This window comes from Gossypium raimondii, chromosome 13, assembly GCF_025698545.1.
Source record: "Gossypium raimondii isolate GPD5lz chromosome 13, ASM2569854v1, whole genome shotgun sequence".
Taxonomy (NCBI): Eukaryota; Viridiplantae; Streptophyta; class Magnoliopsida; order Malvales; family Malvaceae; genus Gossypium; species Gossypium raimondii.
The window spans coordinates 50,969,407-51,024,369 of record NC_068577.1 but is presented as its reverse complement, the minus strand read 5'-3'; the positions used below and the strand labels follow the sequence as shown (position 1 = coordinate 51,024,369).

The 54,963-nt window shown below is 31.9% G+C and overlaps 3 protein-coding genes across 8 annotated transcripts in view; 1 reads left to right on the top strand and 2 right to left on the bottom strand.

Moving 5' to 3' along the window:
* Positions 1-15,242: 15,242 nt before the first annotated feature.
* Positions 15,243-22,351, bottom strand: LOC105782810 (probable inactive leucine-rich repeat receptor-like protein kinase At3g03770). Of its 4 annotated transcripts, XR_008192722.1 has the most exons (11): positions 21,471-22,349; positions 19,741-21,210; positions 19,527-19,660; positions 19,070-19,310; positions 18,368-18,573; positions 18,207-18,256; positions 17,630-17,741; positions 16,858-17,146; positions 16,480-16,606; positions 16,061-16,232; positions 15,243-15,552 (listed from the first exon to the last, which is right to left on the bottom strand). XR_008192722.1 is itself a non-coding variant. In XM_052626327.1 (9 exons), exons 2-8 carry the CDS (start codon positions 21,107-21,109, stop codon positions 16,871-16,873), a joined length of 2,388 nt encoding a protein of 795 aa, XP_052482287.1. In that variant the 5' UTR covers positions 21,110-21,210; positions 21,471-22,351; the 3' UTR covers positions 15,598-16,232; positions 16,858-16,870. The 4 variants fall into 4 exon arrangements, 2 of the variants coding, with proteins under 2 accessions (XP_052482287.1, XP_012463265.1); XR_008192721.1 differs by lacking the exon at positions 15,243-15,552 and having other exon boundaries at positions 15,598-16,232; XM_052626327.1 differs by lacking the exons at positions 15,243-15,552; positions 16,480-16,606 and having other exon boundaries at positions 15,598-16,232; positions 21,471-22,351.
* A 1,893-nt stretch (positions 22,352-24,244) lies between these two features.
* Positions 24,245-27,229, top strand: LOC128035942 (extensin-like). Of its 2 annotated transcripts, XM_052626165.1 has the most exons (3): positions 24,245-24,360; positions 25,419-25,503; positions 26,298-27,229. In XM_052626165.1, the coding sequence occupies exon 3, from the start codon at positions 26,544-26,546 to the stop codon at positions 27,138-27,140; it is 597 nt and encodes a 198-aa protein (XP_052482125.1). In that variant the 5' UTR covers positions 24,245-24,360; positions 25,419-25,503; positions 26,298-26,543; the 3' UTR covers positions 27,141-27,229. The 2 variants fall into 2 exon arrangements, with proteins under 2 accessions (XP_052482125.1, XP_052482126.1); XM_052626166.1 differs by lacking the exon at positions 25,419-25,503 and having other exon boundaries at positions 24,269-24,360.
* A 24,731-nt stretch (positions 27,230-51,960) lies between these two features.
* The window catches only part of LOC105783321 (protein RRP6-like 2), a 7,866-nt gene continuing 4,863 nt past the window's right edge, over positions 51,961-54,963 (bottom strand). The window contains exons 9-14 of one of the 2 annotated variants that reach the window (XM_012608704.2): positions 54,637-54,682; positions 54,372-54,459; positions 53,996-54,165; positions 53,061-53,399; positions 52,878-52,979; positions 51,961-52,662 (exon numbers count right to left, since the gene is read on the bottom strand). In XM_012608704.2, the coding sequence (XP_012464158.1) occupies positions 52,090-52,662; positions 52,878-52,979; positions 53,061-53,399; positions 53,996-54,165; positions 54,372-54,459; positions 54,637-54,682 (1,318 nt within the window). In that variant the 3' untranslated portion in view covers positions 51,961-52,089. Of the gene's footprint in view, positions 52,666-52,877; positions 52,980-53,060; positions 53,400-53,995; positions 54,166-54,371; positions 54,460-54,636; positions 54,683-54,963 lie in introns of both variants that reach the window. The other variant, XM_012608703.2, reaches the window with a different exon arrangement.

Genomic DNA, 54,963 nt, shown 5'->3' with positions numbered 1-54,963 from the left:
TTTTAAAATTTATTTTCAATTTGTTGGGAAATATTTATTTTGATGTTTTTATTATTTTTGATGTATTATATATATTTAAAAATTATATAAAATAATATAAAAATTAATATGGGCAGGCCGAGTTGGGCCCGGGTTTTATCATTTTTATCCGAGTCAGGCTTGGGTAAAATTTTAGGCCCATTTTTTGGGCTCGTGTCTAGTAAATGGGCCTAAATTTTTAGTTGAGCTCGACTTGACCCAACCCATGAGCACCTCTAAAGACAGCTAAAAACACCAAAACAAAATGAACTCACAAAAAGAAGGGCCACTTCGTATTTTCACACCCTAAATCACAAACAATACTAAACAATACTAAACAATACTAAACAAACAACTTTTAAAGTCAGAAGTGGTTCTGAATCCAAAAGTAAAAATAGTTTTTTTTAGCTCTTGTTTTTTGCAAAAGCGCACAAAAGATAATTTAAACTTTTATAAAGTATTTTATATAATATTTATATTGGATATGTAATTATTTTTTATTGAAATTTATTTTAAATATATAATATTATATATTTAAATTTTTATTTGTTATACTTTAATATTTAAATATAGTTTATATTTTTGAATTAAATTTTATAAATAATTAATATTAATTGCTTAAAATATTTAAAATTATATTTCATATATTAAAATATTAACAACAAATTATAATAAATTATTTTTTATATTCTTAATAAAATATCATAATATTAACCAATTTAAACATTATTTAAATACATATTTGTTATTTTATAACACCATGCCTAAAATGAATATTTATTTCTCAAAAGTACTTTTTTACAATAATACTAAACACTTAAATCTTAAACCAAACTTTTCAAAATCACTTCTCAAAATCACTTTTACACAACAATTTTTAGAAACACTCTCAAAAGTTATACTAAACTAGCTCTCAGTTTGTCTCAAAAAGCACTTTAGTTCTAAAACCTTGTTGCTTGGGATTGCTTCTTAGGTGTACAAGTGCTTCCAAAACCTTACAGGCGTTCTTGAATAAGCTCTTTGTCAAATAATTTTAGACGATCTTTTTAATATGCAATGATGTAGTTTATACCGTCAATATTCTCTATAATAGTTCATTTGTCTATTCAAATTTTGCCTGTTATAAAGAGGTTACTATTATATACCTATAAAAACATGTTGTTATAGAGATAATTGTTGTAAGCTTACAATAGAATTTATATGCCAATTTTCATTAAATAAAGAAAGTGAGAATCAAATCAACAAAATTAATAGGTGCATGCATTATTGCTTTTATTCATACTTTATTTTACATTATTTCACATGATTAATTATAAAGTTCATAAATCTAACAAGTTCAGTTAATCTATATGAATTATCAAATTAAATTAATTAATTTATCATGAGTTACTAAATTCAAGTAATCAATTTATAAGTTTACGATATTCCAAATTCATCGTAGAATATTTAATTAGGGAGCTTGATAATTTCTTGAATTAATGTCTTTAATTCCACTCTTTAAATATTATTTTATTTAATAAATTATGTTTAATAAAATTCATCTGCGAAATTTAATCATTTTATTGTAATAATATTTTAATTCAGATAATTTTCATTTAATAAACTATAATTAATAGGTTTACTTATTTGAAATAATTATAATTTTATTTGTTGTTATAGAGAATTAATTTAATAAAGAACATACTTCATAACTAGAGTTGTCCATGAGCAGGGCTGGGCCTGTCCAAAAAATAGGAGGGTTTGGGCAAAAATATAGGTCAAAAAATGGGTTTGGGCAAAAAACAGAGCCCATTTAGAAAACGGGTCAGGCCTCGAGTAAGGTTTTTTGGCCTAGCCTCAACCCGACCCGAATTTTCGATAAAAAAAACCTTGCTACTATTTTCCCACTTTTTGCCACCGTTTTGCTACCATTTCACTATTATGTTGCTACTATTTTGTTGTTAATGTTTGGATATTGTATAACATTTTTTTTATTATTAATTTTGCTACTATTTTAAAGGCATTTGCTTGTTAAGTTGCACTTATCTTAGTGTTATTTAAGTATAAAAACTTTTTTTTAATTTATTTTTAATTTATCGAGAAATATTTATTTTAATATTTTTAGTGTATTTGGTGTATTATATATTTTAAAATTTTATATAAAAATTAAAATTAAAAAATAATGCGAGTCGGGCCCAGGTTTTAGCATTTTTATTTGGGCCAGGATTTGGTAAAATTTTTAGTCCATTTTTCTAGTCGAGCTAGGCCCAAGCCTAGTAATCGGGCCTAAAATTTTGTTAGGGCCCGACCCGGCCCATGGACAACTCTAATCAAGATTCTTTGAGTTGAGCTAGTCAAGTTGTTTTTTAAGGGTAACTTCTATATTCCTAGTTGTCTTCTTAGTTTTAGGAAACCAACGTTCTAAGCCCTTAATCATGGTAGACAATTTCTCCAATACCGAACCAACAGAAGATTCCCATAGGTTTTTCACTTCCGACTCACACATCTCTTCCATAACTCAACAAGCCTCGAATCTCATTCTTCTTTAGCTAGAGCTTTCAGATTTCACGTAGGTATTAAGAAGTAATGGACAATGATCAAATAAAGAGTGCGATAAATGGTGGACATTATTGAGGAAATTTATCACACCAAACATGATTTGCAACACATTTATCCAATCCTTCCCGAATATTATTATCTGTCAGTCTACCTCTCTCCCATATAAACCACTAACCTAGATATCCCAAGTTATTTAGTTAACAATCTTCTAAAATCGACCGAAATTCCTCCATCTATCTCTCACTTCTTAGCCGACCACTTTATTTTTCAAACGCATAAGTAATTTTGTTGGAATCTCCTACCACTAACCATGGAATTTTTGAATTAACCTTAAGTTGTTAAAGTAAGTTCCAATAATCAATATTAAATTGTTCCTCGGGAGCTCCATAAAATCTAGTAAAATGCCATTACTGCCCATCTGAATCATCTTCAATAAAAATGTCAACATGTTCTACTGAATTTTTTTTTTAAATTACATTGCAATTTTATTTCCATCCTATAGATAAGCCACTACTACTACCTATGGAACAAACATCAATGCCTGATTGAAAACCACAGTTCCTTCGACTCACTCCATCCTTGTAGACTATAGCTTCGTTTCGATGAAAAAAACTACAATGGGGTTGATATCCTTCAACATGTGCTGAAGGCGATGAATCGTATGAGGATTCCCCAGTCCCCATACATTCTAGGAAAAGAGTTTCATTACTCCCACTTAACATGCCTTGTAGGTTCAATAGATATTATTAAAGGTCTAACTGTAGAAAGTTCATTCTTTACACCATTCGAATCTTGATTCCCCAAAACAAAATGTGTAATTATTGAAATTCACTACCTTTTCTTTCCATCATCAATTATGTCCATTAAGTTGTCTTCATTATTTACCTCTAACATCTTGCTTTGCTTTAATGGGTCGTCCTCTACATTAGAGGTCTGGCCCACTTTTGAAATATGCCTACTTGCTAAGTTAACTCCCAAATTAGGGTTTATCTCCGCATCTTTAAAAGGAGATCAACTTTCCATCTTTTCCCCCCAATAAAAGGATCGAAATCCCCAAAAAATGGGATTCTAGCATCACCTTCCTCTCTTAACCAACTATTGGTAGGAGTCAACGTTCTACGATTAACAGCTTTTAAAGAAATACCCCATTTCATTTTTATTTGACTTACTAAAAATGGCACGGCTAGGGCAGAAACTTTCGCTATGACCAAGTCTACCACAAATGAAGCAAAATAGAGTTAAGCACTCATATTGGAATTTCGCGTAAACCTCAATTTTTTGAGCAGTAATGATATTCTCCCTCCTTTTAAGCGAAAACCTGATATCAACACTGTAACACCCCTTACCCGAGACTGTTGCCGGAGTCGAGCTCGAGGCATTACTTTACTTAACTTAAAAATTCGGGGCATAAAATTAAACTTTTGAAATTAATTTTACTATTCACAACAAAGCTGTCCACCTGCGCAGCAGTTACTAATTTAGTTATAACTCGAGCTACGAAATTAAAAATTTAAATCAGTAAATTTTCCCTGAAATTAGACTCATATGTCTCTTTACCATAAATTTTTCAGAATTTTTGGTTCAACCAATTAGTACAGTTTATTAGTTAAAGTCTCCCCTGTTTCACCACTCGACTATCCTGACCTCTTGTCACTAAAAATAAGCTTTCTCATTGTAGGATTTTCATATGGTATTCTCACTTGTTTCTACAGAAAATAGACTCAATAAGGAATATACATATAAACTGCAACTCATAACCATTTTTGTACAATTTTTAATGATTTTCTAAACTCAGAATAGAGGACTCCAAAAATAGTTCTAACCCTGTCTCACTAAAATTCACATATCTTAAAATATAAAATTCATTTTGCTACATCATTATTTTTCTATGAAAGTAGACTCAATAAGCTTTAATTCTATATATCATTCACCTTCTAATTTATTTTATGCTATCCTAGGTGATTTTTCAAAGTCACGTCACTACTGCTGTCTCAAAACTGATTTACTACCAATTTTTACTTTTTCATGATTTCTATGCATAATTTAGCACCTAGACATTTATAACAATAAACACCTTCATACTTAGCCATTTTAATAACTATTCATCGTCAAATATTTACATATAATCTTTTGGTCATATTTTAAGAATATACAATCGAAATGACCAAATCCCTATACATGCCATAGCTCAAAACATTTATCGTCTTAAAATACCGAGTTGTGGTGGTTGATAGTGTGAATGCTCTCCGACGTCTTCAAGATCCCGACTATGCTTGATAATACTATATGAAAGAAAAAGAAATAAAAGAAGTAAGCATAAAACTTAGTAAGTTTACAAATAAATAAATGTCATCATTTAACATAAATAATGATATACAAGTATCATGTTCTTAAGTTTTCTCTTTACTTGCTCTCATTTACTTGTTTACTTACTTATCTACTTAGATAGCTTAAGATTAAAACTTACTCTTCTCTTGCTGAAATATTGGTTCTCACTGATAACATAATATGTTCTTAACTGTTATAACTCACCTGAAGTTGCTAATTATACTTTTACTTGAACTTTCATAGAACATAATCTGTTTTCTAGCCCGCTGAGTCACATTGGAATAATAAGGATACTTGAGTCTCTTTTCTGATAATAACATGCCAAAGCCATGTCTCAGACATGGTCTTACATTGGATGTTTCCTGTACTGCCAATGCCATATCCCAGATATGGTCTTACGTGGGAGTTCTCATATCGGTGCCCATGCCATGTCATAGACATGATCTTACAGGGGACCTCTCATCTCGGTGCCAATGCCATGTCCCAAACATGGTCTTACATGGGACCTCTCATCTTGGTGCCAACGCTATGTCCCAGACATGATCTTACATGGGACCTCTCATAATCTCAATGATGCCAATGCCATGTCCCAGACATGGTCTTACATGGGATCTCTTTACCCAAATGTCATGAAATTTATATCCAATACATTCCTCATGTTTCAACGGGGCCTCAGTACAAAAATGTGATCAAATATAACACTTTAGTCCTCAATCTTTTTCTTTCCCCGATCTAGCTCCGGATTTCGTTTTTCATGATAATCGAGCTTGGAAGCTTGAAAAACCCTAGCCATGGTTTCCCCTTGTGAAATTCGGCCATGGGGTTGAAGATGGACAAAAATTGGATTTTAATTTTGTTTTTAATTCATTTTAATAACTAAATGACCAAAATGCCCTTAATGAAAAACTTTGGAAACATGTCTAACCATGTCCATTTTTGTCTACCAAATTAATCAATGGTCTAATTACCATATAAAGACCTCCAATTTAAAATTTCATAACAATTAGACACCACTAACATGTAGAACTCAACTTTTACACTTTTTACAATTTAGTTCTTTTGACTAAATTGAGTGCCCAAACGTCGAAATTTTCGAACGAAATTTTCACGAAATAATTTTGTGAAATCGTAGACCATAAAAATAAAATAAAATAATTTTTTTCCTCATCGAATTTGTGGTCCCGAAACCACTATTCCAACTAGACCCAAAATTAGGATGTTACAAACACGTGAACGAACTCACATGAATCTCCAAACTCCTATTAAAATCTTCGCATCATAATCCAAATATATTCCTATGAAATTCCCGAACTATATTTAATATAATATTAGAAGGCGTTTGCTAAATATAACATTGCAAGCTTAAATTTTACATTTTAAAATGAGATTACAATTTTTGGATTTCAACATTTTGATCACCTCGTAATCTCATATTGTTGTCATCCCGTAATATAAAATGTAATTTCACTATTGTCTCTTTCTTAGGTAATTTAAGATTACGAGCGAAATTTTAATTTTAAGATTAAATTACCCCTACTTTTATTATATTTATTAATATAATCCTTTTAATTATATTTTCATCTCGAGTTAGGTAAGTTTAATAATTTCAATTTTTAATTGTGTCTTCATATTGCTTTGTGATATATTGCATCGAGAGATTTTATAAAAAAATCATTTTTTAAGTATATATCGTAGGTTTTGTGTTTGTTGTAGATTTTTTCAATTTATATTGTAGGCTTCAATTTTGTCGAGTTCTTGTGTTGTTGATTGTTATGGGAGATTTTTTTAAAAAATTTCCATATTTGTTGTAGGCTTCGTGTTTATTGATTGTTGTAGATTCTTTTTCAATTTATGTTGTAGGCTTCATGTTTGTTGAGTTCTTGTATTGTTGATTATTATAGGTTCTCTCGTTTGTTTTTTTAGACAGGTTATCTCAACTGCTATGAATCATTGTTTAATTAATTAATGAAAGTATATAAAGATATAGGTAGAAAAAGAAAACCTTGTACAATGGCCACCATCGCCCTCTCTTCCTCTGTGTTGTATTGTTTATAAGTTTCAATTAACTTTCAATTTTCAAATGTCAAAATTATTTTTGTTATGAGTTTAATTTATTTTATCAATAACAATTTCCAACACTTATTAGATTAATTAGTATTATAGATTGAAGTTGGAAGCCTATTTATTTTGTTGTTTGTGATTTAAATTATCGTTTCAATAGAAACTTTAATTGAAGTCATAACTTTCAATCAAATTCTTTTTCTTTTACGAGATTTTAGGTATTTTTTCAACTATTAGAATTGTAAAATGATTTGACAATTCGGTAAATTTATGTACTTTTAACATCCTCTCGGTTGCTAATTTAATTATTTGGTTAATAGGTTCATATTTTATAATAAAGATAATATAGTAAAATTTACTTTTAAGTAATTTTGCATTCAATCAATCAAATACTTAAATCTTATATTCCACTAAAATGAATCAAATAAAATATTCTCACATTTCAACCATAATCATATCATGGAATGTTAGAATTAAGTGACCAATTCTTATTTAAATAAAATCGTGGTAAAATAAAATAAAAGTAAAATCCCTATAGAATTATACTTCTTTTATTTTATTTTAGAATAAAATTTTTTAAACTTTATTAAACTCCATCTATTTGATATTGATTGGAATAAGGTGTTTACTCCTATTAGAATATGGTTTTACAAGCCTATAAATAGGCATAGTCTACTCCTCTTGTAATTAAAAAAATTTGAATTCGACATAGTAAATTTTCTCCTCCTCTGCCCGTGATTTTTTCCCGAAAGGGTTTTCACGTAAAATCTGTGTGTTCTTTATTTTTATTTTTATTTCTATTTTCTTTGCGATATATTATCATTACCGATATTCTATTTTTACAAATTGGTATCAGAGTTTCCGGGTTGTTCATCTCAATTACGGTAATGGCGTCTTTAAAGTATGAAATTCCGCTGTTGGATCGCAACACCAGATTCGCATTGTGGCAGATAAAGATGCAGACAGTTCTTGCATAGATGAACTTAGAGGAAGCCCTACTGGGGGTAGATAAGATGCCTTCAACGTTGATGGAGGAAGAGAAGAAGCGCAAGGATCGAAAGACGTTAACACAGTCACATCTGCATTTGTCTAACGAAATTTTGTAGGATGTGATGAAGGAGAAGACCGCCGTTGGATTATGAAAGAGGTTGGAACAAATATGTATGTCGAAAACTCTAACTAGTAAGCTGCATATGAAGCAGCATCTTTATGCTCATCGTTTGGAGGAAGGTGCATCTGTGCACGAACATTTGACAGTGTTTAAAGAAATTCTCTCAAATTTGGAGGTCATGGAGGTTCAGTATGATAAGGAAGATTTAGGGTTGATTCTACTTTGTTCGTTGCCCCCGTCTTATTCAACCTTTAGAGATACAATTTTACATAGCCGCGAGTCTCTCACAGTTGATGAGTTTTATAATTCTTTAACCTCGTATGATAAGATGAAGCATCTTGTGGTTAAAACAGACTCTCAAGGAGAGGGTCTCATTGTTCGTGAGAGACAAGATCGAAATGCTGATGATGATCGTGGAAGGACACAGGGATGGAATCCTCGCGATAAATCTATAGGTAGATCGAAGTCTTCAAACAGAGGTAAAACTTGTAACTTCTGCAAGAAGAAAGGGCACATTAAATCTGAATGCTATAAGCTACAGAACAAGATCAAAAGGGAATTTGTGAATCAAAATGAAAAACAACCAAAAAATTCTGGTAAGGCTGATGTTGTAGAAGACTACAATGATGGTGAACTTCTAGTCGCTTCTGTCAACAATTTTAAAGTGAGCGAGGAGTGAATCATTGATTTGGACTGCACCTTCCACATGAGTCCCAATCGGGATTGGTTTACAACTTACGAAATAGTGTCTGAAGGTGTTGTTTTGATTGGAAATAATACTTCATGTAAAATTGCAGGTGTTGGGACAATTAAATTTAAGATGTTTGATGGAGTTGTTAGAACACTTAGTAATATACGACATGTTCCAAAATTGAAGAGAAATTTAATTTCGTTGAGTACTCTTTATTCAAAAGGGTACAAATACACAGCTGAAAGTAGGGTTTTGAAGATTTCCAAAGGTTCCCTCGTTGTGATGAAAGGGCAGAGAAAGACTACCAAGTTATATGTTTTGCAGGGTTCTACTGTTACTGGTGATGTAGTTGTCGCATCCTCTTCCTTGTCAGATGATGATATTACTAAACTTTGGCATATGCGCCTAGGGCATATGAGTGAGAATTGCATGACAGAATTGAGCAAAAGAGGACTTCTTGATGGGCAAGGAATTTGCAAACTAAAGTTCTGTGAGCACTGCATTTTTGGGAAGCAAAAGAGAGTTCGATTCACCAGAGGAATCCATGACATTAAAGGAACGTTGGAGTATATTCATTCTGATCTGTGGGGGCCATTCAGAGTGCCTTCGAGAGGTGGGGCTAATTATATGCTAACTTTTATTGATGATTTTTCCAGAAAAGTGTGAGCGTTCTTCCTGAAGCAAAAAAAAAGAGATGTGTTTTTCGCATTTAAGTCTTAGAAAACCATTATTGAAAAATAGACGGGAAAAAAAATAAAATATCTCCGTACAAACAATGGCTTAGATTTCTGTTCTGATGAGTTTAATAAACTGTGCAAGTCAAAAGGGATTGTGACACTTGACAGTTCGTCATACTCCACAGCAAAACGGCGTTGCAGAACGAATGAACAGAATGATCATGGAGAAGGTTCGATGTATGTTGTCAAATGGCAACTTACCAAAGTCATTTTGGGTCGAAGCAACCTCTACTGCATGTTTTTTGATCAACCAATCTCCATCCGTTGCCATTGAGAAAAAGACTCCGCAAGAGGTATAGTTTGGTAATCCTGCTGACTATTCTGATTTAAAGATCTTTAGTTGTCCTGCGTATGCTCATGTTGATAATGGAAAATTGAAACCAGGATCCATTAAATGTGTTTTTCTTGGTTATAAAGCTGGTGTAAAAGGGTATAAGTTATGGTGTCCTGAAAATAGAAAAGTTGTGATTAGCAGAGATGTTGTTTTTGATGAAAATGCTATGCTACCTAACTTATCTCTTAAAGACTCTTCCAATAAAGAAAATCAAAAGCAGGTGAAGTATCAAATTAATACAGAATCTACAATAGAGTCGACTACTGAAGCCAGTACAAAAATTCAAAATAGAGTTGTTTCTTAACCACAATACTCTATCGCCAAAAATAGAACTAGAAGAGAAATTAAACCTCTAAAGAAGTATGCTGAGGCTGATCTAGTTGCTTATGCTTTAAATGTGGCTGAAGATATAGATGCAAACCAAGAGTCATCTAATTATTCTGAGGCGGCTAGTTGTGAAGACTCAGAAAAGTGGATGTTTGCTATGCAAGAGGAGATGAAATCATTACACAAAAATAAAATATAGGATCTTGTGAAACTTTCTAAAGGTAAAAAGGTTGTTCGTTGTAAATGGGTGTTTAAGAAGAAAGAGGGGACTCCAAGAGTTGAAGAACCCAGATATAAAGCAAGGCTTGTTACAAAGTCTTACAGTCAAATTCCAGGAGTGAACTTCACAGATGTATTCTCTCCAGTTGTGAAGCATAGTTCGATTCGAGCTTTGCTTGGTATTGTGGCCATGCATGATTTGGAGCTTGAGTAGTTAGATGTAAAAACTGTATTTTTGCATGGAGAACTTGAGAAGGCTATTTACATGCAACCACCAGAGGGTTTTACAGTCTCAGAAAAAGAGGATTATGTTTGCTTGCTGAAAAAGTCCCTTTACGGTTTGAAACAGTCACCAAGACAGTGGTATAAGAGGTTTGATTCCTTTATGACTTCTCATGATTTTAAAAGAAGTAGCTTTGACAGTTGTTTTTACTTTAAGAAAAATAGTGATGGTTATTTTGTGTATCTACTCCTTTATGTTGATGACATGTTGATAGCAGCGAAAGATAAAGGAGAGATAAAAAAAATGTCAAAGCCCAACTAAGTGTGGGTTTGGATGGGCGATTGGGTGCGGTGCGGTGCGGTGCATTTAGCTTACTTTTTGTCTCACGCTACAGTATCGCTACAGTATCTAATCTCACCGCCACCGCTGTTTTTACATCAACCGCAGGTAAACGCACCGCCCATCCAAACCCACCCTAAGTGAAGAATTTGAGATGAAAGATTTGGGACCAGCAAAGAAGATACTTGGTATGAAGATTCTCAGAAATAAAAAAACAAGTAACTTGTACCTAAGTCAAAAAGGGTGTCAAAACCGCTTTTTTGAAAAACAAAAATTTAGTTGTCGACTTAAAAACAAAAACTGGAGTCGCCACCGATCTTTAATTGAGGTGTGATCGGCTCACCTTAAAAACAATTTTGGTCTACGAAATTTAAGAAAATAGGTTCGGGAGTCAGTTACGCACGAGGAAGGATTAGCACCCTCGTAATGCCCAAAATTGGTACGAAATTGATTTTTTTAATGCCTTGGTGTCGAAAATTTGAAAAGATTTTAAAAGGAAACTTTTTATTTCATGAACGAATTAAAATAATAAGACATTCTTATTTCAAAGAAATAAAACACCACACCCAGTGAGTTAGGGCACAATGTTTTTAAATCTTCAAAATACCCGAATATTGCCTTTTGCTTTTGAAAATTTTTATTTCGAGAAGAAAATGTCATGACCAGTAAGTTAGGACCCAACATTTTGAATCCCCGAGAATAAGCTTTTATTTAAAATTTGCGAATTTATTGCAAAACAAATACTTGGCTTTCTAAATTCATCAAAAAATAATCGCAATCCAGTAAGTTAGGACACAATCTTTCCTGAGAATCATGAATGCCAAATATTTTGGAAATTTGTAAAATATGATGATTTTAATGTTTTGACAAAACCAAAATATATTTCCGAAAGGTATGTTAAAAGTTAATGTATAATATGAAACAAACTTTAATTTGAGACCAATATGAATAAATATTTACAAATTTATATATAAGTACAATATACAAGTAAATTTACAAACAAAAAGAAGGAATGAAATACATCAAACCAAAAACTAATAAAATGCATGTATATATGTATATGAAAATCATGAAAATAAAATAAAGATAAAAAAATGTATATGGGTATATTTACAAAATAAAATGTATAAGTATATATATAGAATATAAAGTATATAAAAGTTTTTAAAAAATATAAAAAATATATAAAAAAGCGTATGAATAAAAGATATGCATGTATTCATAAAAGCTTAAAATATATATATTAAAAAATGCATATATATTATATATAAAAATATGCGTATGTACTATATGAAAAAAAAATGCATACATATATATTATGTAAAAACCATGCGTGTATGAATATAGAAATAATGATAATAACCATAATAATAAATAATATAATAATAAAAAATAAAAAAATAGCTAAAATGGACTCAATTGAACTTAAAAACAAAAAAATGGGGTAGATTCGAAAATAAATAAAAGAGGACAAACTTGAACATGCGAACAACTATGGGGGACTAAAAGGGAAATTAATCCCACCCTCCAAAACGCTGTGCAGCGAAGGACCGAATTGAAACAGAAATGAAAGATGCGGCTAAATTTAAAAAAATGAGTTTAATTGAAGTGCATCGCAAAAAGGATGGACTAAATGCGCAAATTTTCCATTCAAGGCCAGAACGCACGCGGATCCTCCCCTTCGGGTCGGGTCACCGCGCGGGTCTGGCCATCAAAACGGCGCCGTTTTGCTTATGTACTTTAAAACAAATTTTTTTGAAAAAAAAAACAAATGTTTGCAGCAGTAAGAAGGAAGAAAAAAATAAAAATAAAAAACCCTCTGCTAGGTTTTTTCAACCCCAGCTCTCACCGCCGCCGTTCTCCGGCGAGTCAATCCCTGGGGCTCCGTCAAGCTCCGATTTGAGCGAGACGAATGCAGTTTTGACGGTGAATCCTCGAAGGTATTATCCCTCTCCTCTTTTATATTATTGTTAAAAGTAAAAGAATAAAAATGAAAACTAAATGTATAAATAAATAAATCAAACATCCACAAAACAAACTAAAAAAATAACAAAAACCTCTGTTATTCAAAAATTTTGAATCCATTTTTCCTTTCCTTTTTATTTCCAATCTTTTCCCAATACCCCCCTCTTTTACAGATTAAAAGTGGCTTTTTATAGCCTGAAAAAGAAAAAGAAAATAAAAAAATGCTATTGCTTGCTGTTTTTTCTCCTTTGGACTCCTTAAGTCCGTTTTTATAGGCATTCGTGGAGAGTTTGGCACGCGAGGGGTGGTCGTCTCCGAGTCTTGCGGTGCCTGGGATCTGCTGGAGGCGTTTGGGGGCGGCGGCTGAGTCTAGGGAGGCTCTTAGGGTTTCAGCAAATTGATTTTGCTGGGCTAGGGTTTGAAAATTGGCTGTTGGGCTTGTTATTGGGATATTTGGGCCTTAGACGAGTTTAGGCCTGCTATTAAAAGAAACTGAAATTGCCTGCTTTGTTTTTGTTTGGGCCCGGGCAATTTGGGCTTGTACAAGGGGTACATTGAGAAAGTTCTTTGCAGATTCAATATGCAGAATGCTAAGCCTGTTAGTACTCCTTTAGCAGCCCATTTCAGACTTTCATCAGCTTTGTCTCCACAATCAGATGATGAGATTGCGTACATGTCACATGTTCCATACTCTAGTGCAGTGGGATCTCTCATGTATGCCATAGTTTGTTCACGTCCAGGTTTATCATATGCAATTAGTGCAGTTAGCAGATACATGGCGAATCCCGGTAAAGAACATTGAAAAGCAGTTCAGTGGGTTTTAAGATACTTACGAGGTACTACCGATGTTTGCTTACAGTTTGGAAGAACTCGAGATGGAGTTATTGGGTATGTTGATGCTGATTTTGCTGGAGACCTCGATAGAAGAAGATCTCTCACAGGTTATGTCTTTACAATCGGAGGTTGTGCAATCAGTTGGAAAGCCACTTTGCAAACTACAGTAGCTTTGTCTACCACTGAAGCTGAGTACATGGTGATTACTGAGGCTTGTAAAGAAGCTATTTGGTTGAAAGGACTCTTTAGTGAACTCAATGAAGACCTTCAAATCAATACAGTCTTTTGTGACAGTCAGAGTGCCATCTTCCTTACAAAAGATCAAATATTTCATGAGAGAACAAAATTTATTGATGTTCGGTATCATTTTGTTAGTGATATTATTGCTTGTGGTGATATTGTTGTGAGCAAAATTAGTACTCATGAAAATCCTGCAGATATGATGACTAAGTCACTTCCTATAACCAAGTTTGAGTATTGCTTAGACTTGGTTGGTGTTCATTATTGAAGATAAACCCTTAAGGGGTTTTATGGAAGAGGTGGAGAACTTGTTCGTTGAGAGTTCACGATGAAAAACTTGTTCATTAAGAATTTGTGTCAATGTGGAGATTGTTAGAATTAAGTGACCCAAATCCTTATTTAAATAAAATACTGTGGTAAAATAAAATAAAAATAAAATCCCTATAGAATTATACTTCTTTTATTTTATTTTAGAATAAGGTTTTTAAACATTATTAAACTCCATCTATTTGATATTGATTAGAATAAGGTGTTTCACTCCTATTAGAATATGATTTTACAAGCCTATAAATAGACATAGTCTACTCCTCTTGTAATTAAAAAATTTGAATTCGACATAATGAATATTCTCCTCCTCTGCCCGTGGTTTTTTCCTGAAAGGGTTTCCACGTAAAATCTGTGTGTTCTTTATTTTTATTTCTATTTCTATTTTCTTTGCAACATATTGTCATTACCGATATTCTATTTTTACATGGAATGTAATGTAAAATTTTGAATTTATACACCACTACTTAATCTCAATCAAGACTGCAAACCTTCTTCTATATGAATTAGAAGAATGCTTGTGCCATATAATGGGATGATTTTTTATTATTAAAAGTATAAATCAGTAAGTTGCATATCATTAATCTATCTCCAACAACCCAAAGAATTAATTGATGAAAATTTTATGTTGGCAAAGTTTCTTTTAATTTGTAGTAATACTTGTACTTAAAATAATAAAATATTTTAAAACAAACTTTAAATGGGTAAAATTTATGATAATATTTGAAAATTGTGGAATTAGATGTATTAATTAGATAAAATAAAATTTTAATAAATCTTAATAAAATCTAAAATAATCATGTTTTTGTTTTCTTTCCATCTAATGACAATCAGTTAATGACAATTTGAGAATTTATGGATGTTGTAGCTAATTAATGTTTATTTTTTGAATGATAAAAATTGAATTTTTTTATTAAAATTTCGAGTTTATTATTTTATATATATAAAAAGTCTAAGAAAGTTTATCTCCATTTATGAGTTCGACTTGTTGAAATGAAACAATTGCTTAGAAACAAGTTCGATGTTTGAAAGGAGTGACAAGGGAGTGGGCACTCCTTCAAACACCACGTGAAATAGAAAATAAATAAGGAACACGAAGTTATTTACGCAATTCGATTTTCCTATGTCTGCAGAGCCCAACTCAGTGAGAAGTATTCACCATCATCAACCTCACTCTTACACAGTGATCTTAAATCTATCACACTCTTGTGACGATTTCCTCACTTGGTATATTTGAAGACGAGAACCCTCACTAAGCACACCCTGTGAACTCAGAAAGTAAAAACACAAAAAATTTTACAATCAAAATGCACTCACAAAAAATAGTTACTCACTTTAACAGAGTTAGTGTAGGTACATAACCTATACAAGTCTAACGAAATCTATCATAATCCCTATTAAACAACATGTTAACTAGCTAAATACAATAATGATTCAATTCAATCCAACCTTCTTATCTAATGATTAGATATGGAGATCCGATTCGATCCTTCAAATATATTTTCCTAAGTGATATGATCTACATTCATGGCCTAAATATCATCCGCATAATCAGCATAAAGCATAACCCATAAATCATATGGAAACTATCTTAAACGGCAACATCATATGGAACTGTCTTAAACGGCAAGGGAATAGGCACTCCCGCATTCAATTACGAGTTCCATATTTTTCAACACACCAACTATAACACCAACAGGTTTCGTTCACAAAAAAACATGTTGCAGCTATACGCACGTGGATCCAGGTGCTGCATTCTATGCAACTTTACCTTTTTATAATCTATTTTGGTCAAAGTTGTTGACGTCTTTGAATGTTTCGATTTCCAAGTTTGGGTTTTTGCTGGTTTCTTGATGTTGAACTCAATTCTTTCCTGTATTTTTACCCGTCAAATGCATCTTTATGAATAATTTGCTAGCACATAACCTCGATACGTGCTTATCCTGTGTTACAGAGAATTGAAATCAATGTCTTCATTATATATATATATATTTATATGAAAGATCATACTCTTGTACTTATATCCGAGCTGGACACGAGGAAAACAAGCATAGACATTTTGGTTCAAAATTTTACAGCTTTGTAAGAAACTATACATTATTTTGATTCTCACATGAAGAGAATAGAGAGCTTAAACTTTCCGAGACTTTGCTTGGTAAAGAAGATAGAAATAAAACAAAGTAAAATTACTTTTAGTCCAATGGTTAAGTTCTGAAACTTCGTATTTTATACGAAACCATCAGATTAAACGCTTTTCCAACCTTTGTCTTCTCTATCCTCCCAAACAAACAAAGGGTTCCACTTGTGTTGCCATATCCTGCACACAAGATTTTATGTTTTCAGTTGTTGCCTGGAAAGTAGTGATCAATCTTGTTTAAGTTTAAAACATTGTTCTCTGTGTTTTTACTCGAAAAATAAGAGGGAAAACAAAAGTTGTATCACCAAAAAATTTGTGGTTTCAATTGTTAAAAACAAGTCACAGATTTCAAATTCACATTGACAGACTCTAAATCACTGCAACAAACGAGTTTAACAGCTTGATAACAAAAATTCCACAGGTCGAAATACCTGAAAGTTATCACTAATGGAAGGCAACAGGGAGGATAGCAGGTTGGGAAGGAGAGCAGCCAGGAGAACTGCTCTGGGAATCTCCACGCCATGCATCCTGAACTTGAGCAGCAAATTGCAAGTTCCACATCACGTCCTCAACAGAGGGTCTCTCTGCAGGGTCCTTTAGCAGACATCGGGCACAAATTTCCATCATTGTTTTTAATGACTGATCCGAGCAAGATGTCTGAACTGCTGGATCAGCTATGCTTCTTCTAGTTGCATCATCAGTTGCTACAACTGCTTGTAACTGCACAGGATTAAAGAATAATGAACTAAGGATGCATACATGAGTCTGTACAGTCTGGGAAGACAACTCAGCATTCTTTCTAACTGATGCTAGGAAGAAGCTATCACAATTATTTTCCGGCCACTTTGTAGTTTTTGAATAGATCGTCTACTAAGCACGTGTTATTCATGATTTTGCATCAATCAATGTGAACTCTACTTCATCTAGAAAAAGGAAAATAATGCAGAGAAAGTTAGAAGCTATCATATCATGGTAGTATAAATTTCCTTTGTAGCTTTCTGCGATAAAGCAGAGAAAGGGAAATAAAAGGTTTCTTCTTCCTTTTTTTGATCCCTTCCATGATTTACAAACCATTCGCTGACCTCCTTTTATATAAATATATATATTCATGAGTACCGGAATTTTATGAGTGTCTATCACAAGTATATTGTATTTTATTTTATTGTTGTGATGATAAATGGAAGAATTAAGACTATGATTTACCTGATTTTTAAGGATTTCGACTTCACTCTTGGCTTTTGATGGCCTCCCTAGAATCATTTCTAGTAAAATCACTCCGAAATCATAGACATCAGCCTTATCTTCATAACTTGCCCTGTCAAGTAACAAAAACCAAAGGCAACAGTTTAACCAAACATCATACTTTAGATCCTCCCAACACAAACTTAAACTTGGTAGTTAAGTTTTTTTTTTAACTCGGGGGTAAGTGTTAGATATGGATATATGTCCGACATGAGTATACTTGTCAATAGATTTTCTTCTCATACAATTTAGATATAGATTTTCTTGGCATGAATTTTACATTTAAACAAATCATATCCAGATAAAGACTATTAGGATACTTGTTTATGAGAATCTGACAGGTTGTTTATGTACTAAAACATTACGACTTGGACTTGAATGTAGACATGAGTATGGATCAGACAAAATATGTATATAGGGCCTTTGGAGGATCACATCCTCGGGAAAGCGGAGCAACATAAGCATCACAGACATTTTAGTCAAACATTTGTGTTGATAACTGCATAATTTCAGTATCATACAGGATGTCATTACGAACCTTGTTCTGCTACTCGAGTCTTTTGGTAGAGCAGAAGTCCTGTGATCTACCTGCAAGAACAAGTAGCGCCAAGTATTATCTCAAACCATCAATTTCATGGAAGAAAAAAGCCTGTACAGTGTGAAAATATCTGTTTTGAAAAAAAAGTTCTTTGTTCATACCTTTCCTGCACTCTCTGCTAATAAGGGCAGGTTGTAACTACTAATCTTAGCTACAAGATTCTGGTCCATCAAAACATCGGTTATTTTCAGATTATTTGAGTACACGCCGGGAATGATCCCCGTATGCAAAAATTGGATGCCCTTTGTGATCCCTATCGCAGCAGATATGCGTTGCGGCCATGTCAGTGATCGTCCGGCATGTCCTTCTGCCAACCAGAATGTCAGTTATGACAATCCGTCCAAAGTAAAGAATGAAGTTTATAAAGTAAATATTTGGGTCTTTCAGGATGGATGGCAAGAAAACGAATTGTTGCATTTATGTCTCTATTTGAAACGTATCGGATACTGTTGCCAATCACTCATTTCATAACCAAGCTGAACATTTTGTTCTTTCATATCATGCTTATAACAGTGCTGTTTCCGTGTTTGACATGGGTTACAGGGATATGACCTTCCAAATACATGAGAGAACTTAGAGAAAATTAAGCATGCACGTATCTGACAGTGGCACGCACCCAAGTCTGAGTAGCATAGGTTATAAATGATCCACATAAACAATCAAAAGGTTAAAATGAATTTATCAGGCCAAAGAACAAACAGATATAAATTTTCCCTTAACAAGATGATTCATGTGTGTGGTCACCTTAAGATGCAGAGAACAATGGTCTCTCTGGAAAACTTTACAAAGAGTTTTGGAATTACCAGATATCCAGCTCCTTAGAGTGCCATTTGGCACGTATTCGAAGATGAGAAATATCCGGCTGACACTCGAGTCATCCAAGTAGCACTCAAAGCAGTGACCAAGAGCACTGACTAAATGGCGATATCTTAATTTTGAAATCAGCTCTACATGGTGCATAAAGCTTTGAGTGCTATGGCTTTTCTTCATTTTCAGGCATCTAATGGCCACAAAGGTGCCATCTTTCAGACGACCCCTATACATCTGAATTCGTAAAAGCAACGAGTTAAAACATTTTAGAAAGGAGTTACCGGAGAAAATAAAAATATATATATTTTACAATTATTTTGGATTTAGATAATAGGAAAAAATACAACCAGAAAATAGAACATCATGAAGCTCTTAGTTGGGAAAAATCATTGGAGTAAATCTACTGCTGCAAGACAAATGTTTCAGGTGAAAGTTAAGCATATGACGTACCTGCCCTTGAGAACCTTCACCCATGAAAGCAGTTGTGTCGAAGTTATTCGTAGCATCCTCGAGTTCTTCTAGTGCAAAGGTTCGATAAGGTGGAAGTCCGAGTGCTCCCAACTTCATTGTTTGAGATATGTACCCTTCAAGTAGCCACAAATTATATTATTAGATTGGAATCGTTGTAGGTAATTAGTGAAAAAGAGACCGAGAGAAGTCTTACTTGCATCGGATAATAACTTTGATGTGTATGCAATTGATGCTTTCTCGGAAATCAATCTTGTAGTAGGTTTATTGATTGTCTTATATTCATTCAATCTCCTAACAAATATGAAAATGAGACCCAGAAGCACTATTCCACCAATGATTCCTCCAGTTATACCGAATGCAAGAGCAAAGTTTGAAGGTTTGGACTTCTTACTATGAGGAAAGATTCCCACAGCTAAGGCTTCATTTCGACAGAAGGGAAGTGGATGTTGGTTTTCTTTTCCGGTTGCGAGGCAATTCTGTGCATACAGGAAAACTCTGTCTTTAGAATCTGAAAGACAACTAGGCAAGAGTCCGGTCAAAAGGTTCGAGGAGAAATCCGCAAACTTGAGTTCCACATTGCAACTAGTATTCTCGAATAGCATCCCGGTGAGTTTGTTGTCTGCTATATTCAAGTAGGTAATGGAAGGTAGGGATAACAATGAGGAAGGAAATGGCCCAACAAATCGATTGAATGACAGGTCCAGCCAATGAAGTTGGTAAAATGAGTTCAGTTCAGTAGGAATGGCAGATCTGAACCTGTTCTTTCCCAGTACAAGGCGAACCAACTTGTTGCCAAGCCGAGGAAACTGAGGTCCAAAAGCATTATCTTCGAGATCAAGCTCTTGAAGATTTGTCAAACTGCTAAGATCAGGCAGTTCCCCTTGGAAGTGATTATGTGAAAGAGCAAGAACTCTGAGATTCTCCAAAATGCTAAAAGAATCAGGCAAAGAGCCATTGAATGAATTATTCCTCAAGCTCAAAACAGCCAAAACCGGAAATGAACCTAGCCATTCAGGTAGCCAACCTGAGAACATGTTATCATCAAGTATGAGTGTCTGGAGGGTAGTTACACCGGAAAGCTCATGAGGGATGGTTCCATATAGTAAATTTGAAGTCATATTAAGTATTTCTAATGATGACAAACGCGCAATTTTACCAGGCAACGGCCCCCATAGACCAAGAGAGACCAATGTAAGGACTCTCAAATCAGGAAGCTTAACAAGTGTTGTGACAAAGGAATCCATGGAAAAGTTACTAGGTAACGAAGGAGTTCCATCGTTTCCAATTACATGCAACTGAGTTATGCTTTCTTCGTAGCATACAACGGTTACTTGGGAGGTAGGTTCGGCATTGCAGAAGTCGACCGAACTATTCCAGCTACTTAAAACATCAGGATAATTCAAAAGCAGCTGAAGTCTTAAAAGGGTTTGAGTCTGGGAGGATTGTAGTTGCTCCGATTGATTGATTAAGAGCAAAATTATGCCGAGAACAACGAATGCGTTAAATCCTTTAGCCATGGGAAGTATATATAGAACCAACACTAAGGGAAAAGCACTGAGCATTCAAGGACACTAGAAAATCAGCATAAGTTGCAGAGGTACCATCAATTCAAAATAGTTGTAGCTTGTAACCATCAGTCACTGAAGCTCACATGGAGGAAGCTCTGCAAACAGTATCACAATCGTAACATTGGGAAATGAAATGACCTCAAAAAAAAAAAAAAAAACTGGGATTTGAAGTCTAGCAGGAAATTATCCTTCTAGTAGAGATATTCAGCAGTAAAACACTTCCAACATAATCTAGTCCATAAAAAGTTTATTATTTCTAGAGGACTAACTTGTTCAAATTTATTTGTATAAACATGTTTAATGTAGTGGTATTTTAAGTACTATAACTTAGTTTCAGAGATTATAAAAGGAGTACCCCTTGAGAGAGAAGACTGAACAGAATCCTGCTCAACTGGTGGTGCCTTGCAAAAACAGCATCTCTTTCTTCTAAAACTCCTCAATAGGTAGGTGAAGATATATTTAGAGCAGAAATTGCCTGCTGGAGGAGAGCACTTGAGAGTTTTAAACTATTCACAAAGACCAACTTAAGAATTAATAATTATGACTTCAAAATGAAGAAATTCCAATCCAAAATCCCTAAAAGCAAATGCTCCCCAGAATATAACTTAACTTCTCAAAGTAAACTTAAATCAAATTCAGAATATGGACTTTCACTTGCATTTCACACTTCACCTGTTCAACCACACTCAACCCAACCAAAAACCGACTTCACTTTGCTTATTATTTTTTTATATTTCAAAACTGTACACCCTCAAAACTCTTCCTTGACCACACAATAAAACAAAGAAAGAAAACCCCCAAAAAAAACTTATCAAATATCAGCCAAACAGTCACTCAGGGGCTTGTGGATCCTATTTGACACATTTTGGAGAATTTCTTGTTTTCCAAAACCTGTGTCAGTTTCAAGCAAAGACAAGAGAGTAACACGGGTTCAAAAGAAACTTCGCAAACAGCCAAAAATTTTCACGCCAAGCCTAACCTGTAAATCCCAGAAACCGACATTTCAAATTTTCTTTTTTCAAGGAAAAAACCTAAAAGACACCAACTTGGGAAATTTTCACAAACAAGCTTCATTCTCTTTCAAAAACCTTGTTTTTTTTCCTTCCCCTCAAAGGGTCTAAAGAGAAGCCATAGCTGGACTCAAAACAAAAAAAAGGAAAAGAAGAGTAAATCCTACAAAAAGATAGAGAAAAAAAGAAAAGAAAAACAAACCCTTTATTCCCCACAACTCAGAATTGCAATGCAAACAAGTTTCGAGTTAATCAAAGTTGTTGGATAATTAATTAAAGGAATTATGTCTTAAACAAAAACATGTTAACCAGCAGATTAGCACTAACATGTAATGTAATGTAATGTAATGTAAGGTTTCGCTGTCAGGGTGGGGGGTGAAGTTTGGGTTTCAATGGTGTCCTGTCATGTATTTTGAGCCATTGGTCCCACCTTTTTTCCATGTTTCAGTCTGTTAACTTTGGCGCCTTTCTTTTCATTTTTGTTTTTTTCTTTCTCTCAGCTGCTTCGTCACTGCAGCTTGGACTTTGTCGGTAGCATAGTGTATACCCATTTGCTCTTGTTAATGGCTTATGTCGGATCGTATTGTATTATAAAATGTTTTAAATGTCTTCTACTTTTTAATTACGATATTCCTTTTTTTATTTTTTAAAATATAGTTGTTGTTGTAAAATTAATTTTCATTTTTTTTATATTAAAACTTCAACAGAAGCAGATTAGACTCTTTCTTGTGAAAAGTAAAATGTCTAATTTTGTTATCACATTTTTTAATTCTTAGAATTAAGGCCGACCTATAAATATACTCTTTTTACATAATACTTAGAATTAAGCATAAACCTCTTAACCCATAAATAAGAGAATAATTCATTTCATGCATTCTAACCCAATTACTCCTACATTGGTAATAATACACATATTAATGTATTTCAAAGACGGGTTTTTACAAAATAATATAAAAAATAAAATTACCAAAATGTTATACATTTTTTATTTACAAAATATATATAATTTTTTATTTACCAAAATATATAAAAAAGAAAAAAACTGGATGATTTGACAGTTCCTCGGGTGAAGGAACATCATTGGCGACACCAAACAAGGGAACCTTGTTGGCGGCACCAAACAAGGATTCCACATTGGCGGCACCACTGTGTTATAAACACGAACTCATCGGTGAAACAAGAAAAATCGAGAAAAAAAGAAAAAAAAAGAAGAGGTCTCATGGAAAAAAGAGAAAAGAGAGAAAGAGAAGAGAAAAATCAGGTATTTTTTTAAAAATATTTGATTATGTTATTGTTATTGTTTTGTATAATTTGTATTTTTTTTGTTTTAGTTTAGTTATTAATATTAAAATCAATAAAACTCAAATTAATAGTTTTAGTTAGGGTTTTATTATCAAAATATTACAAAATGATATAAAGTAATAAAATAAAAAATGTCACGGGGATCGGGTGCTACGGCAATTTGGCTTCATCCGACCTATCCCGGATCCGCCGTGTGAGGTGGGAGAAGTTCACGGCAAGGATAAGAGAGGAAAATCGATGATGGATTGGGGAATTAAGCACCAGAAATTTGTGGCGCTGTGGAACGATCGATTTCGTCGAAGACCTCAGATGGTTATTGTAATGGCCCAAATTCAAAATTATCGGAATAGTGGTTTCGTAACCACAAATCCAATTTAAAGAGAAATTTATTTTAATATTTTTGCATGAATATTGATATGATAGGAAAAATCGTATGAAAATATCGATAGAAAAATTTTACTGATTAAGCGGTTAGTTAGAAAAAGAAATTATTGAAGAAATTAGGTAAAATAAGATATCGAGACTTCGATCTCGTAAAACTGAGTCAAAAATATTTTTATAAATATTTATGAAGTGTTAGTAATATGGTATTAAAATTTCGTTAGAAAATTTTAATGTTTGGGTAGTCAATTAAGTAAAAAGGACTAAATTTAAAAAGGTGTAAAAGTTACTAGAGGGATTAAATAGCTCAATTGTGAAATGAGGAGGGACATAAATTGAAAATAACCCCAAAAGGAGATATTTTGGGCGGCATACGGAGAAAAATCAGGAGAATTGAAGAAATAAGGGTAAAATTGGAATATTACAAAATTTGCTTTAAAAGTTAGGACTAAAGTGGAATTATCTAGATTCCTCTTTATTTTTCTGCATTCCTATCAGCCAAAAACGTCCTAAGGGTTTCTTCAAGCTGGTTCTTCATAAGTTTTGCACCAAGTGAGTTAATTCTTGCCTTTTTCTTGTAATTTTTGTGTTTCTAAGACTTTTACAACTAGGTCCTATTACTAAATTCATTAGTTTTTGATTTTATGAATGATATTGAAAGTTGATATGAATATGTGCTGGAAGTTTATGAGGAAATAGGATGAAATTGATGCTTTAATTTGTTTATGAGATGATTTTATTAGGTAATTCCAATAGAAATTGATTTGTAGGACCTAATTGTGAAAAAGTTTGGAATTAAAGTTTAGTGCTGAAATTCTGATTTCCAAAGGTTATAAGGTAGTTTAAAGTGATATAATAAAGTGTTGACTGAGAAAAATCAGCTCAATTGAGAGGTTAATTGAGCAGGGACGAAATTATCATTGTTGAAAGTTTAAGGGAAAAATGGTAATTAACACCATGCACTAAAACAGTTTTGGACAGCAGCAGTACTCTGACTTTGAAAAATCACCAAAAATTGTAGAGATCGAATTAGAGGATGAATAAAATATGAAATTAAATCTTATTGAGTCTAGTTTCTTATAAAAGAAATGGTGTAAGCAATGGAATTGTAAATCATGAGATATAATAGATTTTGTGAGACAAGGTCAGAATGAATTTGGGTTCCCCTGTTCTGACTTTGGAAAATCATTAAAAATTGTACAAAAATGATTATGAGTTATAATTTATATGCTTAGAATCCTTAATGAGTCTATTTTCTGAATAAATAAAGGTAAGCATCATCCTAATTCTGTAAAGTGAGATAATTAATTTTTAGTGAAGAGGGGTCAGAACTGTCATACAGTGAAACAGGGGAAACTTTAAAGAATAAACTGTACTTATTTGCTAAACCAAAAATTCTGAAATTTTTATGGTAAGAATATATGTGAGTCTAGTTTCAGGGAAAATTAACGGATCTTAATTTGGAGTTCCGTATCTCAAGATATAAATAATTTAGTGACTGTGACTGAGTGAGGCAGCTTTGAATGCACTATAAATAATAATGGAATTGTAGAGAAAGTTACATATGAACATGAAATGTATTAGATTAATGATTAAATTTATTTATTTAGATCCGGAAAATTCAAATACGAAGCAAGATAGAGGAAAAGAAAAAGTTCGGGATTAGTAGATTTTTGGTTACGAACAAGTGTCGAGGTAAGTTCGTGTAACTTGAATTATATTCATAAATGCTTGAAATGTTTGTTATTGATGTGAAAATGAGTTGGATGTTTATTGTATGATAATTGATGAAGTATTGATATTCTTGATGAAAAGAGGAAATAAATCCCGGTTGAATGAAAGGAAAATTCGATGGATCTCTGAAAAGGAATTGACGGTAAAAAAGGATCTAGCCCGGACGGGTGATCCTATCCTGATATAGCCCTCCCGAAGAATATGTGGAAAATGGATTTAGCCCGGACGGATAATCCGAATTAGGGTTTGAATTTAGCCTGGACTGGTAATTCAGATCCAAGCTCATTAGAGTAATTGTCGTTGCAGAGGATTTTGCCTGACCGGTAATCCCGACAATACTCGTGAGTTTATATTACTGATTTAGCTTTGGTGGTAATCCATTGTAAGGATGAGGTTCATGGAGTGTGCTCTCTGAAATGGAAATGTGCGCACATGAATATGAATTGACGGACCCGGATTTGTACACTTAGGTGTACCCCTGAATATCCATCGAAATTCCAAGTAGTTCAACGGGATAAATATGAAAAAATAACAAGGAAATGGAAATCATGGAATTGATGAGCTCATCAATCATTTATCTTTGTAATGAATTTGTATGAGGTTGAGTTTGTATGTGATAGGTATATGTTTATGTGAATTGGATGTGTGCTTGTGTTATTAAATGATGAATGAATAAGTATGGTAAGTATAATTCCTGTTGCATGAACTTACTAAGCACAAAGTGCTTACCATGTTTCTTTTTCCCCTGTTTGTAGAGTTAAGAGCTCGGAGGTCGGATTTGGTCGGAGACACATCACACTATCAATCTCGAGATCTCGGTACATAAAGGAACTTTATTTTGGAAATCAATGGCATGTATAAGCTAGTAAATTAGATGTTAATGTGAAATGAATGTTTGGTTAGCCATTGGTATTGCTAACAAATTTTGGTTTTGGTATGTGATGAAATTATCTTATGAATATGATAAATCTATCTTAAAAAAAATTTGGTAAAATCTGGTAATGCCTCATACTCTATTTCGGCGACGAATACGGGTAGGGGGTATTACAGTTATGGCTACCGACTCGCAACCATCATTAGAGTATATGCAATGGTACTATAGTTGCGGGAAGCCATATTTATTCGGAGGCCAGTCGATTGTAATCCCCTCGCACATGCAGCGACATGGGGGATCGGCAACAGCGGCCCAGCATGATCCGAATCCCATGGCATATTATTCTCCGGAACCCCCAGAGCCCCAGCAGGAGCCCCAGCCAGATCCGGAACAATCTGGATTTGTCGGTTCAGATAGCTATCATCCGGATTTGTCAGGCACTGACAATTTGCCGAGCTTCTCAGGGCCAGAATATGCATACGACTTTGAACTATTCGGATCCTACTCGCCCGGCCCATATCCGCAGCATTATGGGACTCCCTCAGGTGCATCAAGTTTGTCGCTGCCGAATGAGGGACCTGCTCAAAATGATTTCCTCCCTATTTTTACTACACCACCACCTGCGCCAAATGATAATGTCGGTCGTCGCGGGCACCCAGAACGTGACCATCGACCTCCGAATAGGTATACCCCTAGGACTACACCATCGAACCATCAATTTTAAGGGTGTATGGCACATGTTTGTATATTAACACGTTTGTACTTTTTTGTATCAATTTAATTATTCTAATTTAATTATTATAGTTTCAGTTATTGTGGTTCTTGTTCAATTTCTTTTACCAATTTAATTATTTTAAAGTTGCATTATACTAAAGCATAATTTAAGGTTATATGCATCCATTTTCGATATAATATTAATAATTCCAAACGCCATATACTATTTTATAACTTAATTTGGATACAATGTAATCATAATCATTTGTATAGTTTTTTATCATTACACTTAAAAAATTTTACAATATTAGGTCAATTACGACCCGATCCGGACGACCGTCGAAATAAACGCATGCAAAAAACTTAGCATCCATCTTCAATATTTAATCTGTCAAAAAATAAACAAAATCTCGTAAAACATCTCGCACGGATAATAAATAACTTAAATAAAAATTTAATGTTTCAATATTCAATTTTGTACATGAAAGCCATTTAACCACTAATCCTAATAACTAACACAATAATAATATTAATAATTTTATATACAAAATAATACTAACTAAAATTATTAATAACTAACTATAAAAATAATACTAATTTTTACTAACAATAATACTAAGTAACATCTTAATAATAATAATAATAATAATAATAATAATAATAATAATAATAATAATAATACTATAAAATTTTTATTTTTTTGTAATATTTTGATAATAAAACCCTAACTAAAACTATTAATTTGAGTTTTATTGATTTTAATCTTAATAACTAAACTAAAACAAAAAAAATACAAATTATACAAAACAATAACAATAACATAATCAAATATTTTTAAAAAAATACCTGATTTTTCTCTTCTCTTTCTCTCTTTTTCTCTTTTTTCCATGACACCTCTTCTTTTTTTTCTTTTCTTTTTCTGATTTTTCTTGTTTCAGCTGGATAGAGTTCGTGTTTATAACACGAGTGGTGCCGCCAACAGGGAATCCTTGTTTGGTGCCGCCAACAAGGTTCCCTTGTTTGGTGCCGCCAACGTTGTTCCTTCACCTGAGGAATCCAAATCATCCAGTTTTTTTTCTGTTTTTTCTGTTTTTTTATATATTTTGGTAAATAAAAAAATTATATATATTTTGGTAAATAAAAAAAATGTATAACATTTTGGTAATTTTTTTTTTTTATATTATTTTTGTAAAAACCCTTTGCTACTCAAACTCACGTACTCATGTATTGGCAACAATACTCATACTAATCAAACTAAGATTCAATCAACATTTAGTTTTTATATTTTAATTTAGCTCATTTTAGTTCTTTAATATTTTTAAAATTTGAAATTTTAAGTGCTACTATTAGTCTCATAAAATGCACTAGTTGTGTACTTAATGTCTATTCCCCAATTTGATTCATTTCTTTTTGAAAGAGAATTTGATCATTTTTAATTTTTATATTTTTTTCAAATTTGAAGTTTCAAGTCTAACTCGAACAATAATCGTTAAATTTATTAATTAAAATGACATGGCTTTTTTTTTTTGACGATTTATGAAAGGTTTAAGCACATGTACTCTTCATAGATTTAGAATTTAGTCCCCTACTTTTATTTCAAGGTATATATTTAGTTTATTTATTTTCTATATTTCAAAATTTAAGTCTAATTGTGAACACTGTTAAATTTCTTTTGTTAAATTCAAGATTATTACAAATGTCAATTTTTTATTACATGATTACCAATCAACTTTTTTCAATTTCAAAATATCACACCAATGAATTTAACAAAATAATTTTAATGATGTTGACAATTGAACCTCTATTATGAAATTTAAAAAGTAGAGAATAAATTCCTAGAAACATATGAAAGTATAAAAACTTGGGATATTTTTTTTTTGTCGAAAACCGAAGTAGATTCATAAAACATTAAAAGAGTCAAGCTCAATACATAAAACAACCATGCTTACCCGCTAGTAGTAAAGTCTCTAAGCATTTAGGAGGATTATTACAATAGTAAAGAACATAGAAGACAAGACACCATCTGAGGGAGAATTACATTATAAGTTACTCTCTAAACGAGCAAGTGCATCAGCGTATTTGTTCCCTTCCCAAAAAATATACAACAAAGGTCTAGCAATTAAAGGTTACCAGAGCATTCTGCACTCATTAATCAAAGGGATAGAATCAAATTAGTAGAGTTATTATTAGTCATTAAAAGAATAGCGGTGATGGTACCAACTTTAATCTATAGGTCATTGATATTAAGTGATCTTGCTAGTTGGAGCCCATTTTTGAGTGCCCACAATTCAGCTTGGATGTTACTAGCACAAGGGATATATCTATAAGAGTCAATCGCCTAATTCTCTTAGAGATCTCAAATGAGTGCTCCTGCTCTCACCTTCCTCAGGTTACCAAGAGTCGAACTATCGATGTTGAGTTTAAACAGTTCCCTACTAGGAGGTTGTAATGATTAATATACAAGAATTAAATCCATCATTTTAAACCAATAATAAATCATTAGATTCGTGGTTAAGGGTTGTCGTTTAAGCATGGTTCCAAATTGAACCAAGTGTACAGTACCCGTCCAACCTTGCTTGCATTTAACTTCAATAATAAAGTTGTCTTTTGTTAGGAATAAACTTTGTAGTTTTAAGATTCAGTTTGTTCCATTATTATATAAACTGGTGACACTGTCACAAATAGACCAACCCAACCTATTTTATAATTCAAATTTTACTTCATTTGTCATCACAAGCAGGGTAATGTCATTTGAATTTTAAATTTTTATAGTATAATATTAAGCTAAAATGAATATATTGTATTTAATTTTCCTAATTCAATCATCTGATTTAATACATAATCAATTTTTTATTATTAATTTTGACAGCTATTTTAACCCATTATTCATTCTTGATTTGGCAAATTATAGTTGGTATCTTGTATATGTATCATAATTGAATTTAAATAAATTTATATTATATAAAATTTAACACTTTTTTGGGGGTCGTATCAAAATTTGCATTATCAAAAGTTTAATTGAATTATTTTAAATATGCCAAAATAGTCTTTGTACCTTAAACTTGAAGGCCCCCCTTTTAATAGCCGAAAGCCACCTACTTCAAAGCCCACCACTCTCTCACTTCAATCTTAAAATCATAAGATTATCAAATAAATAATCATTAATCATCATACAAACCTAAGGAATTTGTAGAATCAACATTTAAAAAAGGAAACCATAGTTCTTTCACGTCTGTCGATAATGAAGAATATTAAATCGGATTTATAATTAGAGTTTGATATTTGTGAATATCTAATTTTGTTTGAATATTTTAAATATTTTAATTAATGCAAATATTAAATCTTAGATATTCATGATTCAAATTTACTTTATTTTGCGGATAACAGACTCTAATTTAAACCTGATTCAAATTTTATAGAATACAAACCTATGAATTAGATACAATGCATATTTGTATAGAAGTAATGTTTGAGCATCTTTGTTTGTTTAGGGTTAAAGTTATAAAGAAGAAACAAGGTGGTGTTTTAATTCAAGTTGTTGGTTAATTAACTAATTAAATTAATAGTCAACCTCAATATGTTTGTTTAGTTGACTAAAGGCTAGCCTTTCAATTTACTTCAAATTAATTATATTTTCAAGACACAGACACATCTATCATTGCTTGTGTGATGTGTTAGCATCATATTAAATTATATTAGGATGGCTTTTGGCATCCATTAAATAAATCTATTTTTAACACAATCTTAATTAATATTTTATTTTGATTTTAAATAAATATCACTTCATATTATTTGTATTTCAATAATATGTGTTCTTATTTGGAAGGAAAATGGAACATGGTTCAATCACTACACCAAAATAGGCTTCTAAAAGCGCCGCAAAAACTGCCGCTAGTGACAGCGTCGCTAACTTTAGCGGCGTTTTCAGAAATAAACGCCGCTAAAGACCATGGCCTTTAGCGGCGCTTTTCCCACAAACGCCGCTAAAGACCATGGCCTTTAATGGCGCTCTTCCCACAAATACCGGCTAAAGACCATGACCTTTAGCGGCACTTTTCCCACAAACGCCGCTAAAGACCATGACCTTTAGCGGCGCTTCTACCACAAACGCCACTATAGGCCATAACTTTTTAGCGGCGCTTATATTACAAACGCCGCTATAAAAATGACTTTTAGCGACGCTTTTTCGCAAACGCCGCTAAAAACATAACTTTAAAAAAAATTAAATTAAATAATATTTATTTCTATGATAAATATTATATTATGTTTTATTTTTTATATTTAAACTTTAAACTCTATACTTTTAAGGATAAAAATTTAATTTAATTAAATTTTCTATTATAATTTTAACTTTAAAGGTAAATATAAAAATTAATGAATTTAAATTTAGAATTAAAATATTATGTTCAAACTCATATGATCTATATTAACTCAGCCAAATATAAAAGAAGCTACAAAACACGTAATAATTAACAATCATGGTTAAAGAAGCTAGTATACAAGGTAGCTACAAAACCCTGTTTCAATAACACCTAATTCAAGTTCCGACTAAGATAAACGACCATGGATGCAACATTAAATAACACTCTACTTGAAGAAGTGCTAAGCCTTGTCTTTTCCAGCTTGAAGAGATTGAATCCTCCACTACACCTTCAATATCTAAAAGATGCAAAACCAAATGATCACATAAACCAACAAACTTGGTAAACAATAGAGATGTTAAAAATAATATATATATATATATATATATATATATATATATATATATAGCCATTAAGGCTCAAAAAATAAATATAACAAACAATTATGTGCAGCTTTAGTAGCAGGTTGAACCATACTAACAAACAATCTCAATCATAGCTCTTCCATGTGTCACAAATAGGCATTCTTTCCAATGATTGTCTAAACTATTCAATTTTTTAACAAGGAACAATAGTATTAATTTGCAAAAGCGTAATGTAAACATGCTTGCACTCTGTTGTTTAACGTTATATAGAAATGTCTTATATAGCATAAAAGAGAACTAAGGCACGTAAAAAGAACACCATAATAATTAAATTGATCATTGATATATTCAATTTTTCCAATACAGTATATTCAATTTTTCCAAGTTTTTCCATGAATCAAGGGTCATAACTCTATACACATCATGTCCAAACATGATTCCAACATTGGTGCCGACTCGGTATTTCAAGAAAATAAAAATCGTAGCAACATTGGCCAATGAAGGGATAACGTATACCTTGGTCAAGCGATTATATCGCCGCTCGTCTTGTCACCAACATAGTAAGTGGAGCCTGTGTGTTGCCTTCCTCATCAAAGACAACCCTTGTCCCCACAGCCTATGAACATTGATCTTCACTTTTTTTTCTTCAAGATTCGTGTTCTTGACCTAAAAATAAGAAAACCAACTCAAAAACTAATTTCAAGTAATGGACTACAAATAAAACAAATCATTAAGGTAAAACTACCCGAGGGCATACATAATTGACTAATGTAAAACGATCTACCTATTCCCGAAAAAGAAAAACTAGAATCATGCAAGTTACCACATAACCGGGTAAGCTTACGAGCCAAAGCACTATATAAAAGAATTTACCATTTAACCTACTAGTACATAAATGAAATTATTTTTCATTATTGCAACTAATATAATCATAAATAATTTAAGAAAACAACTAAAAACAACTCTTATCTACCTAAAGCATAAGAATTCAAAATCTTTTAGATTATTTGATAAATAAAATATTTTATCTTTCTTGCCAATAAAATAAAATAAAAACCAGAATCAAATTAGTTCAACCCCAAGTCTTTAGTCAAATTTAATTAAACCTCAAGTTCAATGTCAAAAGAAAAGAATATATATAAAAAATCAAGAAAACACATACCTAGTTTGATTGGCAAAACTTCATTTTCTTTGGTAGGCGGCCATTGGGAAGATTAACAATTAATTAAGAAGATGAAAAGAGATAGACCTTGAAGAGTTTTTGCAAGCAAATTGATTAAACTTCTTCTATGTTCGAATTTTTTGATATTCGATTCTTGTTTTTTATTTTATTTTATTTTCATATGGCATATTATTATTTGAAGTACAAAATGTTTTCAGGCAGTACAGAGAAACCCTTATCTACCTAAAGCATAAGAATTCAAACAAAGGAACTGTGCTTCACTGATTATGTATAATTTTTTCATAAATCAAAATATAAGTTTATTATGTATTAATTTATAATTTCATTATTTTATTCTGTAGGTGAAAGAAACAGAATAAGCATGTCAAATCTTGGAACCTTGGTTAAATTTTCTAGATACTTATGCCATGTTTGGTTGGGTGTATTGGCATAGCCATTACACCCCTAATCGTAGGCCCCACTTAATACATTGTTTGGTTGGATGTATTAGCCTAATACGGGTCTATTACATTACTGATGTAATCCCCAAAATTCACCGATTCCTAATCCCTTTCTTGAGCACAGTTTAGGTCCGGATTCAGTTTTGGTCCCTGTTTTACCCTCCGATTCACGCTTCTGTCTTACCCAAAATCCACTATCTTCTGATTCTTCCTTCTACCTTTCTTCTCCACTCTCCTCGCTGTCTTCTCCTTCTCTTTTTTACCTCTCTTTGGCGTCACAACTGGACTTCGAACACCGATCAGAAAGCAGCCTCCATCTCACGTTTTTTGTTCCTCTCCATCGGTGAAACTGTGTTCTGTCCATTGGATCCGGTAAGGAAGATACAACATTTATTATTATTATTTTTGTAGATTTGCTCTCTCTATCTATATTTTTTTGTTGAGATTGGGTTAGTTTTTTAGATTGTTTTCTTCTTCTTCACCGTTTCTTATTCTCTCAAAATTCTCTTTTTTCTGCCCCAATTTCTGGCAAGCATAGTAACATAATTGGTGAGGGACTGAGGGCAAAACAAAGCAACGCACCTCAATCCTATAATACAACAATGCAGTGTGGGGAAAGAGGAAATGATTTCTGAGAGCTGGCTGCCATTTTGCATATCTAATTAGTGGGTAAGCTTTCTTTGGTTTTTTTTCAACAATATCGAAAGGTTTTGTCCACGCAGAAAACCTGCGTATATTGTGGATTGGGTTCTGCATGTTATTAACTTTGACTTATAATTGCTCTTTGTTTGAAGTTGTGGAATTTTAATGGAGTAATAACTTTGGATTGTTTTCTAACCTTGCTGCTGTTGGCCAAACCTGCTTAAGTCCATTTATATTGTGTAAATTGCTCTCTGTTTGTTCTATGAAATTGTCTTGCTATTTGCAGAGATTGATTATCTATTTAATTTTACATTCTTTTATTATTTTTTCTACTTCATTTTGAATAATTTTATTTTCTATTTTTCGTGTTTGTTTTATTAGCATCTAACTCAGCCATCTGACCAGCTCTAAGGAAAACTTTGGTCTTACCTATCTGCCATGCAAGTTGTGTTAAACAAAGAGTAGTAAACAAATTACAAACCCACTGATAAATGAACATTGATTGTTGTGTATGAATGATCACACAAAATCTTTAATCATGGAGCATAAAAAATATGTTCTAATAACATACTGGCAAAGGTATTGTCCAATGCAGGACTTTCATTTGATTTTACGATTAAGCTGAGAGTAGATGATGTTCTAATATCTGATCTATGATTTGAACGTTGTTTTCATTCCTTCATGCTATTCGAGCAAGTATTGTTCTCAATTTGACGGCTTACTATCTTTAAATGCTTCGACAATATCATCAATCGATTAATCAAATTTCGCAAGATAACAAGCGTATTTAGTTTGATTTTCTTACCGAAAGCTTCAGAGACCTTTCTCTCTAGGTTTGGCTATTTTTGTTTTGTTTGGGTTAATGGTGTAAACCATGATGGATGATATGACCTGTATATTTTCCTGTGTTATGGTGGAGATTATGTTTCTCAGACTAATGCCAAATATGCATTCTTGTTAAACTATCTCTTGGGAAGAAAATGATTTGTGTGATCCAATGCAGATAGAAGGGAATAATGCGAATGCCAATGATGCAATCATGCTCGACAAGGATGGTTATGTATCTGAAACACATGCCACAAACATTGTAAGACTAGGATTTCCCCCCAATAGCTTAGATCTATATATGAATTGGGGGTTTGGGGAACATTAAGACTGAGTATGGTATCGATATGCATCAATAATCTTCATCTTTGTTCTTAGTTATTTTCCGTCGTTTTTACCAAAAATGGAAAACTGCAAAAATACCGTAGTTTGCCATTCATCTCGATAACTGATAACATTGACGGTGTGGAATGTTCAAATGCATTTAGTTGGTTATAGAAGGAAAAGCTTTTTTTCTAATGCATATGCTTTGAAAGTTGAAAATCTCTAACTGAAACATTCTTATGTTTTACGTTGTAGTTCTTGGTCAAGAAAGGCCGTGTTTTAACCCCTCATGCTGATTATTGTCTTCCTGGGATTACTCGAGCAACTGTAAGTTTCTTAAACATTCATTTCAAATTGTAATTTATATTTAGGCTCGTAAATATCGAACTTCACGGTCTCAAGCGCACAATTTTGTCATGAGAATTTCAACTATTTCATTTGTACTTTTATATTGTATCATTGGCATCGATATGCCTTTCATGCCGTTTGGATTGCGATTATGGAGCTTGTTGTAAAGGAAAAATTTGAGCTAGTGGAACGAAGAATTAGCTTATCTGAGTTCCATGCAGCAGATGAGGTATCCTGTTGTTTTTCTATCGAAAGCATTTATATGAAATACTTCTGAAATTCTAAAGTAACTGCATATAATTGATGAAGTTCCTTTGAACCATACGAAAAGGCCTTATTTGCTTCTATCCTATGTTATATTTTAAAGTTCATTGTCACGAGACAAGTGTTAATTATGGTAGCTAGCCCAGTAACCTTCATATATATATATTTCTGAGTTAGTAACCTTCATATCAAATAGAAGATGTTTGGGTTGTTTCTATTAATCATATTGTTCAACTCAGGAACATGGCCACAATAAAAACAGGAACATGGCCTTAATAAAAACAGGAACATGGCCTTCATTTGTCCAACCAGCCTGAAGCTAAAAGAAAAAGGGTGTTTGATTTGTTGGTTTTTAGTGGCATGACAGAACATGGCCTTAATAGTGTTGAAAATGTGGAAATTTGAGTCAACATATTGCTGTGCCGCCCCCACTTAAGCAATAAGATTTTATTGTTGCTGTAGTAGTTTGTATTGATGATCTTTTTCTAGTTTCATGTTGTCCCTGAATTGTTCTCAAGTCATAGTAGCGTTGTCAATATATGCATTATTCTGAACACATCATTGAAATGTAAAACCATTACTTGTGTAATAGTTACATAAGTCATATATTATTATTCTGAACAGTCACTATTGTTCCAGTAAATTGATGTTCTATGTGGAATTTTGTAGGTATTGGACTGTTAGCTACCGATTTGCTCCAGACATAAATCGTTGGCTAGCTGAAGTTGTAGTTGCAATTCAAGAGGTTTGGTAACTTATCCAACCTTCTAAACTAAAGAAAAATTGTAAGACTTCAAAATCAAATACAAAGAAACACAGTAAAACACATACATGCTGATTTTTTGCATATGGTTGTGGATGTGTTGTGTCTGTTGTAAATCATGCTTCCTAACCTTCATATTATCATGAATGCATACGTTAGATTGCTAATGTTCACATGCAAGTTATTTTACCCTTATTATCATGTATGAATCGGTTGTCCAAAAAATGAACTTGCGTCTGAGTGGTGATGTACGAGAATATATGTTCTGTTTTTTTTTTGGTTTACTCCATAGTAATGTTTAGAGAGTTATATTTTGCAAGTAGTGATGTAGTAAGTTGATTTTTATTGGTATTGAAAATTTTGAATTTAGGATCGAATTTCTTAAGTTGATGTAGTTCGAAAATTTTAATCAATTTTTTAAATTGAACATTAGATATAATCAAGTAAAGAACTTGATTAAAAACAAATATTCAATATATTAAAATTGGATCAAGAGATATAATACAATGAATAAATTGTAAGGTGGTTAAAATTGAATGAATAAATTAGAAAAATTTTATTAAAATAAAACTAATTAAATGTGTATATTCATATACACCGCATTAATTAAAAATATTTTTAAATAATTAAAAAATATTATTTTAATAATATTACATATATATCGACTTTTGAACCGGTGGCAACTACTTAAGTGACTATTCTCTTAATTAAAAATATTTTTAAATAATTAAAAATATATTATTTAAGCATAGCCATGTTCAGTATTTACTACAACCATGTATATTTTAAGTGACTATTCTCTTAAACCGCAGTTGTAGCTAACACATTCCCATTTTCATCGTTCATGTTGGCTTTTATTGATTAAAAATACCAACACCATTGATCGTTCATTATTAAATTATATTTAATATTAATTATTTTAAATTATATAAATTCATATAAGAAAATTTATTATCAAGAATTTTATGATATTATATATCATTATTAAATTATATTTAATATTGATTATTTTAAATTATATAAATTCATATAAGAAAATTTGTTATCAAGAATTTTATGAAATAATATATTATTAAATTATAATTAATAATAATTATTTTAAATTATACAAATTCATATAAGAAAATTTATTAGTTATAATTATTTTAAATTTTATTAAATCATATATTTTAACTAAAATATATTTAATAATTATTTCAAATTATATTTTATAGTATCATATATTATGATTTCAAGAATTCATATAAGAATATTGATTATTAAGAATTTTATTAAATTATATATTTTAATTATAATATATTTAATAATAATTATGTTAAAATATGATTAAATTATTTATTATTGATATTAATAATCTTATTAAAATTTAAATAACAATAACAATAATCATTTACCCAAACAAATTTATGCTAAGGGTATTCTAGTCATTTTAGTTTTTTTCCATTATGCTATTACACCTCTATTCCATTCAACCAAACACAATATTACTATTACGCCTCTATTCCATTACATTCAACCAAACAGTTGATTTGCTATTACACCTCTATTCCATTACACCTCTATTCCATTACGCCTCTATTCCATTACGCCTCTAATCCAATACAGCGAACCAAACGCACGGCCTGGATTTTTTCCCCCAACAAAGTGGCAGCCTCATCAAATGAAGAATACACATTATCACGAGCATCAAATTTCTTCTTTCTCTTGTTTGAAGATGAGGAACCCCCTTGGTCTCTATCTCCTTGCGGATCTGTACCAGAAACATCCATGTCGTCTAAAGAGACGTCAGCTTCGCAGTCATAGAATGTGTTTCTCTCTTCATTCATATCAGTAATACGTACATCCTCAGCATGTATTTCTTCAAGAACATCAGCAGCTGTTTGAGCGTCTTTCCGAGTCGATCGATCTTTTGCGATATGGCGATGAAGTGGTTGTAGTAAGGAAAGAACGATGTCTCGAATCGAGAGGCTTCTTTGTGACTCTAAAAAATGAGGACATCATATTAGTTATAAGTTTTGTAAAAAACAAATAAATACTTGAAATACATTTTACCTTTACATAGGATTCCCAAATCGCATCTTCAAGAACAACGAGTACGCTTATGCTCGTCCCAACCAAAGCCGCTATTGTTTTGGCCATTAAGCATGTCATAGACGACTGACCATTCCCTTTTTAGGCACCTAATCCGAGATTCAATATTTGGTTTCGCCTTCAACATTGCTCTTGGTAAAGCCTTTTCTAACATTTTCTCTAGCTCGTTCAAATAACCGGCTTTGAACCCGGTATCAGCATTAAATGTTCCTACATTGTGCAAATCCACCATGCAAGAAACCAAGGCTGCATCTTCTTCTGGAACCCATTTTCTTTTGCTTCCTCGAGAAGCTTGAGAAGAAGCTTGTGATTGTGGAACACCTGACATATTTATCTTAAGAAAAAAAAACAAATTAACATTATTTACTATTTTTAATATCATGAATCAAAAGGTGAACAGTTTATAATATTATATCGTTAGTTTGATATAAATTTAAATTTATAACACATCCTGAATGAAAAGATAATTAAATTATAATTCAACAAAGTTTAGTACAATACAGAATTTTAATCAAACACCACCAAAGTTTCATAAACTAGATACCTAAAGTAACATCAACAAACACCACCAAAGTTTCATAAACTAGATACCTAAAGTAACATCAACAAATCAATTCAAACTCAATTTGTCCCTAAACCTAACTAATTTCTAGATGCTTGCCATTCATCGAACATTTGGTTGGCTAGTTCCATCCTCCAAGTAACCCAAGCATCCGATGGATGAATATTTGTGATATTCGGTTCATCGTCATCCACCACATTAGTAGGTAATCCTTCTCCCACCTCCGCTTCAATAGGATCAATACTCATATGGGTTCGAATAAAATTATGGAGCAAACAACATGCAATAATAATTCTATTGTGCACCCTTACAGGATAAAACGATGGACTCCTAAGTATTCCCCATCTAAGTTTTAATAAGCCAAAGCATCTTTCAATAATATTACGTGCTGAGGCTTGTTTCATATTAAAAAACTCTTGCGGAGAACTTGGCTGATAACCCTGACGCCACTCGTTCAGATGATATCGCTGTCCTCTAAATGGTGCAAGAAATCCCTCACAATTTGTGTATCCAACATCAACTAGATAATAACAACCTATAAAATAAATTATTTTTTTAAATGATTAATTCAGCACACAAAGTTTGATCTTAATGAATAATTCAAATTCCTCTAACTATACACTTTACCATGAGGAACTTTTAGTCCATGTCTTCTACTAATGGCATCTCGAAGTACCCGTCCATCGGCAACTGAACCTTCCCAACCAGGAAGAACATAAACAAATTGCATCTCAGGTGTACAAACACCTAGCATATTTGTTGCTATGTCACCTTTTCGCGTTCGATATCTAGGTTTATCAATTGTTGGCACCCTAATCTTGATGTGGGTTCCATCAAGAACACCTAAGCAATTCTATATCACATGATATAAAACCTTGAGTTAGAATACTAATTTAAATCTAAGTCAACTAAATGTTGTACAAGCTATATATAAAACTCAGTCTAATACCTTAAACCATTTCCACCTTGTGTCAGAAGAATCGGCTGTAATTGGCTCCAGCTTTTTAAATAAGACATCTTGTAAGCGTATGACAGCATCTAAAACACCATGAAATGCTCTGCTAACAGTTTCCCCGGACCTTCTAAAGTGATGCTTGATAACTCGATTTTTCAGGTGATGGGAGATGATATGTAAAAACATTGCTACTTGCTCATCAACAAGCATGTTTCTTGACGACTTCAATCCCCCTATCGATTCTAACATTTCACATAGTTTAAAAAAGGCAGTTCTATTCATCCTAACTTGTTCAATACAAGTCTCGTCACTAGCATATACAAGCCTTTTCACATATTCCCATTTTGCATAAAAATCTAAGGTATAGGACCTAATCCTTGGTCTATAAGTATGTAGGCTAAGGCTGGCACCCATTCTAAATAAGAACCAAATCGCAATTCTACAGATTTCCAACCATACTGTAATTGCAATACCAATTCTTTTACGCCTCACATTTTGTGCAATTAAATGCAGATGAGCCATTACTGCAACACATTAAAATTAGAACACACTATCAAAGAATTGAAGTTGCAATTACACAATATAAAAAAAATAAACACCACAAATTTAGAACACACGAAGCAAAAAAGTATCTATTAAATGATATCGTTTAGGGTTTAATTTCATTTCTTTATCAATCACCCAAACAATAATGAAACAAAATATATTTAAATACATTTTAAATATATTAAAATTTAAAGGTATATGTATAATTGACCTAAAATTAATTGTTGGTATTTGTTAGTTTATTTATTGATGATTAGTTTAATTAAGGTAACCTAAGTTTAAAACAAAAAAATAAAGAATGAGGATTTGGTTTACTAATGAAATTGAAGTTTTAAAACTTTTATAACATTTTAAATTTACATTTCTTTTCGTATTAATATATTGTTTAGTTAATTAAAGCATGTTCAAAGTTTGAACATGGATTAGTTTGAACATTTTAAATTTAAATTTAAATTTAAATATAATTTCGTATAATGAAATGCGAAGATTTAATAAAGCATGTTCAAAGTTTGATCATTGATTAGTTTTTGTATTGATGATTAGTTTAATTAACTCTTTCTAATTTTAAAACAAATAAAATGAAGAATGAGGATTTGGTTTAATAATGAATTTGAAGTTTTAAAACTTTTATAGAATTTTAAATTTAATGATCATTTTGTAAAATATATATAACTTTTATCTCATTTACATGTACAAATAATAAGATAAAAAGTAGTATTGTATTTGCAATTATGATTGGAAAAGATTGAAATGTAGTATTGTATTTACATGTACAAATAATTGTGATTTAAGCCCATTATTTGTAGGCTTAAATAACAATGCATATAAGGAAATAAAATTAAAACATTCATTTAAAATAATAATGAATTAGTATGAAATTGAAAAATTGAAGTTAATGACATAACAAGAAATAAAATAATTATTAAAATCAAGATAAAAATTAAAAAAGAAAAGAAAAGATCTCTAAAATAAAAAATTTATATTTAGGAGGATTAATTTGTAGGCATAATGCTCTTTAAGATTGAACATAATTAAAGGTTGAACATATTTATTATTATTTGAACAATATCAAAGGTTGAACATAATTATCAAATTTGTATGTACTCTTTATATGTACTCTTTCACTAATAAGTTATATATTATAAATTTGTATAAAATTTAAAGGTATATGTACGCTTTCACTAATAAATTATATATTAGTAAGAAGTTGGTGCATTGGTACACCAACAATAATTTGAATACATACTACTTTCTTTAAAAAACATATAACCTATTAGTAAAAACATATAACCTATTTTAAATTCCAAAAGTTTTCAACTTTAGATTTGAATACATACTACTTTCTTTAAAAAATACACTTTTAATATGGTATTTTAATAACCCGAAAAAGAAAAATATCAATTAGACCATAAACTTATAAAATTTTATATTAGTATCAATATTGATACCTAATTATTCAGTCTTCTAAATTGACTTAAACTTGAACATTATATAAGCATCGAAATTGGCTTTTGATTGTTTTTACAGAATTTAAAAACAAAGAGCTTATTAACTGGAAACAATCCTTGTAAAATAATTCCAAAATTATTTCATTCTTTACCCCTAAACAAATGCAACAATTTCCAGTTTGGATGAAAACAGCAGACAATTTCCAATTTCATTGAAAACTGCAGACGATTTCCATTGCAACAATATCAAAAAACTGTCTGAATTGAAAACAGCAGACAATTTCCATTGCTCACTATCAATACGAATATTTTAGCAGAGAAATTTAAAATCAATAGACAATATCATCTCAAAACATAAGGAAAATCAGAGTGAAACCACATGTAAATGAAGAAACAATCAAGAGATAGAAAAATTTAAGTCAATTATGTGATTTTCTTTCTACTTTCTTTGCACTTACCTAATTGTTGGTATATCTGTGCCAACTCTGCAGCTAAAAACAGCAGGCTCTAATGTAGTTTTTATCATTACTATCAAATATCGACTCTATTTTGAAGGGGGTAGAAGCAAGTGGTTTCAATGGGATGGTTTCAATGTCTCATTTTGCATATATTTGCATAAGTATTACTAAGGATAACTAGTAACGAGTGTCATACTCAAATTTTGTACCCTTAATTCTATATCATACTGTTCTGTTCAAGTCTCCTATTACAGTAATGAAAGCAGTATTGACTAATAATGGTGAGGATATGGATACCTAGTAATGAGTGTCAGATACGGAACCATGACCAGAGAACCTGATAAACACACATGTGCTATTAAGTAGCATCTTTATGTGATTACGTCTGTAGGAATTCAGATTGTTATTGCTTTGTCTCACTGCTCAATGGATGCTGATTTTTTCTGAAGTTATTAATCTATTTGTTTTACTTTTGCTTTAATGGTCACTGATAAGGTTTCAACTTCTGCAGTTGTACATTGAAGGATACCTACAAGCGATGTATGACTCAATGTACAGGCAAGAATATATTCGACTGAGAGTAATTGATGACCAGGTAACTGATTAAGTGAGAAAATAGAAATATCAGTACTGCAACAACATTTATTTATTTGAGATTTAGATGGCAGCGAAAGGGGACATCTAATTGCTGAGGCATGTTTCATAATTATATTATCACTTCTAACAAAGTGTTCATCCAAAATAGAACCATACAAAACAAAAACAACAAAATCTGCTACATCAATCCAAACTTGCAATCGGGGAAAACATATCCCAAAACCATGAATACAAATGTAAAACTAACCTGTAATGAGCAAATCGGGACGACTGCGATGAAGAAACCAAGGAACAAAGAACCTGTAATGAGAAAAGGGAAATCAGTTAGTTGAAACGAAACCATAACCAGCAAATAATGTAGGCAAACAAATAATGAAAAAAAAATTCATAACCAGCAAGAAACCCTATTCCGATTTACCAAGAAACTGAGGAAACAATCGCAATCGGATTTATAAAAAAAATGCAACAACACCCACTAATGCATGCAGAGAGGAAAGATGCGAAGAAATATGCGAAATATGCGAAATATGCGAAGATGGAAGTCTGAGACCGTTTAGCATAGAAATATGCGAAGAGGAAAGATGAGAAATGATGACCGGCTGAGACCGTTTAGCAAAGAAATATGCGAAGATGGAAGTCGGGATGGGCTGGAGCTTTCGCTGGCAGCTTCTGTCGATGTCGATGCTGGGAGGGAGAGGGTGGGTGGAGATCGGGAGAGGCTTGGGAAGGTAAAAGAGGACCGATTAGGTAATCCTTTTTTTTGGAAGGGAGTCCCAAATCGGCGCTGCTAAGGGAAAATGGGGAATCTGTGCGGAACGGGATACGCCCGTATTAGGGCAATACTGCCAACCAAACACGGTAATAGGTGGGGCCACGGATTAGGGGTGTATTGGCTAATCCAATACACCCAACCAAACACGCTCTTAGTGTTTTGTGGATACCAATTTTTAGCCCTAATGTCTAACTCTTAACCCCTAATGTCTAACCCCTAATGTCTAACCCCTAACCCCTAAACCTTAAATTCCAGCCCTTAAACCATAATCCCTAAATTCATACTCCCTAAACCTTAAAATATGAACTCCCTAACCGGCCTTAAATCTTAAATTAATCATATACCCTAAACTAAAAACCCTAAACAAATTTATTATTATCTCTTTTACAATCATATAAGATTAACATATTTAAAATATAAATTAAAAAAATAATTAATCTAAACTCAAAACCCTAACTCGACCCCTAAATCCCTAACTTTTAACCCCTAGTGCGTCTAACCCCTAACCCTCTAACCCCTAAACCTTAAATCTCAACCTTTAAACCATAATCCCTAATCCCTAACCCATACTCCATATACCTTAAAATAGTAACTCCTAAACTGGCCTTAAATCTTAAATAAATCATATACCCTAAACCAAAAATCCTAAACTATAATGATAATTAATTCAATATTTTAAAATTAATACTATCTCTTTTACGATTATATAAGAAAATTTTTAATATATTAATTAAAAAACAATCAGTAATCATGTATCCAAAAAACTTTAAAATTATTTTAAATTAATACTATCTCTTTCTTAAAAACGCCGCTAAATACCCGAAAGCTCAAAAAACGGCGTCGTTGGGCTTAGGATTTTTTGCGGCGCTTTCTCAAAAACGCCGCTAAAGCCTTGAGCATTAGCGGCGCTTTCTTAAAAACGCCGCTAAATCCCCCAATGCTCAGAAAACGGCATCGTTGGGCTTAGGTTTTTTTGCGGCGCTTTCTCAAAAACGCCGCTAAAGCCTTGAGCATTAGCGGCGCTTTCTTAAAAACGCCGCTAAATCCCCCAATGCTCAGAAAACGGTGTCGTTGGGCTTAGGTTTTTTGCGGCGCTTTCTCAAAAATGCCACTAATGCTTATTTTCAGCGGCGCTTTCTTAAAAACGCCGCTAAATCCCCCAATGCTCAGAAAACGGCGTCGTTGGGCTTAGGTTTTTTTGCAGCTCTTTCTCAACAAAGCCGCTAAAGCCCTGAGCATTAGCGGCGTTTTTAAGAAAGCGCCGCTAAATCCCCCAATGCTCAGAAAACGGAGTCGTTGGGCTTAGGTTTTTTTGCGGCGCTTTCTCAAAAACGCCGCTAATGCTTATTTTCAGCGGCGTTTTTTTATCCAAACGCCGCTAAAAGCCTATTTTGGTGTAGTGAGTCAAGTATTACTTTAGCAACCATAATACGTACCACCCATTGACATTAACATCGAGGAGTATGATTTAAAGAGAGTAAATTTATATTAACATTCTCGACTACACATTCTTTTACTATCAATTTTCATGTACTGCAACATGAAATAATCTATTGACGAGGATATCATGTCGGGTTATGTACACTAACCAACTACTTTAGAAGTAGGTCTAAATAGTCCACTTCGTCTTAAATTAAGTGGGAAGTAGATAAGTTGGAAGAACATGTGAAAGAGATGGAAAAAAATTTGAAGATATCTAGCTTGAGAAGGTACTTGCTTTCATGCAACAACAACTATGATAGTCCCAACACCCACATACTTAAGGCATTTCGTATCAGTTGTGGAGTTTGAACATTTTGGTTAAGCTGAATATTTTATTGGTCATCTATTTTGTTTTATTTTGGATATTGCACCCAGATTTTTAAACAAATATATTATTTTGGGTTTAAATTGTACCGATATTTTTAAACAACATTGAATGTTTATTTTGGGTTTAAATATTTTATTTTTAACTAATGTGTTTTAATCATTACTCGTATTGTGCTATATTTTTTATTCAAATGAAAAAATACAAAATATATATTTTTTCAAATATATATATTATCAAAAACATTTCTACTCCTTTAGCGGTGTTTAATGAAGAAAACGTCACAAAAGATGGGTACATTTAGCGGCATTTCGAAATAATAACGCCACAGAAACATAAAATATATATATATATATATATATATATATTTTACTTATTTTCAGCGCATACAAAGTCGCGGCAAAAACATTAAAAAAAATCGTTTTCCCCTTATTTTCGACAGTATTTGCTTAGAAAATGTCACAAATTATCATCTTTAGTGGGGTTTCTAAACACCAAAAATAATAAATATTCATCGCTAGGATAGCAGTGCTTTTGGCGGAAAACGCCACTACTTTCCCTGACGAAGGAATCGCCTGTCCATTTTATATATAGTGACTAAAAATGCCGCTATACATCTAAAAACACTGCTAAAACTTGCTTCCCCCGTAATGAGATCTTATATTTAAGTCTCATCATGCGTAAATACCATACATGAGTTATTAATTAAGATTTTAGATACAAATGTTATTAATGAATATTATTCTGGTTATTAGTTCAATCTTTCTTTGTAATTATAAATTTTAATGACAGTTATTAGAATTTGTATATTTTTACATTTAAAATTATGATTTTTTTACTCCAACTTAAAGTTTTGGTTATACTTAGGGATCTTTTTACCTGTTGCAACTATCATAATTAATTTTGTAATCTAGCAATTTTTTTAACTTTAATCTTATTATAGGTTTTTATCTTATCTGCTATTTTTGATATAATACTTAGAATTATCCATAGCCCCTTCACAACTGTTAAATAGGAGGATGATGTGTTTGTGCACTCGAACCAGACAACAATACCGATGTCAATCGAGTTAAGACTCAATCAGCTTGTAACCTAGTAATTTTAAATATGAGTCAACATATCTTGACTTGTTCGGAACGGTAGTTAAAACTCTTGTCAAATGCTCATTTGACATGATTCAAACTATGTTATCCCCGTATTGTATTAAAAAATTTGGGTCAACAGATTATAAAAATAATGAAAACACTACGAATGAAATATAAATATGAATATGTTACGACTAAATAAACTTTTAAAATTTAAATAGTATCAATTATTGATATAAATACATCATATATTTGGCTATGTTACATTATTATCAATATATTATAAGAGGATACTCGCTTGAGTATTATTGAGAAGTCAATTAGTAATTAGTATATTTTCTTATATCTAGGTTTGGCATATATTTCCTTTTACCAAAAAAAGAAGAAGAAGAAGATCGCTTTTTATGTTAAAATTTTCTTCCCAACTATCGTTTGTTGTTGTTTTCTTGTTATTTTGTTATTATATTGCTACTATTTTATTGTTATTGTTTGGATATTGTATAGCTCTTGTTTTATTGTTAAATTTTGTTATCATTTTAGATGCATTTGCTTGTTAAATTGTAACACATTTGATTTTATGAATAAAAGAAATATTAAAATTAAAAGATTTGAAAATAATATATTTATTAACTTGAAATAAAAATTACAAATGCATTCGAAAAGAAAGAATTGAACCGAGACTTAAGAATCATCATTATTTAATCATTTAACCAAGGAGCTAATATGTTAAAAATATTAATTAAAAAAATAATAAAAAAAGCTTTAAACAACATAAAAAATATATATACAGATGTGAGTGAGAGAACAATCAAACCCAAAACGCAAAGACAAAACCATTAACATTTAATCATCTGATCAAATATATTGATTGTATTTAAAAAAAAGTCAAAAAATGCGATGTAAAGCGAAAATGTGTTCAATTGGGCGCACTTTCACACACACACTCTAAAATTGACTTATTTTTCTAAATTTTAAAAAATACCATCATATTTGACCAATTAACATTTTCTTTTACATATATAATTAATTTAGCCTATTTTCTCATATTAAAATGAGTTTATTTGATTTTCCCAATAAACTCAATCTAATTATTAGAACAAAAGAATTATTTTCCTAAAAGAAAAGGGTGATCATTATTTATTTATTTTCTCATTGCCGAATGATTTTCCTAGAAAATTTTGAAAACATCAAATCCAAACATTAAGATACTTCATCATGGCCCTCCTACCTTGTAAAATGTCAGGGTTACTTTAGGTGGCCAATCACATTTTTGTTTTGGTACACGAGTACCTGCCTAATAATATCACTACATTTCCCAATTTATCAGTTAGAATTTAAAATTTTAAAAATTATTTTATTAGCAAATTAATTTCAAATTTTACATTATTGAGTATATAGATATGCAAATACGCTTCAAAAAAATATTAATTAAGTTCAATAATTTAATTTATTTAATTTTAAAATATAATTATGAAAATATAAAATATCAAGATAAAAAATAAAAAGTTGATTTACAATATTACAACTCTTTACCTTCCAATATAAAATGGTACATATATTTGATGGATTGACATCAAAATCAAATCAAAGCATTATTGATACTCCTTAATCAATACGATATGACCTCGTTAATATAAATTGTAGGGTAAACTACAAAAATAGTCACTTTTGTTTGCCTCAGATTACATTTTAGTCACTTATGTTTGAAATGTTACGTTTTAGTCACTTACGTTATCATTTTGTTACGAAGTGGTCACTCTACCATTGAACTCCATTACCTCCCTAACGGTAATTCTACGTGGCAGTCCAAATGGGTTTTAAATGCCAACTTGGATGTCCAGTTATTGGAATGAAAATAGGTTTTTAATTAAATAAATTCAATTTGGATTGCCACGTAGGACATCCAAGTTTGCATTTAAAACCCATTTGGACTGCCACGTAGGACCACCATTAGGGAGATAACGGAGCTTAAAGATAGAGTGACCACTTCGTAACAAAACGATAATGTAAGTGACTAAAACGTAACATTTTAAACATAAGTGATTAAAATGTAATCTAAGACAAACAAAAGTGACTAATTTTGTAGTTTACCCTAAATTGTATTAATTTGTGTTAGGAACTTTATTATTTTAAGCAAAGTAATTTTTTAACTAAATTTAAAAAGAAAAAGTAAAATTTTCAAAATTGGTTTCTCACACAAAATTTCAGACTAATTTAATTTCTATAAATTTTGAAAGTGAGCAACTAAGGGCAATTAATCACGACGTTAATGTCTTCCATAATTACATAATATATAAATGTTGAAGATTATATTTTTTATCAAAATTGGGTTAACACAGTGTATTATAATTTCTTTTTCTTCTAAAGTATGGCAAAGGATAGATTTGTATTATGATTAATTTGATACTTATGATATTATTGTTTCCTGTTATAATTATTTTATCAAATTGCATTTTTTATTTTAATAAAGTATACAGCTAGAATTGTTTGTAATTAAAACATTAATATATTGACTCAAAATAAAAATATGTAATTTAAAACTCGCGTAAGTAATTCAGTCATTTTGGTTACTTACATTAGAATAAAACGGTAAGTTGATGTGACAGTTAAAATATTGATATAATGATAAATTTGGCCCTAAATTTTTACATATTATATCAATTTAGTCATGATTTTAAAAATTAACCTCAAAATTTACAAATGATCTCAATTTAATCCTAATTCTAATTTTTTAAAAATATAAAACACATAAATAGTTTCTAAAAATATAATAATAAATTTAAAATTTATATTAATATTAAATAAAAACCTCACCCGTCCCTCTCCCTTTTCCCATCCAATAAATTTTATATTAATATTTAATATTTATATTTATATTAAATAATCAATTAAACTCTTTCGTTAACAATTTAAGTCATTGACCACGTTGATCGTTAAAATAAAATGACGGACCAATCAAATGGTCATAGGTGGTAATTTTGGTTTAATCTAATATTTTTCATAAAAATATAAAAAATCATAAAAGATATAAATATTATTAAATATTAAAATATTAAAATTGATATAAATTTGAAAATTTTATAAATATTATAATAAATCTAATAAATTTTAATAAATCATAAAAATATAAAATTAATAAAACATATTTAAAATTTTATAAAATGTATTAAAATTCTATAAAAAATATTAAAATTGATATGAACTTTAAAAAAATCAATAAAACTTAAACTAGACCAGACCAATCGATTGGACCGAATAGACCAAAATTGGCAAGGATATCAATCTAGAGAAAACCATTAGACCGATTGACTGGGAACCAAACAGTTGAGCCAAATTTTTTAAAATATTTTTTAATGTTTTATTTAATTGAACTGGACAAATTAATCGAACTGGAAAATCAATGGCCTAATTGGTTCAACCACCAGTTCGGTTCTGAAAACATTGATTATAATATTTCATTCTAACATATGCTAATAGTTGGACAATGAAATTTTGGTTTGATAAAAATATTTAAAAAATAAAAATAGGTTAAACCGTCCGGTTTCCTGGTCAGTCGATCTAATGGCTATCCTTGGATCAATACCCTTACTAATTTCGGGCTAACCGAATCAGTTCAAATTTTTATGATTTTTTTAATAAATTTTATAAGTTTATATCAATTTTAATATTTTTAATACTTTTTAAATATTTAATATTTTTCTGATTATTTTATTTTTAATATATTTTATGGAAAAATATTAGATTATACTAGAAGTTGTCATGTGTCACTATATAATTGACCCGTGAATTTATTTTAACAGTCAACGTGGTCGACGAAAATCATTAAAGGAAGAACTTAATTGATTATTTTCATTAACAGCAGGAATTTAGTTGGGTGCAAATTTAATATAGGGGGTTAATTGGATTTTTTGTATTTTTGAAGCCTTAAATAAGAAAAAAAGTCCAAATTACAGTGTTGGTGCATGGTGTTTTGATAGATTCCATTATCCTAGGACTCTGGGGAAATTGAAAGAAAAGCTTCCCATAGAATTAGAAGCAGCAAAGAGTTGAGGCTTTTTCCGGAAAAAAGTCGCCTTTCTCCTTTAAAATCTAGGAAAAATCAATCAACTTTGAGTTTTGTGATTGTCTTGAAAAATGGATGACGACTTGGTAACATGCTCTGCTGCCTCCCAAAGTTTAATTGTTTTTCTCCTTATCATTACTAAGAATTGCTTCTCCCAGGATACCAAACCAACCAAAACCATACTATTCCACAGGGCTAATCTGGGATGCTTCATGCATAAACAATCAGCTTGTCCCCCTCAGTATTCCAACTAACTTCACCACTAGTGGCACCATGACATTACATTCTTAAGTTCCACAGTTCCCAGCTTTAGAGCTCACAAATAAAGCACTATCACCCACCATCTTTACTTCCTCCCAAAAGCGAGTTTACCAGCGTAGCTGAAATTTGGTGGCCTTCCTAAGAAATGCCCAACCAAAGAAGTATCCCACTCCTTAACCCCTTCCTCAAAACACCACAGTCGTTGAGGGGGAAAGAGTTGAAGAGTTTGGTCGAAGCTTGGACCAAACAGTTTTCTCCAATCAATACAAAGCCGCCATCATCACTCTTGCTTTGCTGGCTGCTCATGCTCCTAATTTGCATATTCTATTTCGTTTAATTTTTATTTTTGTTAAAAATTATTGAAATACAAAAGATAAATGATAAATTTATTTTATAATGCTATAAAACAAATTATTTAAAACATATTTAATACAATATAGTATTTCTTTTTAGAAGTTCAACAGTTTAAAAACCAAATCATAAATCCAATAAACACGAAAGTAATAAGTAATATATAATTAACACAACTTGCTCTTGTTTTTAATTTTTTAACATCTATTTAATAACTCACTTTGTATTTCTATTTACATTAATAAACATATTATAGCGACTATAAAAATAGCAAAAGATTATTGAACTTAAAAGAAGAGAAAAATAGTTGTCTGCCGCATTTCAATTTTCAATTTTCATTCTATTGATAAAAGATTTTAATCTCTACATTTTCAAAATAAGATGAAAAAAATGCATTTTTTTAAAAATTCTCTTACATGGATTTTGATTTTTCACCATGGGAGAGACCTCAACGGAAAGTTGCACTTCGATTTCCAGATGCCGGAAATGCAGGTCGCCGTCTAGCTTGAGGAAATTGTTTAGTCCCATCATCGATTTGCAGTCTGTCAATGGCTGAACTTTTCTTCTTACCTGCAGAGTTGGATTGGTTTCCAGATTCTTCCCATGCAATTTCTTCTCCAAACTTAACCTCTTTCATGGCTGCTTCATAATCAAATGGCTTCATTTGCGGAACATCAATGGCTTCTTTTGGTTTCTCGACTTTAACCATGTTTCTGTTTTGATCATTGATGGACTGCAAGCATTGTTGGAAGCTGGTAGATAATTCTGATAGGGACATAGTTTCATCTTCTGGGCTACTGTTACCATTATTGGTTTCCTTTTTGTTCAATTTATCTTCAAACAGTATGATATTTTCCGATGTCGATTCAGTAGCTTCCATGGTAGGAGGTTCTTCAGGTCGTGAAACTTCCAGTGATCTAGTTGTATCCTTTGTTGCAGGTTCTGGCTGCTCCTTGGTACCCGAATAGGAGTGAAATGAAAGATCCACTGATGATCTGATCTGCTCCAACTTGCCTTTTTCCTTCTATGTAACAATAAACAAGTTTAGCAAGGATAAGGAATTGCTTGCCCTAAAACTACAAATAATTATCATGAGACAGAAATGCAACTGAGGGTTTTTACGAATTTGAGTCACAAAGAATCGAAAGCCAGCATGTATCAAGAGTGAAAGAGAAGGAGATCGACTTCCCTAAGATATTACATTGAACAAAATTGGAGCTAAATAACTTGACTCACCATTTTATCAACATCAGATTTCTTCTTTGAGGCAGCATTCCCCAGAAGTGACCCAAAGCCATGGCTTGGTTTCTTTAGAACCGGAACGGTTGCTCCAGTAGCCTACAGGAACAAATAGTTTCGTTGGCTGCTACTCATCAAAAGACAGATCCCCATGCACCTAAGAAACGATCAATAACTTACAATCTTTGCTGAAGGTGAAATAACTGGCCAAGCATTTGCTTCTCCACTTAGCCCTGAGATGGTAATACTTTCTCTTTCTCTTGCGGACATCAACATAATGTCTGGCTCAAAAGACAATCTTGTTTGGTTTTTTACCATGTCCAGTCCAGAAATACTGCTTCCAATTTTTAACAATTCAGCTCTATGTTGAGTAGAAGCAGGATGTGCAGTTCTCTTATCTGGCCCCCACATACCACCATCTATGATTTCTGTTGTATCAATTGCGATTTTCGAGTCTGTAGGAGTCTCAGGAGGTAAGGCTTCTGCTCCCTCATTAACTGCTACATGTTCTCCAGATGCCTGCAGGATAGAAATCTTATGGTCATCCCCATTATAATATTAAATATTCTTTTCAACACTCGAGCATGAGTGTTGGATATGGTTATGTGCCCAACATGAGTATATTCGATTTTATCCAAGTTTTTCTATTTTGGAAAGTCCCTAAAGGTTTATATCCACATACTCATGCCCAAATATGTGACGGTTACAAGTGTTGGACATGGGTACTTCAAGCAAAAAAAAGTGTTTAAGCAACATAAATGTAAAATAACCAGTTTTTCGATCTCTTCTAGCAACAAACTTTAGTTTCTAATTCCTATGCAGTAAGGTTTTATCAGATTTCATATAATTAACCACTTAATTGGCATACTCTTCACCTTGTAGTTTTAATAGGCAGTTTGTACGATTAACCTTATGAGCTGACTTGACCGCCTTTGTTATTTATGTCATATGAACAGCTTAGTAGAACTCTAAACATTGTCATTTATTTCTAGACAGATGATCACAATCCATTCAAGGAATAAAAGAAAACTTGAGACAATAACAGAAATTGAACAGATTAACAAAACATATTACATATGCAGATTCTGTATTCCAGTCAGTGCAACAAGTCTTACATTTAGCAGGCGCCCCATTCTAAGTTGTTGGGCAGCAGCTTCAAACACAACAGAATTCTGCATAGATTGCCTGATGATGCTAACAACTGTACCAATATCTCGCTCCACATATGGGTGTTTAGATTTCAACAATCGACGTAACTTGCTAGCAGTTACAGGCATCTGCTTGGCTTTTAGCAGTAGAAGTGTAAGACAAATAAGAACTTGAGTGAAAAAAGAATAGTAATGAGACTTTAGACAGTAGCTGTTTTCTTTTGGATTATTAAACGAAACTTCAACTATCCAAAAATATGTGCGTAAATATAGCAATACAATTAAGCAGCAGAAAGCGCAAGAAATATACTGGAAACTGATTAAAAACTTGAAAAGTTCCTACCAATTTCAAGAAGCACTTTGTTTGGCAAGACGTAACCGGTACTTTCATCCTCGGCACGGGCAATAATGTCTCGCCATTCACAAAGCGCCTATAAGCCATTTAAGTGAGACATAAGTCAAAGTAATGGATACCATCTATCCATCTAATTCTGCACATGAAATGTGTACCAAAATTTAAATTGGACATTTCTTGTGGTTTATCAACCAATCGATTGTTATTTTAAAAGTAAAAGGGTCAATCAGATATGAAAACAACTAGAACTTACAGCAACAATTGCTAGCTGCTCAGCATTGAAACCAGCGCCCTGCAACCTATATCAAATATTACAACAAATGCAAAGATTTAGTTTGAATATACATCAGTAATGGAATCAGACCAGCCAGTTATACTGGTGCCTGTCTGGTCCAGTACATACCCAAAAACCAGGGAACCAATGAACCCAACCGGAGAAAACTAACTTTTAACTTTTCTTTTGTTATTTAGTAAAATTATTTTTGTAAGTGATGCCATTTGAACTTTTAACCACTTAGTGATATACTAAATACCATACCATTAAGCCAAATACATACATTTTATTAACAAATAACTACAT

Excerpts from the sequence above, each read along its gene's own strand:
- LOC105782810 (XM_052626327.1), bottom strand. The coding sequence starts at position 21,109 with ATGCTCAGTGCTTTTCCCTTAGTGTTGGTTCTATATATACTTCCCATG. Across the intron at positions 18,574-19,069 it reads TCTAAGGAGCTGGATATCTG|AAGGACATGCCGGACGATCA; the intron begins GTAATTCCAAAA and ends TCTGGTTGGCAG. Across the intron at positions 17,147-17,629 it reads TCGAAATCCTTAAAAATCAG|TTACAAGCAGTTGTAGCAAC; the intron begins GTAAATCATAGT and ends AATCCTGTGCAG.
- LOC128035942 (XM_052626165.1), top strand. The coding sequence starts at position 26,544 with ATGCCTCATACTCTATTTCGGCGACGAATACGGGTAGGGGGTATTACA.